We start from the raw sequence: 72,089 nt of genomic DNA, 5'->3' as shown, positions 1-72,089 counted from the left end.
AATTGTGATTTCTCTCTGTCAAATAAATAAATAAAATCTTTTTAAAAAAAATGTTTGGGGAGGAGTCAAGATGGCGGAGAAGTAGCAAGCTGAGACTGCTTCAGCTAGCCGGAGATCAGCTAGATAGCTTATCTAAAGATTGCAAACACCTGAAAATCCATCGGCAGATTGAAGAGAAGAAGAACAGCAATTCTGGAAACAGAAAAACAACCACTTTCTGAAAGCATATTTTCCTGGGGTTGTTGCCAACCTTTTAGTATTTTACTTGCCCCTTCATTTACTCTTATCTGGACAAAATGACAAGACGTAAAAATTCACCACAAAAAAAAGAACAAGAGGCAGTACCGAAGGCTAGGGACCTAATCAATACAGACATCGGTAATATGTCAGATCTAGAGTTCAGAATGACAATTCTCAAGGTTCTAGCCGGGCTCGAAAAAGGCATGGAAGATATTAGAGAAACCCTCTCGAGAGATATAAAAGCCCTTTCTGGAGAAATAAAAGAACTAAAATCTAACCAAGTTGAAATCAAAAAAGCTATTAATGAGGTGCAATCAAAAATGGAGGCTCTCACTGCTAGGATAAATGAGGCAGAAGAAAGAATTAGTGATATAGAAGACCAAATGACAGAGAATAAAGAAGCTGATCAAAAGAGGGACAAACAGCTACTGGACCACGAGGGGAGAATTCGAGAAATAAGTGACACCATAAGACGAAACAACATTAGAATAATTGGGATTCCAGAAGAAGAAGAAAGTGAGAGGGGAGCAGAAGGTATACTGGAGAGAATTATTGGGGAGAATTTCCCCAATATGGCAAAGGGAACGAGCATCAAAATTCAGGAGGTTCAGAGAATGCCCCTCAAAATCAATAAGAATAGGCCCACACCCCGTCACCTAATAGTAAAATTTACAAGTCTCAATGACAAAGAGAAAATCCTGAAAGCAGCCCGGGAAAAGAAGTCTGTAACATACAATGGTAAAAATATTAGATTGGCAGCTGACTTATCCACAGAGACCTGGCAGGCCAGAAAGAGCTGGCATGATATTTTCAGAGCACTAAACGAGAAAAACATGCAGCCAAGAATACTATATCCAGCTAGGCTATCATTGAAAATAGAAGGAGAGATTAAAAGCTTCCAGGACAAACAACAACTGAAAGAATTTGCAAATACCAAACCAGCTCTACAGGAAATATTGAAAGGGGTCCTCTAAGCAAAGAGAGAGCCTACAAGTGGTAGATCAGAAAGGAACAGAGACCATATACAGTAACAGTCACCTTACAGGCAATACAATGGCACTAAATTCATATCTCTCAATACTTACCCTGAATGTGAATGGGCTAAATGCCCCTGTCAAAAGACACAGGGTATCAGAATGGATAAAAAAACAAAACCCATCTATATGTTGCCTCCAAGAAACACATTTTAAGCCCGAAGACACCTCCAGATTTAAAGTGAGGGGGTGGAAAAGAATTTACCATGCTAATGGACATCAGAAGAAAGCAGGAGTGGCAATCCTTATATCAGATCAATTAGATTTTAAGCCAAAGACTATAATAAGAGATGAGGAAGGACACTATATCATACTCAAAGGGTCTGTCCAACAAGAAGATCTAACAATTTTAAATATCTATGCCCCCAACGTGGGAGCAGCCAACTATATAAACCAATTAATAACAAAATCAAAGAAACACATCAACAATAATACAATAATAGTAGGGGACTTTAACACTCCCCTCACTGAAATGGACAGGTCATCCAAGCAAAAGATCAGCAAGGAAATAAAGGCCTTAAACGACACACTGGACCAGATGGACATCAAAGATATATTCAGAATATTTCATCCCAAAGCAACAGAATACACATTCTTCTCTAGTGCACATGGAACATTCTCCAGAATAGATCACATCCTCGGTCCTAAATCAGGACTCAACCGGTATCAAAAGATTGGGATCATTCCCTGCATATTTTCAGACCACAATGCTCTAAAGCTAGAACTCAACCACAAAAGGAAGTTTGGAAAGAACCCAAATACATGGAGACTAAACAGTATCCTTCTAAAGAATGAATGGGTCAACCAGGAAATTAAAGAAGAATTGAAAAAAATCATGGAAACAAATGATAATGAAAATACAACGGTTCAAAATCTGTGGGACACAACAAAGGCAGTCCTGAGAGGAAAATATATAGCGGTACAAGCCTTTCTCAAGAAACAAGAAAGGTCTCAGGTACACAACCTAACCCTACACCTAAAGGAGCTGGAGAAAGAACAAGAAAGAAACCCTAAGCCCAGCAGGAGAAGAGAAATCATAAAGATCAGAGCAGAAATCAATGAAATAGAAACCAAAAAAACAATAGAACAAATCAACGAAACTAGGAGCTGGTTCTTTGAAAGAATTAATAAAATTGATAAACCCCTGGCCCGACTTATCAAAAAGAAAAGAGAAAGGACCCAAATAAATAAAATCATGAATGAAAGAGGAGAGATCACAACTAACACCAAAGAAATACAAACTATTATAAGAACATACTATGAGCAACTCTACGGCAATAAATTTGACAATCTGGAAGAAATGGATGCATTCCTAGAAACATATAAACTACCACAACTGAACCATGAAGAAATAGAAAGCCTGAACAGACCCATAACCAGTAAGGAGATTGAAACAGTCATTAAAAATCTCCAAACAAACAAAAGCCCAGGGCCAGACGGCTTCCCGGGGGAATTCTACCAAACATTTAAAGAAGAACTAATTCCTATTCTCCTGAAACTGTTCCAAAAAATAGAAATGGAAGGAAAACTTCCAAACTCATTTTATGAGGCCAGCATCACCTTGATCCCAAAACCAGACAAGGATCCCACCAAAAAAGAGAGCTATAGACCGATATCCTTGATGAACACAGATGCGAAAATACTCAACAAAATACTAGCCAATAGGATTCAACAGTACATTAAAAAGATTATTCACCACGACCAAGTGGGATTTATTCCAGGGCTGCAAGGTTGGTTCAACATCCGCAAATCAGTCAATGTGATACAACACATCAATAAAAGTAAGAACAAGAACCATATGATACTCTCAATAGATGCTGAAAAAGCATTTGACAAAGTACAACATCCCTTCCTGATCAAAACTCTTCAAAGTGTAGGGATAGAGGGCACATACCTCAATATCATCAAAGCCATCTATGAAAAACCCACCGCAAATATCATTCTCAATGGAGAAAAACTGAAAGCTTTTCCGCTAAGGTCAGGAACACGGCAGGGATGTCCATTATCACCACTGCTATTCAACATCGTACTAGAGGTCCTAGCCTCAGCAATCAGACAACAAAAGGAAATTAAAGGCATCCAAATCGGCAAAGAAGAAGTCAAATTATCACTCTTCGCAGATGATATGATACTATATGTGGAAAACCCAAAAGACTCCACTCCAAAACTGCTAGAACTTATACAGGAATTCAGTAAAGTGTCAGGATATAAAATCAATGCACAGAAATCAGTTGCATTTCTCTACACCAACAGCAAGACAGAAGAAAGAGATATTAAGGAGTCAATCCCATTTACAATTGCATCCAAAACCATAAGATACCTAGGAATAAACCTAACCAAAGAGACACAGAATCTATACTCAGAAAACTATAAAGTACTCATGAAAGAAATTGAGGAAGACACAAAGAAATGGAAAAATGTTCCATGCTCCTGGATTGGAAGAATAAATATTGTGAAAATGTCTATGCTACCTAAAGCAATCTACACATTTAATGCAATTCCTATCAAAGTACCATCCATCTTTTTCAAAGAAATGGAACAAATAATTCTAAAATTTATATGGAACCAGAAAAGACCTCGAATAGCCAAAGGGATATTGAAAAAGAAAGCCAACGTTGGTGGCATCACAATTCCGGACTTCAAGCTCTATTACAAAGCTGTCATCATCAAGACAGCATGGTACTGGCACAAAAACAGACACATAGATCAATGGAACAGAATAGAGAGCCCAGAAATAGACCCTCAACTCTATGGTCAACTAATCTTCGACAAAGCAGGAAAGAATGTCCAATGGAAAAAAGACAGCCTTTTCAATAAATGGTGCTGGGAAAATTGGACAGCCACATGCAGAAAAATGAAATTGGACCATTTCCTTACACCACACACAAAAATAGACTCAAAATGGATGAAGGACCTCAATGTACGAAAGGAATCCATCAAAATCCTTGAGGAGAACACGGGCAGCAACCTCTTCGACCTCTGCCGCAGCAACATCTTCCTAGGAACAACGCAAAAGGCAAGGGAAGCAAGGGAAAAAATGAACTACTGGGATTTCATCAAGATCAAAAGCTTTTGCACAGCAAAGGAAACAGTTAACAAAATCAAAAGACAACTGATAGAATGGGAGAAGATATTTGCAAACGACATATCAGATAAAGGACTAGTGTCCAGAATCTATAAAGAACTTAGCAAACTCAACACCCAAAGAACAAATAATCCAATCAAGAAATGGGCAGAGGACATGAACAGACATTTCTGCAAAGAAGACATCCAGATGGCGAACAGACACATGAAAAAGTGCTCCATATCACTCGGCATCAGGGAAATACAAATCAAAACCACAATGAGATATCACCTCACACCAGTCAGAATGGCTAAAATCAACAAGTCAGGAAATGACAGATGCTGGCGAGGATGCGGAGAAAGGGGAACCCTCCTACACTGTTGGTGGGAATGCAAGCTGGTGCAGCCACTCTGGAAAACAGCATGGAGGTTCCTCAAAATGTTGAAAATAGAACTGCCCTATGACCCAGCAATTGCACTATTGGGTATTTACCCTAAAGATACAAATGTAGTGATCCAAAGGGACACATGCACCCGAATGTTTATAGCAGCAATGTCCACAATAGCCAAACTATGGAAAGAACCTAGATGTCCATCAACAGATGAATGGATCAAGAAGATGTGGTATATATACACAATGGAATACTATGCAGCCATCAAAAGAAATGAAATCTTGCCATTTGCAACAACGTGGATGGAACTAGAGCGTATCATGCTTAGCGAAATAAGTCAAGCAGAGAAAGACAACTATCATATGATCTCCCTGATATGAGGAAGTGGTGATGCAACATGGAGGCTTAAATGGGTAGAAGAATAAATGAAACAAGATGGGATTGGGAGGGAGACAAACCATAAGTGACTCTTAATCTCACAAAACAAACTGAGGGTTGCCGGGGGGAGGGGGTTGGGGAGAAGGGGGTGGGATTATGGACATTGGGGAGGGTATGTGATTTGGTGAGTGCTGTGAAGTGTGTAAACCTGGTGATTCACAGACCTGGGGATAAAAATATATGTTTATAAAAAATATATGTTTATAAAAAATAAAAAATTAAAAAATAAAAAAAATAAAAAATAAATAAAAAAAATGTTTGGGTTTGCAATAGAGGGAGCAGGGAGTGGAGCAGACAAATCTGCAAATAGAGGGAGAAAACTTTCGAACGCTGAGCAATCTTGGAGGACAAGAGTGAAGAGGTGTGAGGAGAAGGAACTAGAAAAAAGACAAGAAGCTGCTTGTTCAGTGTCCCAGATCGCATGTAAGTTATACCAAACTTACAAAGTGCTCGCTTAGTGTGGATTTTATAGAGCTGAAAGCCCCCTGAGTTCTGAGTGTGGGCTGTGGTGCCAATTGGAAGCTGGAGCCAAGGAGTCCACAGAACATAAGCCCACTTCTGGAGAGGGACTGGGGTTTTCATAAACCATGGTTTATGGTCTGAGTCTAAGGCATCAGTTTCAAATTGACATTGTGGGGGATGGAGTGGGGTGGGGCAAGAGGGGTCCTGAGCCTTTATCTACAGGAAACATGATTATCACTGTACTAAAAATCAAGAAATTGGTCTCCGAGAACTCAAGCTGCTGTCGCAGAGCCAGTAAGTCTTGGCGCCAAGACTCAAATCCACTTCTGTCTTGTTGCAAGGCCAGTGCTCCCAGGCAGTACTCCGACTACCCCTGTCCCTTTCCCCACTCACCACAAGCACCCTGCCCGGGGCCCACCCATGCTCTGCCATTCTCACAGCCAAGCATGGTTTTCTCTCCAGACCCTAGCACCATCGAGGAGCTGAGCTGTCAGCCTGCAGACCACCACCACGAGGTTAAGAGGCATGGGGTGCAGCAGACAGGTCCCAGGGCGCCTCCTGTGGCTTCACCTTTCATTGCAGCCTCCAGTGGGCTTCCTCCCTTTCCTGCCCACAGCCGCACCCCCGCCTGTGCAGGCAGAAAGAACCCCCTGGTCCTCCCGGCCCTCCCTCCTGAAGAGAGGCAGGAGGAAAGCAGCAACACCTTCCTTCAAAGGCAAAGGGAGATGATGGCAGATGCCCAGGACTGATGTGCAGCGAGAGCCCCGCAGCAGTGGGGCCCAGAGCAAGGGCTCTGTGGGAGGGAGGGCCTCACTAGCAGGAGACAGGGAGGGCTCTGTGCTGTGGGGACCGCAGCCCCCAAGAGGGGCCACCCCAGCTGCGTCCTCATCTTCAAATAAACAATGTTGCAGCCTAGGGCCAGGCTGTGGAGCGGAGCTGCCAACAGCTCCATCAGAAAGCCCTCATTTTGGGGGATGAAAATGTAGCTTTCAGTTTATCCCGGGTTGAGATTTTTCAGTGTCCTCTTGGGAGCCTGTTTTAAATTTTCATTGATTTAGATTTTGCAGGGATGAAGAAGTCCCCCCTCCACACCTTCCCCCCAACATAAACCCTTCCAAAAATAACCAAAACAAAACCACCAGTTGTTTAAAATGGTTTTACTTTTTGTTTTGGACTTTTTTTCCTTCTGTGCTATGGAATCAGAATAAAGCTCAAGAGAACAAATAGTTTCTTTAGGTTGGGCCGGAGCCTGGGGTGCTCTAGGATTTAGAAGTGTGTGTAGGGGCAGGAATGGAGGGCGGGGGATGACCTCAGAGTGGTCCTCCTGCAGGGCAGGAAAACAGGGCCCAAACCTCGCCTGAGCCCAGAAGCAGGCTGAACATCCCCCAGAGGGCTAAAAGGACTTCCGGGGGTCATCCTGTAATTCGGGTCTCCAGTCCATGCCTAGCAACCACCTCCCCAGCATGAGGAAGAAGAGATTTCTCTGCTGAAGACCTCAGTCCTGAGGTCTGGGCTTTCCCCTCTGGCCCTGCATCGTCTCTGTCACTTCATCACCTACCCTCCCACGCCTGTCCTCACACAGCTGGCTCCAGTACAGCGCGAAGCTGGAGCACGGATGAAGGAAACAGAGGTGTTCGAAGGTCTGAGAGATTCTATGCAGTCTCCTGGGTCTCCCGCCTAGGGACAGGAAAGGCTGCCCTCCTGGGTGGTCTCTGCTTCCTCTACCCCAAACCGTCATCCTCAGAGCAAAGCTTCCTTGCTTCCTGCTTCTCACTCTGGCCCAAGGCTAAGAAGCATCCCCCCCACATTCCACCTAATTGCTAAAGGAGGAAGTGTTTTCCCTGCTTGGCTCCCAGGCCCAGCAACTTGGGACTCCAGGGTGAAATTATCTAGACGCTTACCTACTACAACCTAATTAGCTCCTGCCCCTTCTATGTCCTGCCTCCTTTTCTCTTAGTCTCATATTTTGAGCAATTCATCTAAAATTGTCTTAGTTCTCTCACGGGCCTCCTTACTCCCCACAGCCCAGCCTAGAAGGAAGGACACAGAACCCACTACCATCACAAATAGAGCTCACCTCTTTCTCCAACTGATATCCTTGTAATAAGTTTCTGTGCAACATTTCACGGGAACAATCTTCCCCATGTTGTCATAAGTTCCTTCCAATTCTGTTGGGCTCTTTGTCCTAAGGTAAATCCTGCCGTCTCCCCGAGCCTCAGGGACTTCATCCGTGTGGCCGTCCAACATGCATCCGTTAACAGACACCATCCAGTGTTGGAAGACACTCACCCGCCTGTGTGTCCCTCTGCCACCCACACTCACAAGGGGTGACTCGTGTGACTCATCCACAGAGGAACACACCGCTGTGTAGAGAAGAGGGATTTACAGAAATGGAAGCCCTGGAATGGGAACCAAGAGGAGGAATGAGGGTAGGCCCCTGGCCCAGGAAAGGAGGAGTAAAATCTCCCAAACCTCTCTGAGGTACATGGAAAGTCACGTGGCTCCCAGGAAATCCCAGAATCCCCTCCCTGGATTCTCTGAGGGACTAGCCAGTCTCATGTGGCTCCCAGCAGCCCCAGGTGAAAGGCCCCACACCTCTGCCCCCTGAAGGAGCCCTCTTTGTATGTCAGGAGTAGCTGCGGGCCCTGCTCTTCCCAGCCTCACGTGCCCACGTCAGCAATCACTGTCTGGATTATCTGCAGGCAAGAGACACACCCTAGAATACAGAAGAAAAATACCAAAACCTTGAGAGAATAATAATAACAACAACAATGGCAACAACAACAACAAGGCTTACTGCCTTGAGAGCTTAAAGCAATGTGGGTTATAGGTCACATTCAAGCTGTGACCAAATTTCTATAGTGTAAAGACTGTCAAACTGTGAAGACAGACAAGATAAGGAGTTGTTGGCACTTGATCTTCGTAATAAGTTTTTTTGTTCCTGCCCTTCCCACTTTTTTAATGAGGATGACTGGGGAATGAACTGCCATTCTGTGGGCATCTGCTGGCTTTGCCTGCCCAGCATCCATCCCCCTTTCTCTGGTACTGGTACCACTATTTTCATCTGGGAAAAAAACTCATCCTTTCTCTATAGTCAGTCCTCGGAGCTTGGGTGGGACTGATCCCATTCCGGGCTCTAGGGCTGGGCAGTAACCCACTGCTTGGCAAGTGGTTCAAGTGTACATAATGACCAATGAACCGAAAGAGGCAATCGCAGGACTTTTTTTTTTTTTTTTTTTAGGCAGAGAAGGGGAGAACAAGAAGGGGAGAAATACCTTTTTCTTCATTAAAGTTGCTGAAAGGGTAATATTTGTGGGTCTAGAGCATCAAACAGCCAGCTTGCCACTAGGAGGGGAAAAACCTGCCTGAGAATGAGGTTAATACAGAAGAAAGAAAAGTTGAAAGCTGAAAAAAGAGATCGTTTGAGTCCCTGGATCAAGCTCTATCTGAAGCCCAGATTGCCTGCGGACTTTTCAGTTGTACATACTAAAACAATTTCTTTAATTCTTTTCAGTCTTGTGTTTTGACTTCCATCTAACTCAGAACTTTTGTCTCTATTTTACAGATTAAAAAACAAGAACAAATGGAGCTTAGAGAAGCTAAGTACCTACCAAAGTGGCACATACTAATTAGTAACTATCAGAGTTTGGATATGAACCCGGACATGCCTGATTCCAAGTCTTAACTACTGTACTCTACAACCTCCCATTACACATCTTTCCCACAACTCTGTAGGCCTCCAACCTTACTTTGGTAAACATTTAGTGATTAACCATTCTGGAACATATGATGTCATCGCCAAGTACCCAAAGCCAGTGACTCTAGTCAGCCTTGCTTAGACCTCAGCGCATACCTACTGCTCTTTCTTGGGTCCGCTGAAGTTCCAGTTTTGGTTTTGAAGACCTTCCACTGAAGCCCGGAAGGCAGCCATAAGATAAGCACGTTCTGCAATCTGAGTCTTACCCTTTTTCTTTAGCCAAGAAAGCTACAACACTTTCCCCAATTGCTCACTGGCCCAGAAGCTACTGGAGTACTCAGACAACAACGCATAGATGAGACTGTTTGGCACTCTTTAGACTGGCGTGGATCACTATGGCTTTAGCTCAACTAGGGCAGAGGAACATTTAAGATCTGCAACAGGGTGGAGTGAGGTAGCAAAGCGCGTAGAGCCCATTCTTACTAGAACAGTCCCTGAAAAGGGAACCTGCAAAATGACTACTGGACGTGATTCCAGTCCCCAATCGAGAAGAGGCTGGAAAAATTAAGGTACGCTTCTCTGAGAAGATCATATAACAAAAGCCCAAAAATAAAAAGGGTGGGAGGCTGGGGGGCCGTTCCCAAATGGTGATCTTAGCAAAGTGCCTGTGGGGAAAGTCACTCAGCTGGAACTCTAGAGGAATGAGGGTCCACATTCTGAGTCACCATTTGGAGTTAGGAGTTTGGAGTTTCAACTGGTAACTACCCCCAACCAATTTATTATAGAATCAGCACACAATTATCAGCAAAGTATGTGTTTGTGTCTAATCTGTTCAAAGGATTACTCTAGGAACTGAGGCCAGATTGAGAAGATTGCCTTTAATCAGAGACCAGATTAAAGTTTTGGCTGTTGTGGCATTTTGTTAAGCATTATTCCAATGCCTCTAATGTAACAGTTGAAATGAATGTTCATGCTTAATTTGAATACTCCTTAGTTCCACGGGGAACCCTCCACAAAAGGAAAAACAAAATCATAAAATGTCAACCTTACACAGTGAAGCTACCAGAATTCGTACCTAAGTTTATGACTGGTACACATCTCTTGCTGAAGCACCAAATATTTTTTCTGGGTGGCCAGCAATATCGTATTCAACATCTAAAAATAATTTCCTTGGCCTAGAATATCCTCAAATCATTGAAAAATTTAGGCATTTTCTTTGGAAGGAAACAACAGAAACCAGCAGAGGATACACTAATAAATCCCACTGGCTGAAAAGTGTTTACAATGCTTATATCCAGTTATGAATATAACAAAGAAACTCACAAAACACTTTCGAGAAGAATCTGCTGAATTGCCCTCTGACCCAGAGACCATTTGATCCTATGCTGGCTTTTGTGAAGCTTTCGGTTCATGCTTTTATTTAATTGTTCGTTGTTATTTCACTTCTCCCCCAGTTAGATTATAAAGTACGTGCAAGCCTATATCCTATCATTCTTTCAACCCACCACGGTGTCTAACTAACACCTGAGATCAGAAAGGGAACAAAACAGGCCTGCTGTTCTAATCCTGCGAATACTCAGTAAATGTCTTCAGTTCTCCCAAGTGTTTTGTCCTGGCTATGGCAGTCATGGAGCCTGAGGAGCCCTTGGCCTTACTACTATGGGGCAAGTGCCTACCCCACAGCCAAGTTCCCTTCTTCCTTGCAGGCAAAGTGGAGGAACTAGTCCTGGTTATGGTTAATCTGAGTGAGTCATGGCAGTAATGTCCCCCTTTGCCAGGAACTGGTCTAAGTGGGAATACACACACACACACACACACACACACACACACACACACACACGACTCATGTCTGGCCAATGAGATGTAAGGGAAAGTGCACTAGAGACTTCAGGAAATATTTTCTTCCCTGGTCAAAAGAGAGTGTTGTACTGGAGTAGCTCCTCTTTTCCGGTTTTGCTACTTCCCTATTTTGGACACTGTCTCTGAGAATATGATGTCTGGAACTGAAGCAGCTGGAACTGAGACCATGAGACAAGTTTGAGGACAAAAAGTCCTTGCCGAGTGTATGCCAAGATGTTAGAAGAGAAGGACTGGAAAGACAGAGTGAGTCTTGGGACTTGATAAAATAACTGAACAGCTAAACTAACCATGGGACCCCCTGCTTCCAAATTCTTTATTACGGCAACAGTAACTGCCCCTACACTCTAGGTCCCCATTAGGTTTTTGTTACTTGCAGCTCAAAGCAACCATGTCTGCCGCCTTCTTCTGGGAGGGAGAACTATGACCAAATGGAAAGGACAGAAGTTCTGGAGCCAAAGAATTCTGGCTGAGAAAACCTGAGCAAGTTTCTTAACTTTCAGAGGGTCAGTATTATTAACGGTAAAATGTAGATAAAAATGGACACTTCATAAGCTCATTACTGTAAAAAGAAAAAAAAACAAAAGATGGTGAAAATGTTCCATGTGTCACAGTTGAGCATGTAGGAGGTGCTCAGTAAGTGTTAGCTGCCTTGCTTTCTTTCCCTCCCCACGGTCCCTATGTGGAGCAGAAGGGTCAGTGAGCTTTTCGGGAATAGGGAAACACCCCTGTGGAATGTCAAGAAAGAATGACTTGTCACCATCTTTCCTAGCTGGAGACAAGAGCAGAGATAGAGACAGCTGTCTGTGTGGGAGGCTGAAGCTCAAAGAACAGCTTATGACCTGCAGGCCTGTGTTGCCTCTACACAAACAAATCCCCTCCGTTAGTAGTTGCGATGGCCTTTTGTTGCGCCTGCTGCCTCCTGTGACTCAGCCTCCCCGCCTCACCATCTGCTCAGGGCCTTAATAGAGGCCTACTCCTTCTGAGCTGCTTCAAGCCGAGAGAGTCTGTTTCCCACAAGCTACCCACAGCTAGGAGTCTTTAAAATGCTGACTCCTCTGCTGAGTGGGCAGTGATCCGAGCAAGCACACGAGCCCTGGCAGCCTCTGGGCACTGTGGGCCCGTGGACAAGCAGCATGCAGACTACCCCTCTGTGGGCTTATTCCAAGGCTGGCTTGTTGGCCACTCTTACACCCTCCCTGGGCATACACAGATGTGCCCCCCCCCCACACACACACACATTTCCACTCCCTGGACAGTGATAACTACTCCCTGAAGAGCTTGAAGTCTATCTTGAGTCACGCACCCTCCTCCCTCTCTTCTGAAGACAGGAGACCATGTTTGTCCAACTCGCCAAATCACACTGCAAGTCCCAGCCTGAGAGGTAGGACAGAACAGTGGCCAAGGCGCTCCCCTCCCAGCCCCAAGAATTACAACTGACATAACATTAAACAAGTTATCTAAAGTCTCTTGGGCTCTTTCATCTCATCTGGAAAATGAGGATAATAATAGAACTGTTGTGGTGATGTGTTTAAATGTGCCTACCACTGTGCCCAGCATGTGGTATGTGCTCTACAAGATGGATTCTCCAAGTCTCAATGCACAGTTAGGAAGAGACAGCTTCTGCCATGGGACAACTCCAAGATATGGTCCATCCAATCTGCCATCTTAATGAGCCATGGCTCATAAGACCAATACTTCCACCAGATCAAAGTCTTTGTCCATGTGTACGTACCTGGGATTCAAGAATGAACAAAGATCCTTAAGGGTTTATAGTAGAGAGGAAGAAACAATCTCAAAGACACAACCATAGTCACCAATTGTGACAAATCCCATGAAGGATGAGGGAACTGTGAGGATGAATAGAGTTAACAGTAGGGGTGGGAATTTTATCAAGGAGTCAGAGAAGACCTCTTGCTGAGAATGACGGGGAAAATGTGTAGGAGCACAGTGTTCTTCACATCAATGCTAGCTGCATGAATAAATGCTCCATAAGCCAACGGTGGCACTGATGGAAAGACGGGTCCTCGGGACAGAACTGAAGAGCTCTCTCCATGACACAGCAAGGCCCTACAACCTCACTTCCTGAGGAAGGGTCTGCTCTGTGATCACGATCTCTAGAATGTTATGAGGTTTCAAAGGCCTTGTCTTGTACCTTTCTCCCCCTAAGTGCTCTGGATTTTCTCATGAAGTGTCTGGTGCTACTCCACCAGGCAAAGCAGCAGTGGGCTTTGATGACCACATTTTCCCAACAGTCCGGGACTTGAGGCTATCTCCTACTGAAGCTCAAGCTAACGTTCTGCTAGATCCTCTACTGGGTTCCATTTTGCCAGTTTAACTTGTCCAGCTTGCTTTTCAGTGTTATCACTCTTTTAGTGATTGTCTTTGTTCTAACCTAATCTTTTGAAGTCCTTTAAATTCATGGGACCTCTTAGGAGAGCCCATACTATGTGTATATATCCATATATAAAGAGTAAGAAAGGGAGCCAAAGAATTCTGGCTGAGAAAACCTGAGCAAGTTTCTTAACTGAGCCTGGGTGGCTCAGTGGGTTAGGCCTCTGTCTTCAACTCATGTCATGATCTCAGAGTCCAGGGATCGAGCCCCTCATCGGGCTTCCTGCTCAGCGGGGAACCTGCTTTATCCTGCTCCTACTGTCTGTGCACTCTTGCTCTCTGTCAAAAAAATTTTTGTGAGAAAAAGTCACTGGCAGAATCAAATCAGCTTCGCCTTTTCTTGCTTCTGATGAGCATCATGTGTGGGACATCACTAAAGCCCACCACATGTGGTATATTTCCAACATAATTCTTTTGCTTCCCTGCTCACTTCCATTTTCCTGCTTGCTTTCCAATATGCTGCCAGAGTAATTCGGTACCACTAAGATTCTTGCCTGAGGCTTTGTACCGGTGATAGTCCGCCCCCACCACCACCCTTTAACCCATTTGTATTCGGTTCATGCTTCCCTTCACCTGAAATTATTCCCAACCTCTGCTTCTGGGCACTTCCAGCCTCTCTGTAGTTTGCCACTGATGCCTTAAGGAATCTTTAAGGACCATTCATTTGCTCACTCATTCAACTGGTTAATGAGCACCTACTATGTATAAGTCCCTGAACTGTAAGAATACAAAAATGACTAAGACATACTACTTGTCTTTATTACTCTGTGGTCTCAAGGATCTCACAGTCTCTGATAAACAGACAATAGCAAGTCACTGCATTAGAGATCGTAAATTGAAGTGTGGACAGAATATTGTGTGGACATTAAGAAAAAGGAAGGAATAACTCAGATTAAAAGCTACAACCCAGTACAAGAATATCTGAGCCATAGTTGAGAAGGGCTGCAAGGTCTTTCTTCCTACACTAACAACTTGTGCAAACAATTCAGTGTGTCAAAGAGCACAGTGGGCATCCAGAAACCCGGAAATGATTCACACTGATTCACACTGGCTGCCTCACAGCACAGGGGTGCAATGGGAGAAAATCAGGGACAAGGACAAAGGAGTCTGGTAAAAAAAGTTAGTGGCAAAATGCAGGTCAGTTGAGTATCCAAAAGAAAAAATGGCTGTCATTGATCATAAGACATTAAATAAATAAAACCCCAGAAGTCCACAGTGAAAGTAAAGAGAAAAGAAAAACATGCCCTTATTTGAAACCATTAGAGACCATTTCACACCAACTTCTGATTCTGAAAATAGATAATAAAAGGAATAAACGAAGCATTTACACTGCCTTTCAGAAGGAAGTAGAGTTCATTGCTAGATGATGAGAATAAAGTCTTCCTTACAGAAAAATACAAGATAACACATGTAAAGGAAATGCCAGGATTAGAAAGTCACTACTTCACAACCCATAGTGAAATAACGGGTTTGGGCAAATGTCATCAATGGCTGTTAAAACCTTGGGATGAAAGTTTAAGGCAACAGTATCCTTACAGTAATTTCCGAGATTTCCTGCTAAACTGGGAGAGAGAAATATGGTGATCACCATCTTAACCAAGAGAGCAAACAAACAGCATGACAGTGGGACCAGCTGTCACTTCGCCTTCCAGAGTGATGCACTGTGAAGTACCTGCGTCATCTGTGTACTCTCGCCAAAGGCATTCCATCTGCATCCTCGGCTTACAAGAAATACGGGAGACAGAGGAAAAAGTTAACTGACACCAGGAAGATAAAGTCAGAAAAATCTGGAATTGGGGATATCCTCTAAGACAACTGACCCAACTTCTTCAGAAAGTCGATGTTATGAGGGGGACAAAAGTGAGGGGATTTTGTTCAAAAAAGATTGAAGAGATCACTAGAAAAATGCCTGAACATTACTGTAAGATAATCTTGGGAACAGTGGAGAAATCTAAATATGGACTGGATACTAGGTGGCATTTAGGAACTGTGTTCTGCAGTGTGATAATAGTCTTAGGTTTACACAGGAGAAAATCTTTATGAGATGGATGCTGAGTAATTTAGGGGTGAAGGGTCAAGCAAGATATTTTCAAATTGTTCACTAAAACATAGATATATATATATAGAGAGAGAGAGACAAAAAATATGGCACAAGGTTAAAAATCATTGAACTTAAAAAGTATACTTAAAAAGTAATCATTGTGGTTTGTCAATTTTTATGTATACTGAAATTCTTCATAATAAAAAAGTTTGAAGTAGAAAATATTCTTCTTAGGATTTTGAACCTTACTCCTGAAGGTTTTGAACAGGTGACTGACATAATCAAATTTACATTTTAGAAAGATTACGGACTTACTGCATTTGCAGTAAGCGTTTATCGACCACAGGCATCAGATGTTGAGTGAACCCTGAGTGAGACGCTATGGGAGACAGGAAAACCAGAAAGGCATTGCGTGGCAGGAGGAGCACTTACCGTGTAATGGAGGAGATGAGACATGGAACACCAAGCACTGGTAGAGCCTTCTTGTCAGAAGAGGTGCCCGGGGAGCTGGGGCAGGGACAGCGTGCGTACACAGTGCTTCCAACTATTAGGTGATATGCATGTCAGCGGCATAGCCACACAGCTCCAGAAAGGATGAGCCTACAGGTGACTAACATCTCCCATCCGTTCCAACCACTTGAGCTCTCCTTATTCTCTGATGGCAGCACTATGCTTCCCTGAAATAGAGTGTGAGAGTGTGACCCATTCCTGGCCCAAGGAACCTAACTCATGTCTCCTGAGATCCAGCAGGGACTACTGGCAAAGATTTTCATCCCTGAAAAGGACAGAGACATGTGAGAAGATCTCCCTCTCCTCCTCCCTGCCCACCTTTAAGTGAGGCTGGGGAATCATAAGAAGACAGCCAAGAGAAGAGGAAGAGCCGGAATGGACCAGAGCCCTCATATCACAGAGCCACTGAAGCAAGCCTGTTAACTTCTTGTTACACCAGACTTCTTGTTATGGGAGAAAAATTATCTCCTTTTTTCCAAATCATTCATCTTCAGGTATTGAAACGTTAAGCCGAGCCTAACCGTAGAACAAAGCAGTTAAAGGAAGCCTCAGCCGCTGTTCTGGGTCACCCAACCTCAGCCAGCCCTGCTGCTAACTGAGCTCTGCGGGCAGGCTCTCGTTGGGATGGTCAAGAAGGTTCACACCTACGTGCCAACTGCAACTGGCTGGGACTGACCAGGGTGCTGCGCTGAGGGTTCTGATGCACTATGCGAAGGCTTAATTACAGGTTCTGTGGTAAGAAGTGCCTAGATTCGTAGTACCAGGTATCTATCTGCTTGGGCCACCTGTTTACCATTCCAAGTATGGATGAAGTCTGGATTTGGCAGACCTGAGTTTGGGTTCTGGCTCTACTGCTTACTACTACTTCAGTGGTTTTGGTCAAGTCATTTAAGCTCTTTGAGCCATCTTACCAGATAGTTGTTATAATTGAGACAATGTAAGAGACTACGTCAAGTGTCACACCGATGGGGGCTATTTTGTCTTATTTCTCAAGGCTCAGCTGAGAACCAGGTTGACAGGAGGCAGAGAGAGAAGGAATTCAAGGTTGGAGCCTTGTAGAGTATGTAACCGAACACCCGACCAGAGAATGTGGATCTGGGGTCCACAAGCACAAAGTCAGAGTTTCGGGTGAAAATGAATCAGCAGAAGTGAGTTGGGACCCCGAATGGTGAAATATGGCTGCAGAAGATTCCAAAAGCAGAAATGAAGATGCTAAGGACAAAGAGAGATAAAAGCCATAGACTTAATAGCCTGGATTTTCTCTCTCTCTCTCTTTTTTTTTCATTTGTTTATTTTTATTTTTGGTTTTTTTGCTGCCCCAACCCCTGAGGGGTATGAGCCACCCATCAGTAACAGTGGTTCACAAAGGCCCAGATCTCAAGGGGTGAGAGGGCAGGAGGAGTTTCCACAATTTTCAAAGGGACAAATGAGGGCAAAGTTTCCTCCCTAGGTGAGGCCACCCCTTATCAGTGTGCCTCCCTGCCTTGTTGCAAACTGGTGTAGACCAGAGGCAGGAAGCCCAAAGTGTAAGGAGAGACAGTCCGAAGCGGATAAAAACTTGCCATAAGCTATGAGTAGTAAGACTAGTTTTGTCTCCTCCCTCACCCATGGCATAATCAAACTCCTCATAACTCCCAAAAAAGCCCACCCAGTAACAAGTTTAGAAACCAGAAAGCGGCCTTTTGTAATAAAACTCAAAGTTGAGGAAAAGGTGAGGGATTCAGTCTAACAAGAATTACTGCAAAATGCCCTCACTTTCCGGGTTATTAAAAACCTAACTGCCCTGTGAATTCTTAGAAGTCAGATAGCAAGAGGCTTCCTTTAGTTCCCATATGGACCTAAAACACTCAGCAGCCCTATGCAGGAAAAGGGAAAAAAAGAGATTGACTGACAATTCCAGGCAAAATCTGAGATATTGAAACCTAGAAGGGGGGCAGAATTCAAAGTGCTATTTGTTCATAGCTATGAACATAGTTCATGTCTACAACTGAGAATGGCACATACAGGAGGCAATGAATGAATGAGCCCATGGGGAGGTGGTGAACCCCAGATCAGAGAAGATCTCCAAAGAACCAAAGAGAGGGGCATGAAAGGGGGGCCAGGGAGTGAAGGCTTTGCACCTCTGAAGACGCGAGTGTGTGAGCTGAATTGGGCAGAGAGTCCCTTCTAACGTATAACCCCAGAGGCCTCTGCATGAATCCTAAGATGCTTGAGCATCAGATAGAGGCGGCTCTCCAGACCCCTTCACACTCCACATATCACTAATGGGTATTTAAAAAAAAATTGTTTTTTAGTTGAAAGCATTCAAAATTGGGAGATTCTGCATAAAAATCCTGATTCCTCCCACTGCCCTTCAAAGATGCAGCTGCACTAGGCCTGCGCTCCCAAATAAACAATCTAGCTCTGCAGACCAGTCACACACCATCTCCACCTCGGCCCACCGCTCCCAGGCTCACACAGAGGGAAGGCCGCGTGTAGACAGAGAGAAGAGGACCACCTACAAGCCGGGAGAGAGGCCTTTAGAGGAAACTAACCCTGCTCACAATTTGATCCGACACTTCTAGACTCCAAAACGGAGCAAGTCAATTTTTGTTATTTAAGCCACCCCATCGGGGTTCCTTCAGTACGGCAGCCCCAACAAACACATACATATACCCTCATGAAACAAATCTGGCCTGCTTTTTTGCAAATTTAATTACCAGACTAGCCCTGAGGCATTTGACCCACTAAAACCCTTTAAAACTGTGTTTTAAACTCATACAATCGTTTAATATTTGAACACCTACTATGCTCTGAACACTGCACATTTATTGAATCATGCCCTTTATCCCATAAACCAATTTTGGGGGGGGCATTTAACAACCCACTTCTAATTTTTTCCAACTGTTTTCTGCTGGGCAGCTTTTCGTGGCCTTTTGTTGCTGTGGCTGCTTCCCCTGATGAATAGAATTAGCCTTCTTATAGATGCATTATGAACAGCATCTCAACCCTGGCTAGACAACAGAATCATGTGGGATGTTTCTAAAACACCTAGACCTGGACCAACCCCTTCCCACATTCCGATTTAGTTGGCATTTATGCAGAGCTCCGGCTATATATTTAAGCTTCTCGGATCATTCTCAAGTGCAACCAGAGCACTATTACTCTAGTCTGAATGGGACTTGAATGTCACTTGCTCTGCTACTCGAAGTACAGTTCACAAACCACCAGCACTGGCATCACCTGAAATTTTGTTAGAAATGTAGAATCTCAGGTTCCACCCTGGACTACTGAATCGGAATTCATAGTTTCACAGGATTCCTCACACAATTCAAAATTCAAAATTTGAGAAACACTGGATTTCCACTAAAATCATCTGGAAAACTCGTTAAAAACAAGAATGACCTGTCTTCCTCCCAGAACGAACCACAGAGTCTCAATTTCTGCTAAGGGCATGAGAATCATTGTTCTGTAGCTAGTCACACCAGGGCCTTAGACCTACAAATCACTCTTTGAGGCCAACGTATACATCCCCTCAACTATGCAGCCTCAGCTCCACCTTCCAACTCTTTTTTTTAAATAAAAAATATAACAGAGATACAGGCTTTTATTTTTCCATAATGCATGCAAGCTTACAACTATTTATACTGTTTGGGAACAAAGGAATAATTGCATTATTACCAGGGTGTCAAATTACCAAGACAACCAGTAACTGATTGCTTTTGGGAGGTTATTTTCACAGAACACAGAAACAATTTCCAAATTATACTTCCAAGACCAGTTATATTATGAAACCAGGACAAGCTGATGATATTTCTAACAGTCACACAAGCCTCCATCTTTTTCAGGCAAAAAAAGACTGATATTCTGGTGAAGGGTCTCAGGTAAGCACCTTATTCTATCAGTCTTTGAAAGATTTACAACAGAACAATCTCTCTCTCCTTTCGTGGATACAGGGGAATGGGAGCATCTTTTCATCTCTTTTTGAGATTCCCTATTTATCCTGAAGACTTTCACTTCTAAGGCCCATTTCTGGAACTTCATTAGTTAACATTCAGAGCAAAAAGCAAAAAGCAGACCTGATGTGATCATGATAGTGCGGCCCACCACTATCACCACCAAAAGAGAGTCCTGATCTCCCAAAGTAGTCAAGGTTGAATTGGCACAGTGTCGGATTTTCCATCAACAATACAGGTGGAGAGAGGAAGATACCAGGCTGATCATAATTGATGTAGCTAGGTGACGGGTACACAGGGTCCAGGTACCATCCTCTCCATTTCTGTGCTTGTCTGAAAATGTCCATAATAAAGAGCAAAAAGTAAAAAAAAAAAAAAAAAGAAAAAGAAAAAAAAAAGCAGACCTATACAGCTATATTGTCCCATTAGGCAAAAATGGGGGAAGTGGTAAGATTTTACTTATGGCAAAATAAGCAGCATATAGCATCAATCTTCCACATACGCAAGGCCACACCTAGAACAAAAGAGAAAGCATCCAAAGTAACATTATTCTGCTTTGGATTTGTTTATGTGATTTATAAAATCCACTAATGATGAACTAATGATTGGACAAAACCGTGGGCAACCCTCACCCAGGCACTGTATTGACCCATGACCCCTTAATTCTCCCCTCCTTACTCTGGGGAATGCCCCTTCCTGTCCTTGCCCTCACTGAGAGAGAGGTATACTTTCCCTGAGGCTTCCCAAGCCATTTCTACCAGCATCTCCAGGCCCTTCCACACCAGGCTCATTCCTGCCCTGTTTTTGCTCCAAGTCCCCCACCTGGCAATCTCTCTCTACAAATTTTGAATCAAGGCCTCCCCAGCCCTTGCAGAGCTCAGAACGAGGTCTCCCATAAGGAAAAGGAGATTGGGGGAAGGAATGTGTAGTTACAGTCCTACCCCTCCACCCTTAGGCATGCAAAGGAGAAAGAGGGCCCAGCTCAGCTTTTATACTCACTGGAAATGAGCCCTGGAGATCCAGAATGGATTCTGCCCACCCTGTCCCCATGCCCCAAGATGGAAGCCTATCCTAAGGGTATTTAAAGGTAGAAATAAAGAGAGCAAAGGACTGCTGAGAGTAGAAAGCTGGGGAATGAGGGCCAGACGGCCAGAGGCTACCACAGAGGAGGAAACTCTATGAGCTAACTGGGTCTTAAGGGGCATCAAAAAAAAAAAAAAAAAAAGTTGGAACAGGAGTAAACACTAGTCCACAACACTGCTGCCTTAGGGCTTATAATTCTAACACATGTGTAGCCATGAAAAGAATTTTAAACATGAGAATTATACAGTGAACCCAGGAGTCAGAGCCAAGGTCTGACCACAGACCAACTTGGCCTTCTGGCTTCCTCTACCCTCTGTTTCCCCAGTGCGTGAGTGTGCACAGCAAGTCCCACCTGTCTCTCTAGCTGTATGCAGAAAACCCTGGTTTCTCAGTTGTTTTCTCTTTCTGAGCTGTGGTAATATTGCGACAAAAAAAAAAGGGAGGGAGAAGTGGAGGAAAAAAGGACAGGAGAGGAAGGGAGGAAGGAAGGAAGAGAGGGAATGAAGGAAGGGCAAGTAAGGTATAGAGGAGTAAGATGAAGCAGACGCAGGCCCACAGATAAGAAATATCACTTCCCCAGCAACCCCGCTATAGCACTCTGGTCCTGTGCTAGGAAGGAATAAGTGGAGTTGACAAAGGTACCTAGGTTACATGTGGGTCCATTCCCCACCCTCACCTGGAGCCACGGAACGATGACAGTGAGCACACGTCCACACACCCGCCCATCGGTCTGGTAGGCAGCAGGGTTCCTGGAAGGTGTGTGTCTCATGCACTGGCAGGGGGCCTGGGTCCACAGGCAGTTCTTGAGGTCTTCGCTGACCCGGAGGTCAACTGGGGCCAATAGCAACGCAGAGAAGTCTCAGTGGCCTGACAGTGACGGGGCACAGTATAGACCTTGATGAATGTTCAACAGTAGAAGGGCCCAGAGGCAGGAAGAGACACAGGATGGTATAGAACACGTGGCATAGTGCTTCTCACCCTTAACCTCATCCATGCCTAGCAGTCAAGTGCTATTCTGCATATCCAGCAGGGCAGCAGAGGCGCCTGGCCAAAGTCAGAGATCCAGCAGGTGATGGCAACTAGGCTGGTGACCCCAGAGCTTTGGAACAATTAGTTTTGGCTGATGGCCAATAACATGTGCGCTAGCTTCATTATGCAGTGGCAACAGAAAAACTGGCCCTAGGTGGCACGCAGGGCCAGCATGAACACAAAGCTCAGCAAGTCACTGGCCTTGAAGTAGCAGAGCTTGAGGATGCACTGGTCCTCTTGGAGGATGACTCACGAGTGTCCATGTTAAAGACAGCTAGGAAGGGCCAGAGCCAAGATCATGGTCCAGGCAATGTAGACAAAGGCAGCACACACTTGAAGCATGTGCGCTGAACATATAAACAGTAGGATTGAGATCATTTAACATGTAACACTAATGTGAAAAAGCAAGAAGGCCACAAGGAGGCTAAAGAACATGATCATAGATACCATATTCTTATAACTGAAGTCCAAAGGGAATACAGTGCAGAGGCCAATATGAAGAGAAGGCAGACAGCCAAACACGTGTGGTTAGCTAGGCACAGGTCCAATGGGAGGTAGTAGGGAGGCCAGTGCGGGATCAGTTGGACTTGTTTGCCCCAGGCTCTGGGGTCTCCACTGGCTGCCTTGCTGGACCTTGCCTGCCTTCCTTTCCTTTCTCCGCACGGGCCCCTTCACTCATAAGGTAGTACTGCAGGGGATTGGGCCACAGTTCTTCGTTGATTATCTCCACAATCTTGTCAGACTCAATGGAGCTGTGGTTTGAAAACCACCCAAAGAAGCTACGGCTGTTGTCGGGGTTCCCCTGGCTTAAGGACTGGAGATCATGCCCTGGGAGCCACTGGATTGGAGTAGAACGAGACACCACCTGACCCGAAGGCCCACACCCATATTCCTTGATGAGCACCTTATTTTGGAAATAGGGGTTGCGCCCAAAGTAGAACTTGATTTTGTAGCCCAGTCTGGCAAGGCCAAGCTCTTCCACTTCCAAGCTGTTCAGGTAGCTGAGAACCTCTTTGTCTTGGTTGTTCAGAAAGGATGATAGCTGGGGGTGGTTCTGAAAAGCTTGTCCCCAGAAGCCCGGGATATTCTGGATGAGGAGGTTCCTGCGCTCTAAGTGATGCAGTCGCAACTGCCCAAACTTCCGCGAGAGCCGAAGGTAGGCCCTGTCTGCCTGGGCGTTCATGGTCTCCAGCTTCAGCTGGACGGTCTCCAGCGTATCCATGCTGCCATCTGTCGCCGGGGGCCCTGACCCTGCATCCTTCTCCACCTTCTTTTCCTCTACCACGGGGACGGAGACATTCTCGCCTGTGGCCCCCTTCTTCAGCTTCCCACCGGCTATGGCCTGCGGCCCCCTCCCCGCCGTGCTACAGGTTTCTGGGGCCTTCTTCCCGGCAGGGCCACGCCGATTTCCAACGCGGGGGCCATTTTTAGGCCTTCCCACGCTTCCCACGGTTCCCACGAAGACAGTGTCTGTTGCTAGGCGCTCCGAGAGGGATGTGGCCTTCCCTGGGCCGGACCTAGTCGCGGCCTGCCCGCGATCCCCCGCAGCTCGGGCCCGGAGCGCGAGGCCACAGTCCAGGGGGAGCCGGCAGGCAGCGTCCTCCCCGGGCCGACGGGACGGCGCGGGCGCAGCGGTTTCCAGGCCACCCCAACCCGCGCCAGCCTGCACCTGTGCCGCCTGGGTTTCCTCCCCGAGCCTCTGGCACTGTGGCGGGTCCGGGTCGCGGGGGGCGTCGGCAGGAGCAGCGCGGACTCGGGCCTTGCCGCGGCCTTTGCCCCGGCTTTTGGCGCGGGAAGACTTTCTACCCCGACTTCGGCCGCTCATGGTGGTAGCGGAAGCGGCTTCAAAGCCACGCTCCGACCCCGCCGCCCCTGGCGCCAGCTCGCGGTCCCCAGCGAGCGGGCCTCTCCATGGCAACCGTCGACGTCACGGCTGTACGACTGTACCGTCGCGCGAGGACGGGCTGCGCGCGGCGATTGGCTCCGCGGCCGCAGCTGCGCAGGAGCCGACCCTCCCAGACACCCCCTCCTCCATCGCACCGTGCCTCGCTGTGTCTGTTGGAGGCGGGCGTGCTTTCCTTTCGTTGCTTCCGGTGGGTCGCAGCGTGCCGGCTGGATCTCGTAGAGCACGTCTGATCACTCTCACACAAGACAATATGACGACAGCCATCACGTCCATCCCCATCCCCCTCCCCATCATCTTCTTTCTAAACTAAACATCTTCCGTTCCTTGATTACCTCTAGTGACATTTGCCTCGAGGAAACTGTTGTTGGCCCCTCTGTTTTGTCTTTGAAAGCCTTTGCGGAGGGGTTTGCCACGGTGCCTGAGCTCCGAGAATGTAGAGGTGGGTACCGTCGGGCCAGGTCACAAAGCGATTTGATAGGTGGTGGGATGTTACCCGTGATTATAAAAATAACCAGTATTTTGTGAGCATCAGTATGAACCAGGCACCTGACTCCATGCTGTATCTGCATCCTCTCGATAAATGAGGGTAGTGGGGGTGGTGTTCCTACTTTCCGGATGAGAGAACTGTGGCTCCAGGACCCCAAGGAGTATTCCTGATATTACACAGTAAGGAATAGAAGCACAGTTCAAATCCATCTGGCTATCTGGCTTTTGACCTTGCTTTATATTCACAAGTAGATAGTCCTCCCAGGCCTGCTCTGCAGAAGGCCAGCCTTGCAGGGTATTCTCTCTTCTACCTAGGAGTATAACCCACATCCTCTAAGCTGCCTCAAGCCTAGATTACAGGGCTGGTCTTTCACTCAAAGTATATAGGACCAGGAGTGAAAGCCACAAGTCAGAACTTCTGTAATTGGAGTAAAATAGGAATGTGGTCAGAGCCTCCACAGTGGCAGCGAGGAGGCCCTAGAAACTTCTTAGATCCTGCATGGAAACAGCCAGACAACCTATCTCTTGTTCCTGGAGGGAGTTCTAGACCATGCTCTTACTAGCCAAGTGATAGGACTTTGAAATGGGGAGACCAGTGGTGAGACCATGAGCAAGAGGAAAGTGAACAAAAACCTCTTAAGGTTGTCCTTTCAGGCTCACGAAGAACAAGAAAGCCCTTGTACCCAGCTAATGGAGAGGTAAGTTCCAGAGCCCCTGGGAACTCAGCACCTCTTTACTCTTACTGGTCAGTGTGTGGCTATAGACCAGCAGCCTGGCATCACCTTGAACCTTGTTAAAAAAGGCGAATTTCAGGCCCTGCCCCAGACCTACCAAACCAGAATTTGAATTTTAGCAAGATCTCAGTTTATTTGTATCTACATTAAAGTTGAAGTATAGGACACTGGGGAAAAGAGAAATTATTTTGATACCCGCAGGCCTAGCTTTAAGCCCGCCCAGTGCAAGTGACCACTGACTTTCTCAAAACTTCTACAGTCCTGCGAGGCTTTCTATGATCTAGCAAGTTTCCTCCTGCCACTTACTTCTCTGACCTCATCATCTAGTCTCTCCCCCCCTCTTCCAACTATACTGGTCTCTTAGCTATTCTTCAGACTCACTAGGTAAGCTCCTGCTTCCGGGCCTTTGCACTGGCTCTTCCTTCTGCCCTAAATACTCTAGCCCCACTTGGGGTTGGTCATCTTGGCTGGCTCCCTTCATACTTTGCTTAAGTGTAACCCTCACAGTGACCATCCTATTTAAAATTACCACCCATCTCATCTCTCTTACCCTGTGCTACTTTTTCATTATCCCTTAGCACTTACTGCCTTCCAATTCTTAATTCTGTGTATTGTTTAACTGGATCTCCTCTCCAGAATGTCAGAGTAGGTATCTTTTGTTCATATGGGCCAACCAGTGTCTGATACTAATGAAAAGCACTCCTCCTTAATTGCTGAGTGAAAGAACCAACAAAGTAGAGTTTTAAAAAACTCTACTTTGGGTTTGTAAATTGATTGTCTGAAATTCAAAATACCTATTTTCCCCACAGAAGCAATTTAACAGGTGAAGGTTATATACTCAAATGAACCTATGAAAACTTGTTAAACTCATAACTTAGACACAGAATTATCTTTCAAAATGAGCACCAGTCAGGGACAGGATGTAGGGGAAAATCTAGAGTGATAAATTTTAAAAATTAAGTTAGGGGATGGTGTGCCTTGTTGGCTCAGTTGATAGAGCATATGACTTTTGATCTTAGGCCCCACATTGGGCTTGGGACCTACTTAAAATTAAAAATAATTAAATAAATAAATGCATTCCTCTTTATAAAAAATTAAATTAGGGGAATTAATATTTGATTGAAAGGGGATTAATCCAAAGATTACCTTAAATTTTTGTTGAAGGCCCTTTCATAACCACTTCTTCCCTAGGCCTTCCTTGAACATCCCAGACCACAGAGAGCAGTCCTGTCTTTTATCTCACAGAGAAGTTATTAACTGTAATATTTATCTGGCAATTAGACATGCAGTTTCATGCTCGTCCTTGTACAGAATGACCTCTTAAACTGGATAACCACAGTCTGGAATTGTCTGTAAATCTCAGGAAAAAAAAAAAAAAAACTTAAAAATCCGCTGAAGTAGTCACTGTTCCTCTGCAAACAGAAATTGGTGTGCTGGCCTGCTTCTCAGAGCACTCTCAGCTCAACCAGCCTCTGTTAAGACCCTTAATCCAGCATCAACAGCTGCGTCATGGACTGCTTGCCCGGCCCACCGTTAAACCACTGCAAGATTGACGTAGGCGGGGCCACTGCAAAGGGTGCATATTATACAATGTGCCTTGAGCCTATTTTCATCATGTCAGAGAGATAAACATCAGGTGAAGGGAAACAAATGTGAGACTAAGTCTAACATTTTCTATAAAGATATTCCTCTGGTCCAGGTCACCAGCCCTTATGGCTTCTATATTTAAGAGGTTGGTCCATGCAGCTAAACTGAACAGTTGATTTTCGTCTCAGGTATGAATATTTAACTTTATATAAGACCATAGCTTGAGTTCCCCACTAGACAGTAAGCCATATAAGGGTAAGGACTGTCTCTTTTAACCCCCAAAGCTGCTCGCATGGGCCTTGCATATACCAGTAATATTACTGAAAGTTCACATTTATTTTGTACTTTATACAGTGCCATGTTCTAATTTACTTAATCCCCACAACCACTTCATGGGGCAGATGCAGTTATGGCTGCCATCTTAGAGATGAGGTTATTGCTATATGAAAATCTTCAGTATCTTGCCCAAGGTCACACAACTAATTAATGATTTTAGCTGGACAATCAAAGTCCAGCACCCACACTCTTAAACACTAGTCCATGATGTAAAATTATCATTCGAGAGATTGAAATATCAAACTCTTTCTAGTGGGTAAAAATACCTTTCAATGTTGAAAAATTGTGTGTATATATAAAGTTTTAGATACACATGCATATACATACACATTCTTACAGATGTAAACATAATACATATGTCAGTCAAGAATCCTTTTTCAGTGGAGTGTATACTGGTGTGCTAATACTCAAAGAAAGGAGTTTCATTTCAACTGTCCATGTTGGGAATAAAACATCTCCATTCGCACTGCATTCTGTGAATATTTTGAAAGAAATACAAGTTTACTATCATGAACTGAAATCTGGGAAATCTGGGAATTTTGGCCTCTTCCCAATTAGGGACTTAAATCCATGATAATATAAGCATTGATTCTTTTGAATGTGATGATTATGTCATCAGTTGCAGTGTTTATGAAAAATTCATAAAAATGTTTTTCAACATATTAAAGTAACTAGTGTTCACCTCTGTTCTCTAAAAATTATACTTTCTGCGTTCTTTTTAAGGTTTGTCTTCCTTGAATCATAGACATTAACAAGCTGGGAAAAAGACATTCCAGTGATCCAACCTATTTCCCACTAAGAGACTAACATTCCCCACAGTTTCTCTGGTAGAACTTTAAGATCCCAGACTTGACATTTTTAGCCACAGAGTTTTGTCTTTCCCCAAGGAGATAGTGCAAGGCTCTTAAATGGCAGTAAGTCTTGCTTACTGTATGGAATTTTGCCAGCTAACCCTCCCAGGTTATGGAGGATCATGAAAAAGAAGAGGGTGACATAAGGAATATTTTCAAAGCCAAGAGGGAGAGAAAAATCTGCCTCTTATGGTAAATTTTGAAAACCATTTAAAGTTAATATCTTTACACATGTGCCTAGATTCTTTCCGATTCCTCCCCAAAGAGGAAAATTTTTTACTAGACCACCTAAGTCATTCAGTTCATATCATATAAGTAGCTGTAAAATATTTTAAAATATTGACAGATGTATTCTTACTTCTTGGCATTTATTTTTACCCTACAACATTTCCACCATTAAAATTAGATCTTTAGGCTAAGGCTTTTATCCTAGAGAGAGAAAAGTACTGAAGAACCTAGCAAGAGCTGAATTCAGCAAGTCAAATTCTTCACTTTGAATTTCAAAATAGTCTCTTGAGAGGGGAAGATACAATGGTTTTAAAAAAAGAGGAAAAAAATTAGCTCTTCAAAGGCAAATCCTGGAGCATTAAGTGCATAGAGTTTATAACATAAAACATAAGGAGGAAAAACATATGATGATGTATAAGCCATTTCTCCACCACACAAGCAATAAGAATGTTTTCTGAGCTGGGTTTAAGGATCTTGGAGAATATTTAGAGAGTATATAGCCAGTGCAGGATCTCTCAAGAAAAGGATTCACACAATTACCCCTCCAAGCGTCAAAACTCTTGGGAAGTTGGTAGAGACCATCCTCCTGGAAAAGACAGACATCTGAGAGTGGGGAGAACTAGCTCCCAAATTGAAAACTGAAACCCAGACAAGAAATCCTTTGAGGGCTTCTTTCATCACAGGGCAGCCAAGAGAGTAGAAAAGTATGTACAGAGTGTTAACTTTAAAAATAAAACCATCAGTTATTTTACAAGGAAAAAAAGGATTTATTCAGGAATAACAAAGAATTGTAAATCAGAACATGCAAGCTGTAGCAAAACTATAGGCAAGTTCAGAGAACAAAGGAGAGGAAGGATCTTCCATATAGGAAAGGGGGAATTGGGAAGGGCTATTACAAACAAAAGCCCATTGAAGTAAACTGAGAGTTTGAAGTATGGTGGCTTTTCACTGGCTGAGTTGTAGGTGTTTCTCATTGGCTGGGTAGTTGCTGGGCAAGAAGAAAACCTTCTTCCTCCTGCTGGGGTGATAAAACCTCTAAAGTAGTATGGACCAGCAAGGTATGATTCTTACTGTTATGGTTGCAATTGTCAACAAGTGGTAGGGCATAAGAGCTCCCTTTCTGGCCTCCTGACTTTATTATATACAAGGTTTCCCTGCCCCCCCCCCTTTTTAAAGATCTTATTTATATATTCAAGAGAGAGAGAATGAGCATGGGAGGGGTAAAGGGAGAGAGAGAAGCATGCTCCCTGCTGAGCAGCAAACCCCATGTGGAGCTCAATCCCAGGACCCCAGGGTCATGGCCTGAACTGAAGGCAGAAGCTTAACCTACTGAGCCACCCAAGTGCCCCACAGGTTTCTTTTTATCTTCCCAAGGTTAAATGTTGCCAAAGGCATTTCTGAAATGGCCTGTCCTATCCTCCAGCCACCCTACTCTCAATCTCTCACAGCCCCAGGATAAAGTGCAAGAGCAGCCATACATTTCCCCATGTTTAGTAGACAGAGGCGTGGAGGTTAGTTAAGAGCATTTGGGGAATTTGAATGGGCTTGTATTGTTGGCAAAGAAGGTGCAGAGTGAAGGACTCGGTGACTAGAGACCATAAGGGGCACACTTCCTTAGTGGACGCAATGGTAGTAGAGGCAGATTTCAAAGAACAGGCAGGTCCAGCTAAGCCTCAGCATGAAGATGAGATTCACACCAGACCTTCCTCCATCAATGAGAGGATGGAGAAGTCTTAGCCCTGGAAAGATGAGAAAACCAACAGGGAATGTCCTGCATGATTAAGTATTTACCTAAGAAACGGGAATTTTAAATGCTAAGTTACCAAGTCACTTGAATTGCCATGTTAAGTTATCTGAACTTTATAAGTTGCTGGAACCATGAATAGTCATACTCACTTCAGTAGTATTAACTAGTCCAGACCCAGGATCTAATGGGTTTCGCCATGCAGCTCCGAAGCTGGAGAAACTTAAGAGACAGTATTTTAAAACTCCTTAGAAAATAAGTTGCATTGATAGTTTTAGAACATAACAGAAGGTATGAAAAGAAGGGCCGTAAGACATGGTTGTAATTATGTAAATTATGAAATCCATGAAACTCCAATCACCAAATATGAGCATTTTCACTACAATTTAAGGAGGGTACCTAAAGCAAAACTAAGTGCTCTCCAAGAAAGTCTGTCATTAATTGGTTATGGGTTGAATTTAGAACTGTGAGTGCATTTATTGCAGTCTTTAGTTTTAATATGTGAGGTAGTAAATTTATCACACTCTTGAACTTTTCCCTAGTTGGGCTACATAGGCAAGCCTTTGTCTTCAACCAGAAAAGAAGCTCCATGAGTTGCAAATGCCAAACTTGCCTTATATGCCTTGTATGTAAGCTGCACAGTGCCTTCTCCTGGAATCACCCCACAGCCATTCCTGTACCAAACCACCCTCAATTTCCAAACCCAAACAAGTTGTCCTCAATCAACACCGGCCCATGCTGTCCAGTGCAAAGAACAGCAGGATGCAAGGTCTCTCTCTTTTTGTGCACTCAGGAATGTTTTGTTCATATCACACCCATAATTTTAAAAATCTTCATTATCCCCTCTCCTATGTAGACATACAGACACACTTAATATCCATACTCCTTCTTTTCCAACAACACATTAATAGTATAGAAATGTTCTAGAAAAGGAAGTGAGGTTGGTAGATTTTCACTTTGGAGATAAACTGGAAGGAAAATATCCCAACAGGACTTGGATTCAAATCTTGACATATCCCAGAAAATAGTCATTGACAAAGGGTAACATGAAAAACAGAAATTTGAATTCCCTCTACTTCATATAAACTAAGATCATGCATGGTTTACACTAGGTTCTGAGATTGAAGAAGGCCAGGATCTTTACGGAGGATGACCAGAGCCTGCCTGGAGGTAGGGTCCCTGGGATGGGGTAGGACAGAGGATCCTCTCATATCACCCAGCACATCTCAGACACCAGTAACTATAGTGAGAGACACCAATTAGAAGACCTACCCTCCCTATTTTATCAAACAAGTCCTAAATCTTGATGAAACTAGGAATTTACATCAAAGACTTGGGGAAAATGAACAAAGATAGAATTAAATTGAATTTTAAATTAATGGGCAGGCGTTGTGTGGTTAAAATATTCAACTATATGTTGCAATCAACTAGTACCCATAAGCATTTCCTTTTACCTGAGCTAGTTTAACCAAAGATACTCCTTGCCTTCTGGAATGCCCACTTTGGTTATTCATTCTGTATTTGTGTAATATCTGATAGCAATAAGACACTTTAAAAAGCACTTAAAAATTAATAGTCAAGAAAAAGAACAAAGGAAAATTAAAGTCTAGGAAATTAAGAAAAAAAAAAAAAAACAGAATGAAGTATCCAAATGTGTCCCTTCCCACTATGTCCCCTGTACTTGATGGAGGCTGGCCATGGATTTGATTGTGGCCTTTAACCCACCAGTGCAAAGAGAGAAATCAGATGTGGTATAACCTTTATGATGTTTGCAATGTTTAAACACACACACACAAAACAGCAACAAAACAAAATAATCAGGTTCTCAGAGAAAACACGTGTATTCCCAATACTGAATCCAGAAACCCAATATTAGGAGTGAAAGCCCCAGGACCATGCTGATGCTGAGTCCAGCACCTCGGGCATGTCCTGAAGCACCAGTCACGTAGACTGGCAAGCAGGACAGAAAGTCACTTAGTAAAAGCAGTTCTGCCGTGGTTCGGGTCCAAAGCGATAGTGACTTCATTCAAGGAAATAGAGTTTGTAAAATTTAGAGGAGAAAGTGGACATATCTCCAGAAGTTAGCCCCTGCACATGGGGCCTTCTCCAGCTGACATTGCGCTTGGAGCCTGGGTGTCGTCTGTGGGTCATGGCATCACGGAGAAATGGGCTGGTGAATTTCACAATGTCTCTGGCTACCAAGCGGGCATAAAGCCTTCCCGAGAGCCATGCCCTCCCCTTCCCTTTCGTCACTGATGTCTCCAACCCCATCACTTTCCTTCCTTTGCTCCCCCAACACATCGGTGTGTTTAGAGAAACCATTCCAGATGCTTTTAAAAACTATTTTGCCCACTTTGTGTCCTCTCCCATTCACACACAAAGCTGAGTCGTTGGGGATGTAAGCTGTGTTTGCTTCTCAGAGTGACTTTGTACCTCATTTTCCCCATTGTGTGAGAGGTGATTATTCAGGTATCAGGGTTCAAGTGTAGGACCAGCAAGGTGGTGTAAGAGGATGAAGCAGGCCCCTAGGGAACTAAAGAGTGGATTACACCCTTCACAGCCTAGCAGTTGCCACTTAACTACAGCTGACTGTAGCCATGGAGAAATCTGCAATTTTTTTTTTTTAAGATTTATTTATTTGACAGAGAGAAATCACAAGTAGACAGAGAGGCAGCCAGAGAGAGAGAGAGAGAGGGAAGCAGGCTCCCTGCTGAGCAGAGAGCCTGATGCGGGACTCGATCCCAAGACCCTGAGATCATGACCTGAGCCGAAGGCAGCGGCTTAATCCACTGAGCCACCCAGGCGCCCGAGAAATCTGCAATTTGTGTGTGTGTGAAATTTCTTAAAGATCCTGTGAGAACCAAACAAAATAATTCTGCTTATAGACTCCACTTTTGAAACCCTACTCTATATCCTTACTTCTTTAAACTAAGTTTTTAGATGAAATTATGAATGAATATCTGGAAATTATTTGAATCTCTCCAAAGAAGAGAGATTTTCATGGCTGTCACTCAAGAGAAATCTTTGAAAATAAAGAACGGTCACATGATCGAAGGTCAGACTCTACCCTGCGTCAGTAAGGCAGACTAGGAATTGATGGCAACTAGGGGACAGCTGCTACTCAAGACGGACACAAGTGAGGGCTTGGATTCTTGTCCAGCAAGATTTTTTTTTTTTTTTTTGCATTTTGAGCTTCCAAGAGGATGATCATTATTTTTAATTGGCTTTATTTTTTCATGCATAGAACCCCATGCTCCCTCTGATTTCTTAACACATGTAATTTAGACTCCCAAAATATTTTCATCTTCCTACAACATGAAGGCTTTGCAAGTCCATCTCAGAGACACATCCATGCTGTTCACTTCCCCTGGCAGCTGCATCTACAAATCTTCACCAGGCAACTAACACACTTCTGACATAAATGGCAGACTTGAGTGACTAACTATGCCCCTCTGGATCCTTTTTTTCCTCCCCTTCTTCATCGCCACACAATTGATCAGGTGGGCCATATGGCCTCTCTGATTCACACATTAAGACAATTAGGACACCAGCCAGTTCATTGCTCAAGCTGGCATTTTCATAACTAAAACAAGAAAACCTAACACTTTGTCTTCCCCAGGAAAAGCCAACTCCATCTGGTTGCGGGTATGATTCCGATACTAATTCATATAATATCTAGCTTAAAATGGGTATAACCCTATTTAGACAAAAATAGTGAACAAAAGTCCATTATGTGGCAGGAAGAATTCCACTGCAGGATCCAGGCTGAAATGTAATAGCAAAAATCTAACATGAGGAGAATGAGTATACTCTACGAATTAGATTCTACACACACTCCGAGAGGGAGATGCTGGTCACTGGAGAGCAAACAGACCACCCTTTCTAGGACCAGCTATCAGACAGAAGGGGAGTTTGGAGATGGGAGGTGGGGAGGCTCACAGCTATGACTTCTAAAGTGATAGAGGGACACCTAGAAGTACAAGGCCAGATATCAAGAAACCTCAAAGGCTTATTTTCTGGCACTGGGATTTATAGAGGATAACTCTTTCATACTGCAACCCTATTTTAATAGTAGAAAATAACTAAAGCTAGTCAGCATGTTGTGGTTGAAGAGATTTCTGGAAAATTGTCTGCCCCCAGCCTGGACTCTGTGAATGGAGAGCCAATGAGAAGAAAGAAAGAAAAAAAAAAAAAGTAGCAGACTGAGCACAGAATTATTGTTTTACTTAAAACAGAAATAGAATATTTACCATGTTGTGGCTAGACCTATGAACTGTAGTTGGAGGGATCAGGAAATTTACACTTCCCACGTGACTCATTCTCCCACCACAGGCAGGAGTGGTGAATGAGCCAAGAACCCCTGAAGCAGAGATTGTCCTGCAAATGACAGCACATTGAGCACGCTTCTTGCAGAATGTTTGCAAGCATGAGGGAGACCCCTGACCTACCTGCACAGCCCACCCACTGTAGAGGGCTGAGCTGAAATTTTTGAAAAGTGCCTGTGGGAAAAGGATGACAAACATTCTTCCTGTCTTTTGTCTGCCATCACTGAAACTAATAAAAAGGGAAACAGAAGGGAGGTTCCTAAAAAATTAACAATAGCACTGCCCTCTGATCTAGTAATCACACTATTGGATATTTACCCCCAAGATAGGAAAACACTAATTCAAATGGATACATGCATCCCTATGTTTATTGCAGCATTATTTACAATAGCCACACTATGGAAGCAACCCAAGTGTCCATGGATGGATGAATGATGAGAAAGATGTGGTATATAGACAATGGAATATTATTCAGCCATAAAAAATAGTGGATTCTTGCCACTTGCAACAATGTGGATGGAGCTAGGAGTATTTTGCTATGCAAAATAAGAGAAAGACAAATACTATATGGTTTTACTTATCTGTGGAATTTAAGAAACAAATGAACAAGCGAAATAAAGAGACAAACCAAGGAACAGACTCTTCACTGCAGAGAACAAACAGATGGTTCCCAGAGGGGAGGTGGGTGGGGGACAAAATAGGTGATGGGAATTAAGGAGGACACTTATCCTGATGATCACTGAGTAATGTAGAGAATTGTTGAATCACTACATTGTACACCTGAAACTAATATAACACTGTATGTTAACTATACTGGAATTTAAGAAAAAAATTAGTATCTAAAAGCAAATAACAACAATCAATTCTCCCTGTTTAGGATCAAACAAGATTTCAGCAACCAATGATGTTAAAAAAAAATTACTACCATATGCCTCATGTATTACTCTAGTAAATGAATTCTTTCATCATCAAGAGAGTTTATATGACATTCTCTTGATGATGAAAGAATTCATCCGCTAAACGAGAATTCTGGAAAAAGTCATGTTAAGAATCATACTGGCATAATTCGGGTTTATCTAAGGATCTGGCCTTCTGGCCTTAATTTTATCCTTTAGTAGTGACTGGAAAAGATTACAAGCCACCCCCCAAAACTACACACAGTGAACAAAGTATAACATGTCATTTTAAAGTTATAATAGAAAATTCCTTTTATGATTTGAAACTATGCATGTGGGATTCATAGAGTGAGAACCTGTGAGATGGGGGGATGGTATTGGCAAGAAAGGATGGCCACAGTCAGAAGCCTAATTTATGAATCAGCAAGCATTGGGATCTAAAAAAATCCTACCCAAATCTTTACGATTTTGGACTCAGGAAAATGAGACTATCTGTTAACAAGAAGCAGCAATGCTAAAACAACAGAAAAAGGAATTGGGCCTGAATTCGTTTCCTATTGATGCTGTAACAAATTACCACACATTTAGTGGCCTACCAAAACATAAATTTTTTTTTTTATAGTTCTGTGGGTCAAAAGCCCAAATGGTCACAGTGGACTAAAATCCAAGTCTGAGTTCCTAACGGAGGCTGTAGAGAAGAATTTGTCCTAATGGCTTCTCCATCTTCTGGAGGCTGTCTGCATTCCTTGGCTCTTCCAGCCAGAAATTGGATCCCTCTTAACCCCTCCTCCCGTTTTCTTCTCTCACTGACTCTTCAGCCTCCCTCTTTTACTTAAAAAGCCTCTTGTGATTGCATCAGTCCTACCTGGATTATTTGGGATAAATTTCCACCTCTAAAATCCTTCACTTGGGGTGCCTGGGTGGCTCAGTGGGTTAAGGCCCTGCCTTCAGCTCAGGTCATGATCTCAGAGTCCTGGGATCGAGGCCCTCATTGGGCTCTCTGCTCAGCAGGGAGCCTGCTTCTCCCCCACCCCCACTCTGTCTGCCTCTCTGCTGACTTGTGATTTCTATCTGTCAAATAAATAAATAAAATCTTTTTAATAATAAATAAATAAATAAAATCCTTCACTGAATCTCATTTACCAAGTCCCTTTTGCTGTACAACATATTGACATATGGTAACATATTGACAGTTTCTGGGAATTGAGATTTGGACATCTTTGGGTACCTTTATTCTTCCTACACAGAGTCATAAATATTGAGCATTATTTTTAAAAATTAAATGTTAAAAGATTTATGACCAATTATCCTACTTCATAATTGTTCATCTCTTTCCTATACACCCATATTTTTATTCCTGTGCCCTAATATGTTTTCTCATAATCATAGGTAACATGTGTCAAGTGTTTTTTTTTAAGTATCTGGTACTATGATAAGCAATTTACTTGTATTTTTGTATTTAATCCTTTCAGCAACCCAGTGGGTAAGTGCCATTATCATCCCCATTTCATGAATGAGAAAATGGGGGCTTTGAGAGGTTTAGTGATTTGTCTTAGGTTATACAGCTGAAATGCAGATCCAGGTCTCTCTGGCCCCTAACCCATGAGAAACAATTCAGCTAGAATGAGGCTTACAACAGCAAAGGTCTATTTCTTGCTCATACTCTGTATCTACTACATGTCTGTCTTGGGTCTGTTGCCTCTTCACATCCCTGTCATTCTGAGACCCAGGCTAAAGAAGCAGCCCTTGTGTGAGATACTGGACTTTTCATATATGGCCCTTTGTTAGAAGAGAGAATAGTGAGATGACAGAACTTCACGTAGACTTTGTGTGTTATCTTGTAGGTGGCATGTATCACTTCTCCTCACATTTCATTGGTCAAAACAAATCAGTGACTAAGCTCAACATCCCTGTAGCCAGGAGATCTTCATCTATCACTAAGTAGGACAGCAAATATTTGGAAAGAATAATACAATGTATAAGAGCTTCAAATATGGTGTTCTACCACTCATGGAGGATGAGAGGAAAAGTAGTTATTTGTCCACAGACCCAAGATGACCTGAGACCTCCCTTAGTGACACAGCTCTCATCTCTATGCCAGCTGGACTCTTGGGTCTATGTATAAGAAGTCACTGTATGAATGAATGTTCTCTGATACTGAAATGTTCCTTCATCCATGTGCCTAGAGTATCTCACACAGCACAATGGAGCTCACCTGGGGGAGAGCTGTGTGGTGCTAGAAGCTATGAACGGTTCCTCAGGTGGAATTTCTCCCAACTAGTAAGATGCTAGATGGGTGCAGACCTCCCTCAAAGCAGCAAATAAGAAAGAGTGGGGGAGTCTCCCAAAACCCTCTCTAGTCCAAAAACTTCCTAGGATTCTAACCCAAATGAAAAATATTTTTCTTTGAGTTTTTAGGACTCAAGGATTGGGAGTCACCAATCAAAATGTAATCACACCTCTGATTACATTTTATGCAGTGGTCCTCAAACTGTGCTTTAAGGAGCTCTTAAGTTTCAATAAAGTTGTCTGAGAAATGGTTAGACTGAGGGACACACATCACACTCATCCTTTTCTTCATTTCTGGGGCTTGCCACACAAGCTAGGGTTAGGAGCAGAAAGGGGGCCTTCAGTAATGAGACCCAAGTAGAAGAAGAGAGAGAAGAGCTCCCTTTGATACAATACACAGAAAATCTGCTAAGAGAGGTTCCATTCAGATACATATGCCAAGGGTTTGCTTCTGTGGTTATAAATGGTTGTGTCCCATGCTTATTCTTCAGAGACGATGGAGCTGAATGATTGGCCATCCAGCAGGAAGCTGAGGAGAAGGAGGTAATAGAAGGGCAGAGGGGGTGGAGGAAGTTGTATTGGGTCAGGGAAAGAACAAGGAAGACAGAGTGTCAGTGGAGGGGCTTAATCTCTGAGCCACTGAGAAGGGTAGCCATGTGGCTAAGTCACGTGACTTTCAAGGTGAAGTGAGGATGATTGAGTGGTGGAGAAGCACACCTCTGACTCCCTCCCCCTGGGTCTCTGGACCCTGTGGGACCCAGTGTATGCTGGACAAGCTGCCAGTTATGCTATTTCCCAGAATTCGGTTATCACCACCTCCTTGTGCCATAGGATTAAGCACATATACATAAAAGACTTCCACTTAAGATTTTATTTGAATTTTAAAAAAGCTTGAAACCTCACAATTTAACCCAATCTTTAAATGTTGTGGAAGAGGGAATAGGATCCCAGGTGAAAAGGCTTGCCTAGGGTCATGAAAAGAAGCAGGAGAGAGTTGAAACCAGAACCAGGACTCTGACTCCCAGTCCAGTGCTGTCGTCTCTGATACTCACAGCCCCATCACTTAGGGGTGACAGCCATTTGCTTTCACCAGGCCACCATGCTTCCAGTTCACTTATGGAAGAGAACGGCTTCTTTGGATTTTGCAACAACACCATCGTGCTTTGAAATGAATCAAACCCTCATCTTCCAGTGTGACTAGACTCCTCTAAAAGCCAAGCATGGGAGAGTGTGAGCTTCTGGCTTCGCCTGGATTGCCATCCCCACTCATGCCCCTTGCTTCAGTCTCCCCTCCAACTCCTTTGCAATACCTCCCGGGTCCGTCAGGATGGTACAGCCCACCAACTAGCTGGCAGTTGAATTTTTTATTTTTTATTTTTTTGCAAATTTTCCACATTGCCGTGACAAGACTGCGTTGAGGCCCAGATGCTTCAGCATAAATAAATAGCACATCTGGGACCTGGAAGGAGTCCAGCTGCACGTTACAGAAAAATCTGGGGTGGAAACAGAGCCAAACGATACACAGCTGGAAAGTGTTGAGTAAGAAGCGAGGTAGAGAAGACGTTGAAGAGTAGAGAGAAAATGAAATGGAAAGGGAGAAAAAGAAAGATTAAACCAGGGATTTCCGTTGTCTGGAGGCTCTGAGTTATCACTGCTGAGAAACAGCCATTGATTATGCAACCATTGAACTAAGAGCATCCTTGCAAAAATGATAATTTATAATAATTGACCTCAAAGCAGAGAGGCTGAGCAGGGCTGGGAAGCTTGACTGCTGGATGTCTGGCTGCCTCGGAGGTGTCAGGTCAGTCACCTTCTAGCTGTCTGAGTCTATAAATGGCTTCGTGTTGAGCAGGGTGAAGGAGTTCATTCCCGCACTGGTGAGAACCCCAGGGCTCCCTGCCCAGGATCACCCTGCATTTGGGAAGCTTCGTGAGTTCCCAGGCCCTTGGGCAGCCTCAGCTGAACCCGCCTGTTTCAAACATGCAGCGTATTAGAGGGGAGGCTAGGGAGGAGGAGGAAGATACACAGTGACATCATTCTCTCCCAGCCCAGAGGCCCAGGTTGATGATTCATCAGGATGAATCAGCAGTGGCTGCCCAGAGAGCACCACTAACACCCACTGCCCCGGGGCCAGAGACTAAAAGCTACAATGACATCACTGAGCAGAGGAGAGGAAGTTTAAGTAAAAGGGGAAATCAGGACAAAAAAAAAAGAGCGAGAAAAAAAATCTGTTCTTCTCCCTCTTAATGGAAATCAAATGCATGGATTAACTTCTTAATGGATGGCTTGGTTTAATCTCCTGGATTAAAAATACCCCCAAATTAAGCCATCATTAAGAGATGCCAGAAGGCAGGCTTTCTAAGCAAAGAAGAGTATCACAGGGCAAAGCTTTTCTCAATTCTTCTAGCCCCTCCCACCTCATCCTTGTCTTGTGGCAGGTGATAGCAGGTGAATCCCGTTGCCCTGGAGAGAATCAAAGGCTCCTTCCAAGCTAGTTGGGGCTGAACCTTGGATGGCTGGAAGGTGCGGCCTTGTCATTTTTAAAGTAAAACAGATGACTAAACTCTTAACATTCGGTTTGGTCAAGATACCAAGTTCTCTGCGTTCACAGGGATCTGAAAGGATAAATGGCATTCTTTGGGTCTTAGGGAAAATTTTTAATTGGCAATAATTGCACTTTGAAGAAGAGGGACCCATTCGACCTTCATAATATCATTTATAGTGATTCTGAAATCTTTTAATAATACAGACTTAGAGAATATGGTCAGAAATAGGTATGCTTTGTTCACTTATCCAAGAAATATTTATTGAGTACTTTCTTACTTTCTCTTTTTTTAAGATGTATTTATTTATTTATTTATTTATTTGACAAAGAGAGAGAGAGAGATCACAAGCAGGAAGAGGCAGGCAGGCAGAGAGAGAGAGGAGGAAGCAGACTCCCTGCCAAGCAGAGAGCCCAATTTGGGACTCGATCCCAGGACCCTGAGATCATGACCTGAGCCAAAGGCAGAAGCTTAACCCACTGAGTCACCCAGGTACCCTTGAGTACTTTCTAAGAACCACACATTCTGCCAGAAGCTGGGGAGAAGATATGGAAAGAGACACAACCCCTGGTCTCAGGGAGCTTATAGTCTTTTTTTTTTAATATTTTATTTATTTATTTGACAGAAATCACAAGTAGGCAGAGAGGCAGGCACAGATAGAAGGGGAGGAGGCAGGCTCCCTGCTGAGCAGAGAGCCCGATGTGGGGCTTGATCCCAGGACCCTGGGATCATGACCTGAGCTAAAGGCAGACGCTTTAACCCACTAAGCCACCCAGGTGCCTCCAGGGAGCTTATAGTCTTAACGGCCAGAATTTCTGCAACCACTGTGACAAGACCCAGCTGTTAATCCTGTTCTAAATTAATTTCTTGGAGTACTGATCAATTCTAGGGTAAGAGAAAAGAAGGCTGCACAGCCCTGAAAATGTCCCATACCTCCCAATAAAGAGAGTTGTAGTTAGGAAATGCTTACCTTTGTGGCATTTCAAGAACACAGAAGTGGCATAAAGTGAGGTGAGCCAGAATTCTGTCTTTCAGCTTAAAATCTCTTAAAGGAAGACTCCAAACCAACATGGTATTTTGGAGAAGAAGGGGGATTGGGGAGGTTAAATTCAACAGAAGGCATGTTTCCTCAAAGCATCTTATAATTCAAAATCAATAACAGTTCCATCCTGAGCATGGGTAGAGAGTTTGGGGGACAACGAATGTGAGGGCTGTTTACCAGCGGGAGCGGCACCGCCATGGGCAATATCAGAAAGCCCATTTACAATGTGTCCTACCACTGGTTTGAAATGATAGGATTCTTGGCTCAGACTTTGGTTTAGTGTGGGGTCCTCCAGGTTATTCACCCTGCTCCCCGCAGGGAGTCCATCTACATATACAACCTTGACGTCTGGCTTCCGGCCGGGTTCTCCCAATGGGCAGCACCTGCAAGAAATCAGGGAGAGGGAAGGAAGAGGTTAGGGTATCAATTCCCAGGGATCCCACTCTACTGGGCCACCACTGGTCAGCTGTGTCCCTCTCCTGAAGGCCCAAGTTCCCACCCAGTACCCCTCCCCATTTAGCTGTCCTCCCGAGGGTTCAGGATCCACTCACTCCCCTTGTTCCTGGAGGTCTGGAGCAGGGATTGTACCTGTCCTGGCAATTTCCCTACCCCCTGGCCACACCTTGTGAACAGTCCTTTCACCCAGTTTAGGTGTACCATCTATCCCCTGCTGGGAACATGACAAAATGAGGGGAATTTATATTATCCCAAATGTTGAACCTAAAGGGAGGCTTTATTATTATTTTCATATTAACAATTTCAAATTTGCATGGTTCAAATTTGCGTGAAAAAGTAATAAATTTCCAAAGATCCACAGGCCTGTCTGCCTCAGGAACAGGGTGGAAAATCAAAGTTTACAGCAACCTACCTTAGATTTCCCTCTACAGCTTAAAACATTATCCTTGATGACTTTGGGGACCTTCCTTTTCTGCTTGACTTTTAGCTTAAATAGTAGATGTTGGGTTGTTCAATAACAATTCCTTCTGCCTTAGCTTCATTAACTCCTTGGCAAAAGGACGAGCAGGATTAATGGGCAGTGCATCAGGGCAATCATCTCTCTGCTTTTCCAGTCATTGGAATTCCATTCCCGGGCAATGATAATCTCTGAGATATTCAGCAACAGGCATGTGGCATCTCTTCGTCTTCCACTGCAGCAATGCCCAGGGTTTGATTTTTATTTGGCTTGATTTAAGAATTTCAGCCCATCTTGTTGGGTCACTCATTCAGTAGAAGACAGTTTGGCTTCCACTGCAGCTCAGCAAAATCAAGACAGACAGCTTGGCCATGGGGTAAATGGGTGACTGTCACCAAGAGCCATGCACACCTGCTGATTTACGAATACGACCCATCATTTCAGCATTTCTCACCCCATCTGGAACTCCCTATTCATCTACTCACTCTTACCCTTTTCCACTTCATCATTTGCAGGGAAACACATTCTGGAAGCATCAGTGGAAAGGGAAGCCAACAATTTCCTGAGACTCATGTCCGAGGAATATGGATTTAAATGAAAAGGTAGGGATGGACGATGGACAGTGACCCACCTTTTAACAGGCAAATGATGAGAGCACTGCCTTTAGAAACAGATCTGGATTTCAGTCCTAGTTCCACCTCCTGCTGCTGGTATAACACAGATTGGTTGCTTAACCTCTCCAATTCTTACTTTGCTTCTCTGTAAACTGTGGATGTTATTAATACCTACCTCAGTGACTATGGTGGAAATTAAATGAAATAATGGTAGTAGAGCTCTTAACCTCCAGTTTGTCCTGAGTTTGTTAATTACCTAAATTCTGGCCCTCACTTTACAGTTCAAGGTTGCTAACATCGATGACTTCCCAAAGGGTGGTGGATTTCAGTAATGCATGTATCAAGAGGAGTAGAAGCCTGTGTTTCATAAGAATGTTCCATCTTCCTGGGTTTAGATAAAGAAAACAAATAAAACAATCCCCCCACCACAGATACACCAAAATGTTCAGTGAAATTATCAACCCAAAAGTTAAGAAGACAATGTAAAGGCCTTATCTTGAAAGAGTATATCTGGAAGCAGGTTTGCTCAGAAACTCAAGCAGGAATGGATTGGTTGTCAAAATATGCTTCTGTGCTATTATCTAAATAGGAGCAGAAAGAGAATGAGAGACAAATGAAAGCAGATGGTCTGCCTAAGCAGAAGGAAAAGAAATGTTTCCTTAGTAAAACATTTGGGGTTTTAGAGACATGGAAGATGGATAATAAAGGGAATAGAAAGACATACCCAGATCTAGTTGCTCCCAAAGAGAAGATTAGAAACAAGAGCCAGCAGGAATGACCCCTCCCCTTCCCACATCTGCTAAGGGACCTCAAGTTTAGGAAAGCCATCCTCTTCCATCTCCAGGAAGAGAGTCCCTAATAAGAGCAACTGAAGAAACCACAGGCAGGACACCGTGGCCGATCTGCCAGTTCATTACAGAAATTTTGGACAGATTTGAGAGGGGAAGATCCATCCAAAATATTTAAAAGAGTTCCTTGTTGGATTTCTAGGTGGAACCATTATTGTAAGTGAACACTCAGATAATACCTGTGATGGGAAAGAATGTGCCCAAGAAATCAATGGGAAGACCCAGTGAAGAGGAGACCTTTTAGAAAGAAGCAAAACAGGACAAAAAAAAAATAAGAGAAGGTGCAGCCTTGGGTTATTGTTCTAATGGAACTACACCTCCGAGGTTGGATTATTCCACCCAGGTGAGCAAAGATGGAAAACATTTTCTTGAACAGCACATGCTAGAAAGATCCAGAAATCTCTGACTTCTTGATTTCAGCATGAGGAAATGCCATGACCAAATCTAAATATGGGGTATAGTAGAAAAAACAACCCTAACATTTTTTAAGTCTTAATTGATTTCCTGGGAGAGAAATACACTTTGAATTAGATGTGGCGCCTGGGGTTGCCACTGCTGTAACTTTCTAAATTTAACAAGAAAGAGGAACATCCATATCTAGTCTCTAATGAAGCAAATGGCATTTCTGTGTGGATTTCACTCCGACCCAGGCATCCCAAGTACGGCAAACTAGTGCCATATGTAACCACTTTAAGGAAGATGCCTCCAAACTGAGTTTTGGTTCGTGGGTGGTGGATCATGGAGTAGTACCTCGTTTGGGCTGGATGGCATGCTGGTCAAAGTGACTGAAAGTTTCTCTGTCTGCCCTGTTTCCCACAGTCTCTTCTGGGATCTCCATGACATCAAATACAGAGTGGTAGAGGAATCCTCTAGCCAGGATGTCCATGCTAGAAGATGGTAATTTCAGTTATGTTCCTCTAGAAGATGGTCATTTCTCTAGAAGAAAGTAGTGATAATGTTGGTGTTCTAAAAACTCCTCAGGTTTACTTTTTTAAAGATTTTTTTATTTGTTTATTTGACAGACAGAGATCACACGTAGGCAGAGGGTCAGGCAGAGAGAGAGGGGGAAGCAGGCTCCCTGCCGAGCAGAGAGCCTGATGGCTCGATCCCAGGACCCTGAGATCATGACCTGAGCCGAAGGCAGAGGCCTAACCCACTGAGCCACCCAGGTGCCTGACTCCTCAATTTATTAAACTAAGAGACCTCGGGATGGATGAATTCACTTCAGAGACACCAAAGGAACAGCACTTGAAGGAACCGTACCTACACACAGCCCTGAAAATCCTTCCAACCCAGCCTGAGCCAAGCATGCCTGGGCAGTGCAGCTCCTGCCATCACACTAGAAAGAGCCCAGCAGACTTATGAAGTACATTATGTCTCAGTGACTTCCTGCCTTCCAGCTCTCCTCCCTAGTCCCTGTTCCTAGCCACTTTCTTCCCACCGCTGGCTCCCTGGGGTTCCCCCACTGCAGTGCCCCTCCCTTTTGCCTTCCCTCTCTCTTTCCCCCCCTCTCTGCCCACTGGCCTTCTAGATCTGTGCTGCCCAATATGGTAGCCACATGTGGCTGTTGGACACTTGAATGCAGCTCCTCTGACCTGAGACTTGCTATCAGATTAAAATAGACACTGGATTTTGAAGACTTAGCATGCAAAAAAATGTAAAAGATCACACTAACAGTTCTTATTTTAATTACCTATTTAAATGATACTTTTTAATAAATTGGGTTAAAAATATGAAAATTGATTTTACCTGCTTCTTTTACCTTTTTCAATGTGACTCCTAGAAATTTTTTGATTACACATGTGGTTGACATGATGTTTCTAATACGAATCTGGTGCCCAAGGTCCCAAGCATCTCACTTCACCCTCTCTTGCTCCAGGCCCGCTAAAGCAACCTAACTTTCCTTCTTCTGAATAAGCATAGATTTCAGTGTTCGTAGTTGGAGAATTATTTTATAAGTGAACAATCCTATTATGTTAATGGTTGACAGTGCTTAGTTTTGGCTTTCCATGTAATACTGATTAAACGCCTACCATATGGATAGAGTATATGTAAGCCAAGGGGGCATTCTTGGAAGCATAAGATAGCTCTGCCGTCCAGCAGCTAACAACCGAGTGGGGTATCACCATTCAATCAGAGTAATCTGAAATGTTGACATATCTTTCCCTAAAGACAGGAATCACACAAGATTTCTAGGTACAATGGCAGAATAATGGAATGGAAACTATTTATATTATGATTATAGAGGAAGTTTCATGGAGTCTTTCAATTCCCAGTACATATGTTCATGTACTTCCAGCCCACCATATTGTCAAGCATTTGAAGATTTTTTTTTTTTTCCTTTCTGACAAGAAATACAGTATATACGTTTCTCTGGTGTAGGTAGCTTTGCGAAGAAAGGTAAGCGACTTGAACCAAGTTAGAAAATTGAAAACAAAATGTCAAAATACCTCTCAGGTTTTTTTCTTCTGTTTAAAGAAGAAGGAGTCTGGGGGCTCTGCCTTGACTTGTCCGTCCTGCAACCTCTTCTCCATTTCTGCTCACAGGAAAAACTGAGCCAAACCAATCAAACAGGAGCCTCACTCAGAGAGGAGATACATTGAGGAAATGGCTCTTCCTTCGACTTGCTCCTCTCATTGAGGAAGCTAGTCATGATGGTCGAAGAAGCCAAAGATAATTTCATTTATAAATTTTACACTTTGGCCACATGGTTTGTAGCACAAATTAGGGATGGGATTTAACTCCAATTCTCTTTCTTTTGCGTTTGATTATTTTCAAGGAAGAATGTTTTCCTTGAAGCATTTTGTATTTGCGGCCCAGACGTTGTCTGCTCGTTGCTGTGTACGGGGTTGTCTTTTGGATAGAAATGTCCCTAATAGATCACAGTTAGGGACTTAAAATGTCTTTGTTTATCCCAAAATGTTTATTTCCTTTATCCTTCCACAGACACTGTAGTCAATTTCTTTTCCCACCCTTTTTATCTCAAAGAAAACTAGTTTTATCATTTGAAAGTATCTTATACCATAAAACCAGGTCAATATTAAAAGAAGGGTGTAATCATATAATTAGTCTCAGACAAGAGATGCAGGATTTAGAGTGGAGAAAAATAAGATCTTCACAAGCACTGTAATCAATTGCAAAGAATGAAGAAAGCAGAGCCCAGGCTTCAGTGTAGGGATCTTACGTATTGGGCACTGTGCACTGGGACTGGGCTCCCCCCATCCATGAGCAGAAAGGACGCTACTCTGTCAACCTTCAGTTAAGTTGGAGTCCCAGGTTGTGATGAGAATAAATCTTTGATTTATTTTTCAAGTCATGACAGACAACACCAGCCCTGAGCCACACCACTCCCTGCACTTTCTCATGTCTTCTTGTTCTGATGGCCACACTCTTCTCTGTGCCCGACACACTTCTCACACCACCACTACACTTCCCCTTTTCTCTCCACGTCCATGCCTGCCAACCCACATACCCTCATCTCCTTACTCAAGCAGTAGCCCCTCTGACGAAACTTCCCTGACCAGCCTTCCAACCACCCACACTCTGGCCCCATGAGGACGGAAGTGCTCCACTGTGCTCCCTCCTATTGTTCCTTGTCCAGACCCCATGGTGGCACTGCTCAATGACTTGCTTATTATTTGCCTGTACATTTGCCTCCTCCCTGGGTGGGAAACCCTTGAGGTAAGAAACCGAATCTTGTTTAACATCGTATCAGTAGGGCCTAGCACAGCACCTGGAACTAGCAATACTCAGCCAATTTTTTTAAAAGATTTTATTTATTTATTTGACTTAGAGAGAGAGAGAGATCACAAGCAGTCAGAGAGGCAGGCAGAGAGAGAGGAGGAAGTATGCTCCCTGCTGAGCAAAGAGCCTCAATCCCAGGACGCTGAGATTACAACCCAAACCAAAGGCAGAAGCTTATCCCACTGAGCCAGCCAGGTACCCCTTAGCCAATTTTTGTTTTGAATGAACAAATTTTTTTATGGGCTCAGGATGATGATAGGTCCCAAGGATGACTAGACAAAATCCCTTCCTTATGGAGTCCAGAATATGGAGAAGGTGTACACACCTAGCTTCATGATGGAGTGGGTGATGGTTAAATTCTAGAATAGGAGGGGAAACACTGCAGTATTTCAGAGCAGAGAACCCATCTGGAATAACAGCCAGAGCACAGTGTGAATGTCCTTTCATTCAATACATAGTTATTGTGGGATGATGCTGATTAAGGAGGTGCGATACATCAGAGAATAAAACAGACAAAATTTGGTGCACCTGGAGTCTCAGTTGATTAAGCATCTGATTATTGAGCTCAGCTCAGATCTTGATCTCAGGGTTGTGAGTTCAAGCCCTGTGTTGGGCTCTACACTGAGTATGGAGCCTACTTAAAAAAAAAAAAAATGGACAAAACTCTTAGCTCTCATGAAACTTACTTTTATTGGGAGGAGAGAGACCAACAAGTTCAAACAACCACCAAGAAGGCATATGCTAGCCCCATAAAGGGAGCAGAGACACTGAATTTTATTAATTCACTTCTTTATTCTTCTTGTATAGTATAAGCCGGCTGGTGCATTCAGGAAACAAACAAAAAAAAAATTTTTTTTAAAAGAAAGCAAAAAGAAAAAAAAAACAACAAAAAAGGAAGCAAATGCCTCTGTGAGACACGCATTTGCAGTTATCCTTGCACGAATCCTGAAGAGCTACTTCCCATCCACCTCTCCTTTCCTGTCCCAGTGAGTTGCCCAGGTGACCAACCTGCCCAAGGTCAGTCCACAGGCAGTCATGGGATTTGGGCTGCACAGTGGTCACTGGTCTTCATTTTTAGAGCCCAGGCTCTGTAGTGTTGCTAAATCAGGTGAGAAGTTGAATGTCGTGTGATGCCTGTGGCAAGCCTCTGGCTTCTCAGTTCTTTCGACATATTTTTGAAATCCTAGTGATCACCACTGAACACACCAAGGGAGATAAATAAATAAACCACTCACTCATTCAACAAATATTTAATGAGCACCTACTGGAGTCCAGGCAATAATAAGTCTGCCTCTGGAGATCCAATGGTGAGCAAAACAGATGAGCTTGTGGTGTATAACAGTATATTCAGTAGGAGGGACAGACATACAAAAGAAAACCCAACAGTATATTCATCACACAAATGAGCTCCTTGATCCTTGGGAAGCTCCAACAAGAAAAACTAGAATAAGAGAGGTCTCCCTCGACTTCCTCCTCTCCTCGAAGGTACACACCCCTTTTCACGTCTTTATAGCCTCTTCCCCCCTTCACAGAAGACCTGCTGCTCCCCCCACTTCCCAGCATGAAGCTCAGTACTTTGTGTCTCAGTCTTGGCCTCTTTTTCTGAGGACCGGGAACCTTCCTCTAGCCCGCTTCTCCAATCCATAAGCCTTCCTCTTACTCAGCTCAGTTTCCCACGTTGTCCTTGCTAGCAGTGTGTCTCTAATTTTGATGCATAATAGAATCACCTGGGGGAATTTGGATGGCCCTCCTGGCTAGACACTCCACAGACCAATTAAATCACGCTCTCTGGAACTGAGACCCAGCAAATTCCAATGTGCAGCCAAGTTTGGGAACCCATGACTGATACATCTGTCTCTCTTTCCTTACCTTCCATTCCTTCCCCTACCACAGCACAAGCCCATCTCTACCAGCACCGTTCCCCTGGGCATATAGACTTCTCCTTTCTATAAAACCCCCTGGATTTTTCTCAGTGTCTGTCTTACTTGGCATTTCTCTGGAATTTGACACTGGCCCCTTCTCTTCTCTTGAAATAATCTTCCCTTTGCTTCTGTTCCCCTCTTCTCCTATTTCTCTGGTTGATGGCTCTTTGCCTCCTTTGTCCCACTTTTTTGCTTTTAAAGTGTGGGTGTATTCGGAGAAACATCTCATCTCAGTCTGCACACTGTACACCCACTTAGAAGGTTTCAACGGCATCTCTCTGCTAAGGCCCCTTGGATCTCTCCAGGTGAGACCTCTCCTCAGAGCATTTGGTTTAGTCCTATACATACAACCGTGCGCTAGAAATCCCCACCTCTGTGTCCTTCAGAATTCTCAAATGTATATGTTCAAGTTGAATGTATTATCACCTCCAACCCATAACACACATACCAACTACTTCCCCAGCCTCAGAACCACCTTATTAATTTCCTGTCTCGGTGGCAAAAATGTCTATCTGCCTTGACACCCATCAGAAACTCAAGAATTGGCCTTTCCACCTCCCTGTGTCTTCCGCCCCACATTCAATCAGGCTTTAAGTCCTGTGGAGTTTGCCTTCTTAACATCTCCCAACCCTCCCCTCACCGTCTCCCCCCCCACCCCCGCTCTGCATTCCCTTCACTACCACGCTTTCCATTTCTCATCAGGAAATGCTCTCTGTTTCATCCCAAGCCCCCTGATGTGTCCCCCCATGGCCACCAGAGTCATCTCTATCAAACGCAAATCTAAGAGGCATTTCAGTGCCCCTGGGTTATTTCAGGATACACTCAAGGTTTTTCTCATGGCACACAAGGTCCTATATTTCTCTCCAGCCCCACCTCTTGCCAGAGCCATACTAAAATACTTGTGGTTCCCTCGATGTGCTACTGTCTGTCTGGCTCAGTCCCTTCGGTGCCTGCCTGTCTGGTTATGCCTTATACACTCTTTAAAGACTCAGCTCAGAACTTCCTTCAGGAAGACTTTTGTATCAGTTTTTTTCAACTAACAAAATGTCAAACTAGAGATTTAATGCAGTATGATACAGAGACTTCTTATCCCCCTAGCAAGAAGCACACAGCAGGCAGTTCCAGAACTAGTTAATTTCGCAGCCTGATGATGTCTGAGCTGTAGGCTGCCTTCTCTTTGTCTCGGCGTTCCCCATATGGTCTCAAACTGCATGCCTTGACTCCAGACATCAGATCCACACAAAACCACATCCAAAGGCAGAGAGAAATGACAGCTTCCCCCGCGACATCTTCTTTCTCGGAGAAGAAAATGTTTCCCAGCAGACTTTCCCACTGGTCCCATTAGGCAGGTCTAGGTTACTGGCTTACCCTACAGCAATCTTTGGCAAAGGAAGAAGGATCACTATGGCATACCTGTGACTAGGGGAAAATCCCTCTTCTCTGAAGGTGTTCTGCCTCATATAAAACAAAAGGTTCCTTTGGAAAGGAGAATGGGGGATATGGTGGGTGGGTGGGTAGGCTATCAATGGCTTTAGCCATGCTTTCTCTCCTAGCGTCCCCCGCTCACCACTCCCTTACCGGTGAATGCGGTGCCTTTCAAGTATTCTGTCATTGCGCTTTTCAAGCTGTCTTGTACTGCTGGTTTATTTGTCTCCTTACTCTGGCCTCCATACAGTTTCTTCATCTTTGAGGCCTCATGCGTAGTCTCAACAGAAACTATCATTTGATTGTTGGGATGATTGAATTAATTAGTGAAATGTTCAGGACACTTTCCGCATAGTCTAGAACTGTGGTTGCATTAATGCTAATAATTTGACCCATCTATATAGTAATAGTTACCCATCTAAAGAGATTCATATATGACCACACAGTTTGTGCTATTTTTTCCATTCAGTTTCTTTCTTTCTTTCTTTCTTTCTTTCTTTCTTTCTTTCTTTTTTTTTTTTTTTATTGCTCTTGTGACAGTCCTATGGTTGGTTATCCTCTGCAGCAGCAACCAAATGACCACTTTCTTTAGTAAACAGAGTCAATGTCTCTGGTTCCCCCCAAAGGACCATGCTGGTGTTGAGTTCTTTTATTTTTTCCTGTTGCTCCATTAGTGTCTGCCAAGCCAGCATAGATCAACACTATCTATCCGTGTCCTATCTTTGGAGTGGAACTTCAAAGGCGGGGTTTCCTTTTCTGGGTCAAATTGACCTGTAACTTCCGTCTTCTTCACACTAACCCTCAGTCTGTAGGACTCTCTGCGAAGTGGTCAACAGCTTCTCATCCAGTGCCTTTGCAAATATTTATTGAGGGAATTATTGGATGAATCATTTAACTGACTAGCATGTAATCTTCAAAAACAGCCATAGCAGACAAGAGCTCTTTTTTAAAAGGTATCTGCCTCAGCTCAAATATCTTTATATCTTTAAAAATAACCAAATTAGCAGCTTTTATCAATGTTGACATTCTGTTCTCAAACTAATTACCTGCTTATGTAACTGGCCTTATTAAGGGCTGTTGACACCTCCTTAAGTTATCTTTGGAAATCGAAATCAAACCCAAATACAATTATGATCTTGCCAGGTTCAAAACCTGCCATTTTGATACAGCCAGAATTCCCTTTTGAATTTAGAAAACTAAATTCAAACCCTTAAGTTGGAAAAAGAAGGGATGTAAATCAAATCAATAAGTGAAAAATGAATAAAAACAGCCATTGGTTAACTTAGGCATGGAAATAAAAAAGAAGTGTCAGCTGAAGCACGCATTGCTATTATTCTAATATAGAATGAACATTAGTTGGAATGAAAATTTTGTTTTTGACATTTGCATGGACAATGGCTCCTTAGCAAAAAGAACTGTAGAGCTCTGTCATGTCAACATCCCCTGTGACAATAAGCATTATCCCTGTGACAAAAATCATGGCCAGTATCCTAGTGGATCTCCTCAGAGCAATCAAAACATCAGAGAGGATGTTCTATTAGATGTCAGGGTCCATGAAAGCAAAGTCATGGCATCACGCCCCAGACTGCCAGGCAGGAGTACGTCCTGTCCCAGGTCCCCCAAGCAGGATTTGTCAGAGGATCAATGAGACCGAGATGGTTAACTTAGCTGTTAGACATAGTAATTCCTGCTGGAATAGAAAGAGTATCCACCCTCATGAGAACATGCTCAGGCACAACTTCAAAACTTCAGCTGTCAGAAATGGGGCCCATTTGGCTCAAGATATAAATCAACCTCTGAAACAAAGGAACAGAACTCCCAGCAAACATTGCCCTGTCACAGCAAACCAAAGGCCCATCCTAGCTCACTAGGTCATAAATTCCCGGAAAGCATAAACAGCTAAGTAGTGACAATATTATTTATGAATAATACTCAAGTTTGGGCTGACTCTGAAATGCATATTCACAAAATCAAGCGAAAGTGAGCTTTAGAATTTATTTAACCCAAACTCCTCATTTCACTAAAGAAGAAGTCAAGTTTTAAAGAGGAGTATGGTCTTGCCTAATCTCCTATGACTCTCTCTCTTTCTCTGGGACCCCCAGACCCTTAACTCCAACCGATGGCTCTTCTCACTTTATGCCATAAAGCCCCTACCACAACACCCTGCCTGCCGTTGGCTTTCAGTAAAACTTGATGAAAAATCGTGTCATCATGATTATGATTGACAAGGCCAGCTTCAGATTACATAGGGCTTAACATATAATTTGGGGGAAGGTCTTCTTTAAGAAAAAGAATACAAAATGAGGAATATAAAATTTGGCACAAAAACGAATATTTCTTTAGACTGAGAGAAGAAAGTAAACACATTTCAAATAATAACAAAGATGACTAACACCACCAGTATCACAAAGTCCATAAATAACATATTCTTATTAAATAATTGCCTGGCACATCTCTATAATACATTCTTCCCACACAGTTCTGGGCTCCATATGCTGTGATTAACTCTTCATACAGTTACAATTGTATAATCTTTTCTAAAAAACAAAATTCAGTCTTTCTTTTAGTAAAAAAGTTTTTCTTTTAATTTCACGCTATTTAAATGGTTTAGAAAAGTTACTTTCTGCTTCATAAGTTATTGTATTGAGCTACCTAATTTGTACAATACATTACTCTTATGCTACTCAATGATTCAAAGAGGAATATGGGTAGGACTTTTGTTCAGGGAAAAGTCTTGTCTTTTCAAGACGAAAGTCTTGTCTTTTGTCTCATCAGGCTGTGGGTCAGATGCAGGTTCATCTGTACCAAGCATCAGACTTCATCAGAACAAGATATGGTAAAGTCACAAAAACATGACCTGTTGTGCATGCAGAAAACATACAACTTCACATTCAGAATGGGCTTAGCCCTATAGACCTGTCTATAGGAGAGGTCTGTGTCCTAAAACACAAGAATTCAGACTAAATTCTATTTTGTGGGACTTTCCATCATAATACAAAAGAATGGAAGGCGTGTTAATCTAGGTACAGGCTATACTACTCAAGTATATTGCTGACAGAAGAGAAGTTCGATCTGACGAAGATGAGCAGAGAATTTCTCCAATTACGGTTTTATATGTCTGGCGATTTAAAGAATGCTTCACAGACTCGCATCTGGATCCACTTGGAACCTGTGTCTTTTCACTTCCCCCTACTTTCAGAGTGGGTGCGGAAGGACACAGGCATAGCAAGACACAGCCTCTGGCCTCGCACCCCATGTGACTCTGCTGAGTCAGCACAGGGAGGGAGAGGAGAGCTGCAGAAAGTCCTTTACGGTGGGAGAGCTAATGCTAACTTACCTCTCCATCCAGGGGACTGGAAACCACATCCATCTATCCCACTAAACCAAGCTCACGTATCTCCTGGGTAATTTATATCCTCTTAGCAGGATGCCAAAAATTTCCCAGCCACGGCAAAGTCGCCTGACTCAAGAGCAGAGGAAAAAGACAGCACTCTTCATTTACTGTGGCTACAATACCATGCAAAAAAAAATTAACAAAAACTTACAGTCATGGGAACGCAAAGCTGGCGACCCTCCCATGCCCTTGAGAATGAGCCTCATAAGGGAGGGGCCCTTGAAGATTTATGAGTTTTGTGGTCCTTGTGCCTCTGCATGGTGACCTTTGTACCATCGTGTGCAGAGACAGGGAGACAATCAGCAGTCATCTTTCAAAGGATGGGACCGATCATCTGGTCTGATGGAAAGTGTACTTGTTTTGCCAGGCTCCCCTAAGACTATCACGCACTAAGTGTCTTAAAAGGACAGAAATTCATTGACTCACAGTTCTGAGGCTAGAAATCTGAAATCAGGGTGTCTGCAGGATCATGTTCTCCCCAGTAGCTTTAGGGAGAGTTCCTTCCTCACCTCTTCCAGCGTCTCCTGGCTCCCGGGAGTCCTCGGTGTGCTTGGCCTACCAATGCATCTCTGCCGTCTCTGCCCCCAGTGCTGAACGGTCCTGTGTGCGTCTGTCTCTGTGTCTTTGCTCCTCTTAAAGGACATCAGTCATCTGGGATTAGGGGCCCAACTTAACTCATTACCCCTGCAACAATCTTCTTTCCAAATAAAACTACATTCTGAAGTCCTGGCAATCAGGACTTCAATATCTCTTCTTTGGGTAACACAATCAGACCGTAAGAGAAAGGAAGCGATACTGTCCTCACTACGCATTAACCCTGCACGGTGTGATTAAGGTACCGAAAGTTACTCGGCAGCAATGAGGGCACCGCGCCTGTGCTGAGGGTATCTGGAGGAGGAGGAAAAGGAAGGACTCTTAGAAGAGCTTCCAGCCCCGGTAGAGAGACAAGGGAGCTAACGAAACACAGGGCGGCCCTTGCTTTACGGGAGACCAATGTACACGCTCAGATGGGCTTCCTAAGGACACAGCTTGCAAGCGCCAATGCGGCCTGTTTGAACAGAGTCTTCAAGAATGGCTAGATGGTCACCAGATGGACAAGAGAAGGAAAGAAGTTCCAGGCAGGAGGCACAGTGCATCACCAGGCCTGGGTTCTCGGGAAGCAAGGCTTTCAGGGAGAGTTCTGTGTAATTTTGAGTGGTTGGAAGCAAAGCCCTATCTGACAGAATGGAGGAATAGACCAGGGAGGTAGGGGGATCCAGGTCCCGCAGGCTTTACACACCACGACAAGGAGTCTGGTCTTTACCGTGTAGAGGGGGGCAGGCCGGGCACGAGGAGGAGAATACTCGGCTGGGTTTGCATTTCAGGAGGACTGCTTTCGCGACAGTGCGGAGGGCGGGCTGGACAGAGAAGGAAAGCGGGATGCTCTCACTGAGACCCCCCCGGAGCTACACGGGTTCGTGTCTTCTTCTCTCAACTCAGCAGCGCCCCCGGATGCAAGTGCGAGCTGCGGGAACTGGAACCCGGGAGGGAGGAAGGCTAGCTCAGGGGACACCCGCCGTGGCCACCACCCCAGGAAGAGGCCACCTGAGCCTGATCTAAGGCAGGAAGCAGCGCGGTGAGGCGGAGAGGACAGACTCCCAACAGCCTTCAAACTAGATGCCTGTGTCGGTGTGGAGTGTGAGAGACAGGAGGAGTCCACTGCCTCTCTGGGTCTTATTTGCACGTTTGTCACCGCCGGGTCATCGTCCCTGCAGCCTCAGGTCCAGCGGTCTCCTGCGACCCGAACACCTGGCGGAGTCGCAAATGCACGGCACCGCCTGAGCGTCACCTTGGAGAAGGAGAGGTTTGTCCTCATCTCCATTTGGCCTCTCTTTCTGGAGTCCTCACACCGTAATAAACTGCAACCAGATCATTCCAGAGCTCTGCCAGGGAAAGAGGACGTTCCAAAGAGGGAGGATGAGGGCAGGAAGGAGTCCAGTGCCTTGGAAATGGGTCCGCTTGCGTGTGTGTGCACGTGTGCACATGTGAACCAGAGTTAAAAGAAGAAAGACTCGTTTTGGGGGGTTTTGTTTTTGTTTGTATGAGCCAAAATGAAGTCACTTTTCTTTTTTCTTTTTCAAGACTCGTTTTTTCTCTCGGTTTTCCTTGTGTTTTTGTTTCTCTTTTCTTTTTCTTTCCTTACCTTTCTTTTCTTCTCTTTTTCTTTCTTTTCTCAGGTCCATGCCTTTCTGGGACATTCTCTAAAAAGATCTTGTGTGAAGGGATGGGAGTGTCTTCCCAAAAACTAGTCTGAGTGTGAAAGGTCAGAGTCCCCAGACCCAATAAGGCAGAGAGGACATGGGGGTGGGGGTTGGGTCCCTGGACCCCTCCTCTGGAATTGCCTAACATTTATACCTTATTAATCACCTAGTCCTACCTATACACAGCAAAAGCAAATCAACCCCATTATACGGTTTGTTATATCATGATGATATATTATCTTCTTATTTGTTGCTCATAGATTCATCTACTCACACATGCCAAGAATAGGGAGACCTTGTTTTCTGTCCCAGTCCTTCATCCATAAGTCATTCTTCATTTAACAAATGTGTATTAAGAAGTGTGCTCTGCAGGGCGCCTGGGTGGCTCAGTGGGTTAAGCCACTGCCTTCAGCTCAGGTCATGATCTCGGGGTCCTGGGATCGAGTCCCGCATGGGGCTCTCTGCTCAGCAGGGAGCCTGCTTCCTCCTCTCTCTCTGCCTGCCTTTCTGCCTACTTGTGTTCTCTGTCAAATAAATAAATAAAATCTTTAAAAAAAAAAAAAAAGAAATGTGCTCTGCTAAGATTATGAAGATAAAATAACTAGATATAAAATGTGAATTTAACAGAAAAGGCAATGAACTTCTAAACCCTCTATAAATGTGTTATTATGTGTTAACATGTTTTCTCTTTTATACAAATGATGGGATTCTCAGCCTCCCATCGATGATAGATGTACCTGGAGCAGCTTTCTGGGCATGGCCTGGGGATCTAAGCCCTTCACCCCATACCCCAGGCCCCTTGTGGCCCTAGATGCGCGCATGCTCATGTTCTGAAACTCCATTCACTCATGGAGGCCTGAGTCTCCACACATGGTGGTTCCGGTGACTTTCAGTTTTCTTTCAGTGTTCAGGTTGTCTCTTATTTATTCTCTAAAAAGTAGTTAAAGCATCTTTCCTTTAACTGAAATAGTCAACTGGTTATGTATGCTAAAACCATTGGTTTTCCAGCCGTAGTGTCTGCATTTAACAGTGAAAATAGCCCCTTAATTGCCACAAAGCCAAGCTCTCTTAGGAGAAGCCTGCCCAGTGCGGTGCAGCTGATGCTGGACAGAGGGACTCTGGGCGCAGGCCCCATGTAGCAGGCAGACCCCCTCTTGTGGAGGACTGAGCCCAGACAATGGGGGAGGCCGCACACTGACGCATGACCAAAACGCAGGGAAAAGAAGTCTGGGAGCAGAGAACACTCAGAAACAGACAAGAGGTAAGGCAGACAGAGGCCAAGCAAAGCTGCGGGGGCAGGAGCCAGGCCTTCAGAGGATGGCAAAGGAACAGCTCACCTGGGGAGACAGAAGAGGGCAGTGATAAGGAGTGTGGACTATGGAGGCCTGGAGACGTGGGTTCAAATCCTGATCTGGCCACTAAGTAGCCATGGAGGAAACTGCTGGCTGATTCCACCCCAATTCTCTTCTTCCACACCTTCACAATTATGCGTCGCAGGACAGTATTCCTGCTAATGCACCCTGAGTGTGAGTGGAAGGGGAGCCCAGCTGGTAGATTAACATTCTCCACTCCCAGCCGTGTCTTTGAACTGACCTTGGTATGGAGAGGTCATAAGTCTAAGAGGCCAGCGCTTGGCCTCTGGATCCCTGCTAGGAGGAAAGTTCTGGCCAGTCAGAAACTCCTGCTTTGGTTTTCCAGTGCACAATACATGCATCTCTGGCATGTTAGAACCCTGACATTTGGGGGTTTATCCGTTACTTAGACAAATTATATAACCTCTCTAAAATTGACCCTAAAAATGAGAGGAATATTAACCAAATGATTTCCTATCAATCCCTTATTTCCTACCAGTATTTCCTACCAGTCCCTCACAGCCTGGAATGTTCCTTCCTGCATAACTTCCTGTGCCATTCCTTTACTTCACGCAGACTCTGCTCACGTACTGCTGCTTGAGAGGGAGTGTCATGGCCATAATGTTTGAAATATTGCTCCTTTTCATGTCAGCCACCATTGTTTTTCTTCTAAATTTACCTCCCACCTCAAGTTTATTGAGCCATAATTGAAATAGAGTAAACTGCACCTATTCACACTGTGGATTTAATCATTTTGACATATGTAGATATGCTTGTCCTGCTTTAATCTTCTTCTTGGCATTTATTACTGTTTCATTTATTTGTTTAGAAACCGTCTCCACCACTAGGATAAAAGTTCCATTATAAATGTAAGTACTGTATCTTTGGGGCTTAGCATAGCATCTGATTTTTAGGAGGCACTCAGTCAGTATTTGTTGGATGGGTGGGTGGGTGGATGGGTGGACGCAGGAAAGCCAGTTATAAGAAAAGGAACGCAAAGTCAAGGACAGACTAAGCAGCATGGACGACTCCATATGGAGCCCGTCCTAGGCTGGCTATCTTTCGGGTCTTCTATATCCAGTTGGTCCAAGTGTAGAGAAGCCAAATACATTCCTGCCTGCATACCAGTCCTAGGCCATTGGAGATAGCTGTTAGAAGCCCTGAGTTGTAAAGGATTCTAAGGCTGCGGCTCTCTGGGTTTAGCAGAAAAGAAGGTGGTGATCCATTGATGACGTCTATCTTGGGAAAGGAGGTAAGTAGTGGCAGGCATATCTGCAATCCTTTTCCTAGAAACCACTTGGGGCTACACATGCTGGTGCGGGTTAAATCATCTCAAAGGTGGATGGAAGCAAGCCACAGAGGCTGGGGAAAGATAGGACTTGACAGTAAGATTTTGAAATGCCATTGACCACCTATGCTGGCTGTGATGACACCAAGGCTGACAGTCCTGTGATTAAATACACTGAGACGATTAGTCTGGATAGGCATTGGGCTCCTGGCTTCTTTCCCATTGATTTTCAATGGGCAGTAAGAACACCCTGATAAATTCTACACAGTAAAGGGATACAAGGACACAAGAGGACCTTCACGCCCACCTTAACCAGACTGGTGTTTACCCATGACATTGGCCACGTTTCCCTAAGTTAGTACTTGTGCTAGCCCCCTTTCCATTTCTTGGAAATGTATGATTTCTTTTCAGTCGATGGCTTGAAGGAAAGCAATGGAAGCCTGATGCAGCCTCATCTGACAGCAATTAAAGATAAAGACGAAGCCTTCAACTTTTGAATCTTGCTATGAGTAATTCAGCCTTGTTATAGCAAGGTGTAAAGATAAGGGGTATGTTATTACCATGAACGTGCCCCTTGCAAAATTGTTTCGTATTTTTCCAAGATTCAGCAATTCTTTCTCTATTAGAAAGAAGAGAGTCACTTTCCTCCAGCCAAATATAAAGCCTGGATGCTGCCTAAAGATCTTGGGATTTGCACAGTTGGGAGCCTGAAACAATACAGTTTGAGGTGTTTAACTTCTTAAGGCTCTCCCCCAAAGGTCATCCAGTCTCTCTGCTGTCCAGCTCTCTCCCTGGAAAAACAAGAGACTTGCTGGGACGTCCCGCCAGTTTTCAGCATTATTTGCAAACTTGTAACCTATGCGGTGGCCTTACCTGTGTACTCTGTACCCCATACCATTGCCAGGATGACACCAGGCCCAAGCCAGTGCATGTGTGTCTGCGTCTTCATATCCACATCCACATCCGTTTTTAGGGCTTCTAACTGTCTTCAATACATCTTTATTCTATTTCCCATGAAAGTTTTGTACACTGAGGTGGGGAGACGTTATTACTTGTTACTTTAACTTTTGGATGATCTTAGATAGATTTTTTTAATTTCATTTTTTGAATGTATTTCTGGGAGATATAAATTCAATTGCTTTGTTCTTCTTGATTTTTCTAGCTGTTTATCCAGCCACTTGGCTAAACTTTTTTATTGAGTCTAATAATTATCTGTAGTTTCTTTTGGATTCTCTATGGAGACGATTTTAAATTCTGTTATGACTTTTAGGATCCTTCCATTCTGATCTTATTTCTTCCCCTTACTGAACTCGTCAGGATATGACTACAACATGAAATTGAAGTAAGAGGATAAGCCCTCTTAGTCTTATTCTTGATACTAAAGGGAATATTTTCAATATCTCTCTATTACTTATGATGTTGGTTATTTGGAGTGCTTTTGTAGATTTCCTGAAGTTAATGAAGTTATTTTCTTTTGAGAATTCTTCCTGGTTGCTAGGCATTTCTAGCTGAACACATATTGAGTTTTAGCAATCCATTTTTCTGTAACGATTGAGATAATTGTATATTTCTTCCTTTTAATTTATTAATGTAGTGAATCATAGTAATTAACTTTCTAATGTTAAACTAACTTTACATTTTGGGGATAATTCCAACTGACAGATGATATATTATTAAATTGCATATGTTGCTGAATTCAGTTTGCTGATATTTTTGTGTAGAATGTACCTATGTTCATAAATGACATCGGATTAATTTGCATTTCTTGTACCATACTTGCCAAGTTTGGTATTAAGATTAGGCTGCACTCATATGTTCTGGGATAATTTTTATAAAACTGACATTGTTTGTTCCTTGAATGTTTGAGATCACTTAGTAAAACTGCCTGGAGCTGGGTTATTTTTTGTAGGGATATTTCTTGTTAGTGATTGAATATTTTTATTGATTATAGAACTATTCACATTTTCCATTTCCTCTTGAATCAGTTTTGGTGTTCTATATTATTCTAGAATTTCTTAATTTCATCTAACTTTTTTCAATATGTTGGCATTAAGTTGTTCAAAAGACCATATTTCCTTTTTAACATATGTAGTCATGTTTTTTCCATTTTTACATTACACGATTTTTACATTTACATTAGAAAGTCAATTACTGTTATTAAGTTGTACCTCCTCTCTCTCTCTCTCTCATTAATTTCGCAGAATGTGTTTATTTTATTAGCCCTTTAAGAAAAAACTTTGGCGGGGCGCCTGGGTGGCTCAGTGGTTTGGGCTGCTGCCTTCGGCTCGGGTCATGATCTCAGGGTCCTGGGATCGAGCCCCGCATCGGGCTCTCTGCTCCGCAGGAAGCCTGCTTCTCTCTCTCTCTCTCTCTGCCTGCCTCTCTGCCTACTTGTGATCTCTGTCTGTCAAATAAATAAATAAAATCTAAAAAAAAAAAAAAAAAAAAAAAACTTTGGCTTTGTGGATCTTTATTATGTGTTTGTTTTCTGCCTTGTTGTCTTCTACTTTCTTTGAGTTTAATTTTACTGCTCTAACTTCTTAAGAATACATAGTTCATTAATGTTCTACCATAATTCTTACCTGACTTTCCTCCAGCTGATAAAGGCATAAGAATTAGAAATAAAGGTATTCTGACAATACGATCATATACGTAGAAAATATAAAAGAATGTACCTATAAATTACTAAAATGACTAAGCGGGCTTAACCACAGTGCTAGTTAAATATGCCAAGATCAGTCTTGGCATATTTCCAAATATTGGCAATAAATGATCAGAAAATGTATTCATTTTTTAAAAAGATAACTCTTGAACTAGTATCAAAATCATCCAATGTCTATAAATTTAACAAAACATGCACAAAGCATTACTGACAAAAATTTTTAAAGGTAAGCGATTATTACCCACTGATCTGGGACACCCATACTGCCTATACTGTTGTGGGTAGAAAATAAACTGGTCTTGTACTAAGGCAATGAAATTCAGAGATTTATTTGTTATAGTAGCTAGTGTTACTCTAAGTATTTTGGCTGAAAATGAATGCCAGTATGACATAATTTTCTCGATGATCAATTAACCAAGTGTTAAACGATGTTTTATTAGGTTCCATTTCAAAGAGTTTCATAAAAATCACCCTCCCTTTCTGCAGCCTTCACTCGGTCCTTTTCAGAAGCTGAAGGTCTTCTATTTGCTGGGCCTCAGGGATAGTTTGAATCAAATGGTCCTAAGAGCACTCTCAGGTTTCAGGCAGGAAATCCTGGAAAGAACATCTCTTTCATCACCTCTCAGTCCTGAATATCTAAAACGGCCTTCTTGAGGGCAGGGTATCACAGATAAATCTGCCACCCTGGCTCATGGATGCTTCTTAGAATACCTGCCCTACCCTCAGCTCCTGGTGATGGGCAGCTGACCCACCTTCCCCTCCCCCAGCTAGGTGGGCATGGTACCCAAATCTAGTTGATCTATTGGTTTATAAAGGACAAATCAGATTCTAGGGCTGGGAGGTCAACCAGATCCGTGCTTCGCTAAACTCATGCTGGTAAGTAAACAGGGAAACCAATCTGTACTGAAACCAGAGAGTAGTGCTCCTATCGGTAGAAAATCAGAAACCAGAGAGCCTTTGGAGTGAGAGAATGTAAAGGACTGACAGTGTCCCCTCCCTCGGAGCCCTGGCTATGTCTTTCCTATAGCTAAGTTCCATGGGACCCGTCCAGGCTTCTAATGAATTCCTTCTTACTGGCGCTAATTTGGATGGGCTTCTGTTGTTTGTAATAAGTAGTCCCCGATGGAGACAGTGTTATGACAGGATTCAGCCAGGAGTCTGAAGAAGTCATGAGTCCTATCTTCTCTCAGTTATCCTTCTGTCAAAGTATAATTCCCCAAATATTAAAAACCTGATTTTCATATAGATAAGTAAGCACATGCCAAAGTTTTATTTAGTTCATTAATGAGGGAACCAGGAGAATGACAATGCTGGATCAGAGAGAATATGAAAAAATAGGACTTCTTTTTTTTTTTTTTTAATGCTTTTTCCTTTTTTTTTTTTTTTTTTTTTTTTTTTTTTTTAAGATTTCATTTATTTATTGGAGAGAGCGCGCAAAAGCAGGAGGGGAGCAGCAGCAGGCAGAGAGAGAATCATTGTCCCCACTGAACAGAAAGTCCATCCTAGGACTCAATCCCAGGACCCCAGGATCATGACCTGAGCCAAAGACAGTCATTTAACGAACTGAGTCATCCAAAGGCCCAGAAAACAGGACTTCTGTAGTCAGTGGAGAAAGCAAAGAGAGCTGAGGGAAGATGGTAAATTCAGATCCAAAACTGGTTTATATCCAAGAAGGCAGAAAAAACATCATATGTAGGGCTGTCTTTTCTACCTGGATAAAAAATAAAATCATTACCGTCTTACCAGTATTATACAAGGTCTGAGCCCAAATCAATGGCACGAGCTATGTAATGTTCCCACAAAGAGTGAGAGGACCCTTAGGCAAGCTTCTCTGGATCAATGCTTCTCAGATTTTATAAAAATACAGATTTCTGGGTCTTGCCCTTAGAAATTCTGATTCAATAGATCTTGGGCTTGGCCTGAGAATTTGCATATTAGCAAATTCCCAAGTGACATCGCTAGTCAGCAAACCACATTTTAATTACCACAGCTTTTGATGACATTAAAAGCTCACAAAATAACCCTTTTGCTTACTGCTGAGGTTTGAATAATTTTTCTCAAGCCTTCACTCAGAGTCCCCAAGAGAGAGCGACACCTCCGGATGAAGAAAAGCAAAGTAAGGCAAATACCATTTTGCTCTTACCTGAAGAGGTGGCTCAGTGGGTTAAAGCCTCTGCCTTCGCTCGGGTCATGGTCCCAGGGTCCTGGGATCAAGCCCTGCATTGGGTTATCTGTTTGGCAGGGAACCTGCTTCCTCATCTCTCTCTGCCTGCTGCTCTGCCTACTTGTGATCTCTGTCTGTCAAAGAAATAAATAAAATCTTAAAAAAAAAAAAAAAAAAAACAAACTGAGTGAGGGGCTTTGATGAACACAGCTGGGTCACAGGGAGAAGTCTTTTTTTTTTTTTCCTCTCTCTGTGCTAGGTAGCATCAAACCAACAAAATAGGCACTTGGCCATTTCTCCCCAAGCTCCTATCTGAATCATTTTTTATTTTATTATAATGCAAAAAAAAAAAAAAAAAAAAAGCCTATTCAAGCCACACCAGCCAGTGACAGAGAAAAAGAAAGTAAAGAAAGAGGGAGAAAGCAAATCCCTTCCAAAATCAGGAATTTTCTTCCCCGGGGGCCTCAGTTTGGTGCTGCAGTAAGAAGACAGCTTCCAAACGCAAGAGGAGAGAAGGAGACACTCAGGCCTTCTTCCAAGGCAACAGACCTGACCTTACTAAAATAGTCATTTCTTACTATTCTGGCTCCAGAAGATAAGGTTGCTACATGAATTGCAGGACACTTGAGTAAATTTGAATGTCAAATACATAATCATTTTTTGTAAGTATGTCCCAGATATTGCCTGAGACATATTTATGCTACAAAAAAAGTATTCCTTTTTTAATCTGATTTAACTGGGTATCCTGTATTTTTATTGGGTATTATAATAATACCAACTTCATGGCTATTGTAAGGATTAAGTGAGATAATAAAGTATTTAAAACATAGAAAACATTTGATACATATTAGTTCCTAACAGTTTCCCAGTTGTACAGAAGCTAAGTCTTGGAGAGAGAAAGCAATCTGCCAATACTGGACAGCAGGTGTTATGGCTGAATCGTGCCCCCCACACCCCGACAATTTATAGATAGAAGCCCTAACTCCCAGCACCTCAGAATGTGACTGTTTTGGAGATAGTATCTTTAAAGAGATCATTAAGTTAAAATGAGGCTGTTAGGATGGGTCCTAATGTGATCTGACGGAGGTCTTTATAAGAGGAAATTTGGACACAAAAAGAGGCCAAAACTGTAAGAAAATTAATTTTCATCATTTAAGCCACTCAGTATGTAGTGTTCTATTGTGATACAAACTAACAAAGCGAGTAAGAGGCCAAGGTGGGGTTCAAACCCCAGTGGTTGGACACCAACGGCTAGGAACAAAAGGCTTGTGATTGCCCTCTATTTCTCGTTGCTCTTTCTTACTTCTCTCTGAGCTTTATGACTAAGGGAGTGTGTGTACGTGATAGATTGGGAAAGAGAGAAAGAGAAAATCAGAGGGAATGCCCATGTTCTCATCCAGTCACTCACTTCTTTATAAGATCAGCTGCTGTAACAGGTAACAACAATAGGCTGGTTTTTTCCCCCTAACCTTACCAATATAAATACGCCTAAAGGCTGTGCATGAAACATTTCCAGTTAGAGTTGTAAATAAATGTCTCACCAGAATGTTGAATGCTTGAATTACAAACCTGAGTAAACACTGAGACTGGAACATGGCAAAGTATTTACCTCTACCAGAGGGACATGTGGTCTCCAAGAGAACAGCCATTTGGCTGCCGGCTGACCGGTTATTTGTCCAAAGTTGCTGTTAGGGCTTGAATTTTGTCCCCCTTCCCAAAGCATTGAGAAAACCTGACCCCTAGTGCCGGAGAATGTGGCCTGGTTTGGATAAATATAACTAGTTATAAATATAATTAGTCATAAATATAACTAGTAAAATGGAGATGAGGTTACATGGGTGTAAGGCTGGTCATGAATCCAGTACAGTTTGTATCTTTATACAAAGAAGACACACACACACACACATACACACAGGGTGAAGGCCACGTGACAACAGAAAAAGATAGGGAAGGGCTGTGGCTTTAAGGCAAGACACACTGAGGATCCACGTGCCAATGCCAAGAGCCAAGAGAGGCGAGGAAGGAGTCTGCCCAGCGTCTCGGAGGGAGCTTGGCCCTCCTGACACCTGGGTGTAGACTTCTAGGCTCCAGAACTATGTGACAATAAATTCTTTTTTAAGCCACGAAGTTTGGGGCCTTCATTAGAACAAACCTAGGAAATGAGGACAGGACCCCTTTACTGTCCTGGAATCAAAATATCTTCAGTGGTTTTGTAGACTTTTACAAGCAGTTCTGTCGCAGTTATCTGCTGCTGCGTAACAAACAAAACCTTAGTAACGGAAAACAATGATTTAGGATTTTACCTCAAGAGTCTGCTGAAAGGACAGAGAAGGACAGCTCCTTTCTGCCTCACACTGTCTCAGTCTCAGCTGGGGGGACTTGAATGGCTGGGGCAGGCACGGGGGAGAGAGAACCTTGTCCTTCTCTCCTCCCGACTTCTCTCCTCACTGACTCTCTCCATGTAGCTAGCCTGCACTTGCTCCCAACACGGTGATTTTGGGCTCATTGAAACACCCTTATATGGCTCAGGATTCCAAGACAGAGTATTTTTTTTTCCTTTTAAAGATTTTATTTGTTTATTTGAGAGAGAATGAGTGAGAGAGAACATGAGAGAGGAGAAGGTCAGAGGGAGAAACAGACTCCCCAAGGAGCTGGGAGCCCGATGCGGGACTCGATCCTGGAAGTCCACGATCATGACCTGAGCCAAAGGCAGCTGCTCAACCAACTGAACCACCCAGGCACCCTCCAAGAGAGAGTATTTTAAGAGACCGAGTAGAAACTGTCAATTCCCAAAAAAACTAAAACCAGAACTGATGCGGCATCATCTTCAAGTGGTCCAGCAGTCACAAGTCACCCTCATATTCAAGAGGAGGAGAAACAGACCTCCCCTCAAAGAGAAGAACTGTCCGAGAATTTGTGACCCTCTTGAATCTACATGCATTTTCTGTTTTACGTCATTCTAAAGCACGTAGGGACAAAAACACAATTTCTTCTTATGACAGTGGAATGGAACCCACTGTGTCTGACTTCAAAAACCCCTGGGGAAAGTCTAATGTGAGCAGGTGTTGGATGTGAGGGGTGCACAGTTCTTTCTGGTGGAAACCCGTCTTCCATTGCTTGGAACTTCATGCAGCGCCAGAAAGAATCGAAACGATCTAGAAAACCAAAATGCAAACACAGAAAGGAAACAAGACGTTTTTCTTGCAAATCTGTAAATTATATGATATGAGCAAGCTTCAGAAACACTGTACAGAATCTGAAGTGGGAAGGATGGGAGGGACTGACATGCACTTCTTGTTTGCAGGAGCCTCGTGTCGCTGCACCCAAGGGGTAAAAAAAACCTTCCAAAACAGGATCTGTCAGTTGATCTTCATTCTATGCCTTCTTTGTAAATAGAGAAGAAACAAATCAGAGAGGGGAAGAAGGAGACCCTACCTAATGCACCCTCTTGTCCTCAGACTATAGGGTTGGGTACACTTGGGTTTGAATCTGGCTCAGCCCCTTCCTAACTGTGTCACTTTGGCAGGTCACTTCACATCTCTAAGCTCTGTCACTTTACCTCAAGAGGGGGATCCTGTTACTGGCCCAGTGGGGTTGTTCTGAGTAATAGATTAGACCATGTTGGAAAATGCATGTAAAAAATGATACACATTTGTCGTGATGGTCGTTGTTCTCATCTTTGTCGTCGTCACCCCTAGGGCCTTGTGATGAAAGACGAAACTCTATAAAGGACTAACTGTGGGAGTAGTGGATCACTCTGGAGGTTGGAATTATAGGTGCTTTTTCCTTTTTAACTCCATCTAAAATGAACAGGCATTTATTATTCTCATCAGACAAGAATAGAGAAGTTATCTCTCAAAGCTTATCAATGTCCTTGTGGGGTCGCCTTTAGGTCACACTGGTGGACACTCTCCTTCTGTTTCCCACCTCTCCCTGCCCAGAGATGGAACGGCTGTACAGGTTGCAAGCATCCATTGCAGTGGGTCATAGATAGCCCCTGGGAGTCTTGCAGCTGCAGAGATTAAAATATGCCCCACATATCCAGATACATTCCAAATTTGGCCACAGCCTCTCCGGATACCAGAAAGAAATGTAGGTGCCAGACCCCCTTGGTGACTACCAAATTTAGAGCAAAAATACTTGGGTCCAACAGAGCTGGCACTAGGGTGGGAAAAGCAAGGTGCGAAATACAGAGGGGTGTCGACCATGCACTTTCCCGATGGCCTTGAGAGTGAGGGCCTCCTTACGTTTGCACTCTGGAGACTCCATTCACACCATGATCCCAATATCACCATGCCCAGGAAGCCAGGAGCCCAAGCAGCCCCCACCCACCCTCCCCAGTGACTGGAAGAGACAAAGAGCCTATCAGACAGTTCCTTGGGAGGTGGCAGTGTGCTCCCTAGACACCCATCCGGAAAGTGATGGTCCAGAAACCTGGGGTGGTAGACACCGGAGGAAGCAAGTCAGCCTCGGGCTCCAAACAGTGGAGACAGTGTTGTCATCTCTTGTCTAGCTCCTGGGGTTAAGGTGCCCTCTGTCACTGTCAGCGTGCCCCGAAGAAAAAGCATGCCCTTAGGGTTCTGCAAGGGGACGCCCGGTCCAAACCAAACAGGTCTCTGCCCGGAACTGAGCTCATAACAGTTACGGTCTTCACGAAGGGGTGCTGGGCCCCAGTCAGTGCTGAACTTCTCTTCCTGTTTATCTGCATGAACCACCCTCCCTCCCAACTGCACAGAGATCTGTGATAGTATTATTTCCTCCAGAGAATCACAGACTGAGCCCTGTCCTGGTTGCCTGTTGCCACTCTTCTGCCCAACAGGACAGCAGCTTCCCTGGAGAACCCTCAGGCCCCAGAGCAGTCCCTCTGGCTTCCTCTATGGTCTTTTTTGTTGACAGAGGTCAGTATCATTTTTTTTTTTAAGATTTTATTTATTTATTTGACAGAGAGAAATCACAAGTAGACGGAGAGGCAGGCAGAGAGAGAGGAAGGGAAGCAGGCTCCCTGCTGAGCAGAGAGCCCGATGCGGGACTCGATCCCATGACCCTGAGATCATGACCTGAGCCGAAGGCAGCGGCTTAACCCACTGAGCCACCCAGGTGCCCCGGTCAGTATCATTTTTAGTGTTGAAAGCAGCAGATGATTAATTTCTGCTAATGATTTTCCACCTCGCCTCCTAGATTCCTTTCAGGAACCCCAACTACAATTTCAGCATTAAATGATTCATGTTTCACTTGTTTGCGGAAGGAATTCCCTGCCTGTTTATCTCTGTGGCTTTCTGAGACCTCTCTTTGTCCTTCCTTGTTTTCCTCCTTTTTTTCTGACGCTTCGTGTCACTGAGCCTTCTTTTCTGGCCTCCAGCACCATCCATGTCCCTGCACTACATGCCACCCCCAGCTCCTGGAGCCAAAAAAGACTGGTAATAATAAAAAAGAAAGTCTAATTCCATCCTTGGCATGCTTCGTGGATCCTGGTCAATAACTAGCAATTTAACAGGTGTCGTTTTTACTAAAGATCACCTTCACCAATTCTGCTTCCCCCAGTTGGGTTCCCTGAATGGTTCTCACTAAGTACGTGCAAGATGGCGCCATGCCTCTTGTCCTATCTGCTTGGCTTATTTACCCCACTTACAGCAATGAACTACACTTGGGTCTCTCTAAAACAGACCCATGCGTGTTTCGAAGCTTCTGGTGTCATGGCCAAACTGTGAAGGGGTCCCTCACCATTTCCACTGGGGTCAGCACTACACGATACAGACCTTTGCTGGAGTTCACTGATGTTTGTCTCGCTAACCATGAAACAACTTAGCACGGTCCTGCTTCCTTCTCCTTGGGCGGCTGCCATGTTTTTGGAGCCATCATTATATTATGGTCTGAAAAACCCTCTCTTTCTCTCACGCTCAGGCCCCCAGAAGCATGTAGCTGAGCTACAGAAAGAAAGAGAATCTCCAATAACAAAAGTTACAGAAGAGAGTTAGCACCTGGAACCCATACACTTTTTTCCAACTCCTGGGCCAGCCTGAGTCGAAGTCCCTTTTCCACTTGTTTGTGTTTGTCCATCAGGTGAAAGGGAACCCGACAAGTAATGGAGAATGTGAGCATATAGTCAGAGCCTCCACGGAGGCTCTACCCATAGCACAAGAAAAGGGGGTTGGTGACATGGATGTTAAAAGCGTGTTCAAAACTGGCCTCCAGGCAAAGACTATCACTGTTACTGCAGGCTGGTCGTCCATTGGTAATGTATGGTTGGCCGTGTGTTTGCTCTCATTAACTCCACATCAAGATGAGCAGTTTCTAAATTACTTTCCCCTGGTAAACAACCTTGTGTCCACAGGGGAAAAAAATTAAAGAGGATTTGTGTGAAAGAATGTGTGACTGTTCCTGGGCAGGAAAGTTCAGAAAGACCATGCTTATACGACCCCAAATAAATGATTCAAGGGGAACAAACCGGTTGGGAACAATGACTTACTAGAACCCGCTGATGTCAGACACTGCCTGAAGCAGCTGAAGGAAGTGGGATTTTCACCCCGTAACTATTTGATTCTGGCCCATGAAAAACATGACCCATTTTGCCTGTCTATGCCCTTTTCTTTAAGGTCTGCTTATTTGGCCCACTCTAGCTGATTCAACATTTATTAGTCTGTCTGCTTGTTCCAAAGACATTCGTTGAGTACCTGTGCCATTTCCAGTATGGCGCCGGGCCCAGCAGAAATGCAGAATGAAGGAGCTAGTCTGTCCTCACAGAGATGACAGAGCAACCAGGGAGATAGGCAAGTGGACAAACAACTAAAGGGCCAGAAAGAAGGTTACCACTGTTATTAAAGAAATAGAAGAAATAATGGAGAAAGCAAGTGACTCTGACTCCATGGTGTTTCCTTCAACCTAAGTCATGTGAAAGTTGGTTGCCAACAGGGGCGTTGTGATTTTCCAAGAAGGAGTTATAGTATGCCATTTCCCTAACTCGTGTCCATGTCCCACAGTGCCTTCATTTATGGCAAACTGGTGAACCTGTCTCTGAACTTCAATTGTAAAATGCTGTGGAAAGACATCTTTTAGGTAGAAGAAGTTGTGTTTGGGACAGGCTCCGATGGGAAGGGGCCTGGATGTTACTTGCTCAAGGAAACTGACTTAGGCTTCTTGGCTACTTTGCGATTTCTCTGAAGCAGAAGGAGTTGTCTGGTTAGGGCGTGAAAACAAATGAGGGACACGTCTCAAAGGCCTTTGTTTTCCTTAGCGGGTAAGAGCGCTTTCCCCCATGCCGATGGACACGAAACAAATGTCTGGAGCTAAAATTTATCAACAACACCTTGGAAGGGCTGAACTACCTTGTCCGTGCCATTAAAGGATGCATCTGAAAAAGACACACCCCCCACTTGCAAATCCAAAAATGCCCATCACAAAGGTGAGTGAAAATAGTTGAAAGGAAAAATAAGACATTCTATTCCTTTGGAAAAAAAAGTTCCAGACAATAAAAAAGATAATAAAAAAAGTAAACCTTTGGGACGCCCGGAAGCCTCAGTCAGTTAAGCTGCTGCCTTCAGCTCAGGTCATGATCCCAGGTCTCTGGGATCGAGTTCCGCATGGGGCTCCTTGCTCAGTGGGGAGCCTGCTTCTCCTTCTGCCTGCTTTGCCTGTCACTTCCCCTGCTTGTGCGCTCTCTCTCTCTCTGACAAATAAATAAATAAAATCTTTAAAAAAAAAAAAAAAGTAACTTTATTAGCATACTGCTCTTTATATTAAATTAGTCCATGAATTTTGTCCAAAAACCAAACCTGAGTTGTGTCAAAATGGGACTGATTGAATAACAGCCACGTGAAAAGCATTTCTGTTTGCTGATATTAGGATCATGTTTATCGTTTGCAAAATGCTTTTACGTTGGTGGCTTCGCTTAATCCTTACAAGGATCCTATTAGGAGGTGAGGACAGCTGTGACTCCCATTTGATGCAGGAGGAACCTGAGGCTCGAACCACTCAGTGATGCAGTAATGCATTGCACGTGTGCAGCAAACACAGTGGGGCTGGGGTGCGGGGGGATGGATCTGCTAATGAGCTTCAGAATTGGCCCTGACACTCCAGCTCCAATGTCCTTCCCACTCCCCCATGCTCTCTCCTGGGCCAAGTGCCAGCTGCTTGAAGTCCCGGATGTCCCAAAGGGGCAAGCCATCTCTCAGGCTTCTCATTAATTCAATTATTTCTTTACTCATTTAACAAACCTTCACTGAGTGTTACCAGGCATGGGGAACAGAGTGAGGACATGACATACATACCCTCATCCTCATCCAATGCAAAGTCAACTGGAGAAGACACGCAACTCTACTGACATTAACTACAGACTGTGATTTGTTATAACGGGGCAGCCCACGGAGACATGAATCTAACTCAGT

General features: G+C 43.8%; 1 protein-coding gene and 1 long non-coding RNA gene across 2 annotated transcripts; one reads left to right on the top strand and one right to left on the bottom strand.

Annotated features, from left to right (window-relative positions):
* Positions 1-19,696: 19,696 nt before the first annotated feature.
* Positions 19,697-24,104, bottom strand: TSPYL5 (TSPY like 5). Its single transcript, XM_059165967.1, has 2 exons — positions 21,823-24,104; positions 19,697-20,577 (listed from the first exon to the last, which is right to left on the bottom strand). Exon 1 carries the CDS (start codon positions 23,998-24,000, stop codon positions 22,753-22,755), a length of 1,248 nt encoding a protein of 415 aa, XP_059021950.1. The 5' UTR covers positions 24,001-24,104; the 3' UTR covers positions 19,697-20,577; positions 21,823-22,752.
* A 102-nt stretch (positions 24,105-24,206) lies between these two features.
* On the top strand, positions 24,207-42,877 carry LOC131826572 (uncharacterized). The gene is made up of 4 exons (XR_009351656.1): positions 24,207-24,520; positions 31,160-31,217; positions 38,049-38,100; positions 42,571-42,877. It is a non-coding gene; the product is annotated as an uncharacterized LOC131826572 (long non-coding RNA).
* The last annotated feature ends 29,212 nt before the right edge of the window (positions 42,878-72,089 follow it).

The sequence above is a fragment of the Mustela lutreola genome, chromosome 3, assembly GCF_030435805.1.
Source record: "Mustela lutreola isolate mMusLut2 chromosome 3, mMusLut2.pri, whole genome shotgun sequence".
In the NCBI taxonomy this organism is placed as follows: Eukaryota; Metazoa; Chordata; class Mammalia; order Carnivora; family Mustelidae; genus Mustela; species Mustela lutreola.
Note: the sequence above shows the minus strand (reverse complement) of the source record. Positions and strands in the feature narration are given on the sequence as shown.

Excerpts from the sequence above, each read along its gene's own strand:
- TSPYL5 (XM_059165967.1), bottom strand. The coding sequence starts at position 24,000 with ATGAGCGGCCGAAGTCGGGGTAGAAAGTCTTCCCGCGCCAAAAGCCGG.